General features: G+C 31.0%; 6 protein-coding genes across 8 annotated transcripts; 3 read left to right on the top strand and 3 right to left on the bottom strand.

The window, feature by feature from the left end:
* The first annotated feature begins 8,574 nt into the window (after positions 1–8,574).
* Positions 8,575–13,112, top strand: LOC8268614 (NAC domain-containing protein 78). The gene is made up of 6 exons (XM_048376232.1): positions 8,575–9,021; positions 9,297–9,574; positions 9,676–9,873; positions 11,514–12,029; positions 12,116–12,236; positions 12,423–13,112. The coding sequence occupies exons 1-6, from the start codon at positions 8,850–8,852 to the stop codon at positions 12,827–12,829; spliced, it is 1,692 nt and encodes a 563-aa protein (XP_048232189.1). The 5' UTR covers positions 8,575–8,849; the 3' UTR covers positions 12,830–13,112.
* A 1,652-nt stretch (positions 13,113–14,764) lies between these two features.
* LOC8271083 (malate dehydrogenase [NADP], chloroplastic) lies at positions 14,765–19,899 on the bottom strand. The gene is made up of 14 exons (XM_048376233.1): positions 19,544–19,899; positions 19,356–19,452; positions 18,590–18,676; positions 18,143–18,227; positions 17,199–17,380; positions 17,051–17,121; positions 16,854–16,944; positions 16,686–16,760; positions 16,497–16,598; positions 16,229–16,351; positions 15,763–15,831; positions 15,601–15,669; positions 15,235–15,288; positions 14,765–15,148 (listed from the first exon to the last, which is right to left on the bottom strand). The coding sequence occupies exons 1-14, from the start codon at positions 19,702–19,704 to the stop codon at positions 15,095–15,097; spliced, it is 1,320 nt and encodes a 439-aa protein (XP_048232190.1). The 5' UTR covers positions 19,705–19,899; the 3' UTR covers positions 14,765–15,094.
* A 4,528-nt stretch (positions 19,900–24,427) lies between these two features.
* On the top strand, positions 24,428–27,130 carry LOC8279911 (probable CoA ligase CCL5). The gene is made up of 4 exons (XM_002532579.4): positions 24,428–26,076; positions 26,165–26,232; positions 26,305–26,407; positions 26,562–27,130. The coding sequence occupies exons 1-4, from the start codon at positions 24,655–24,657 to the stop codon at positions 26,685–26,687; spliced, it is 1,719 nt and encodes a 572-aa protein (XP_002532625.1). The 5' UTR covers positions 24,428–24,654; the 3' UTR covers positions 26,688–27,130.
* Positions 27,131–27,543: 413 nt separating this feature from the next.
* On the bottom strand, positions 27,544–36,370 carry LOC8279910 (acyl-CoA-binding domain-containing protein 4). Its single transcript, XM_048375874.1, has 14 exons — positions 36,124–36,370; positions 34,271–34,419; positions 34,017–34,094; positions 33,812–33,931; positions 33,589–33,655; positions 33,409–33,470; positions 33,111–33,250; positions 32,903–33,029; positions 30,877–30,991; positions 30,700–30,788; positions 29,807–29,890; positions 29,374–29,691; positions 29,231–29,290; positions 27,544–28,028 (listed from the first exon to the last, which is right to left on the bottom strand). The coding sequence occupies exons 2-14, from the start codon at positions 34,385–34,387 to the stop codon at positions 27,864–27,866; spliced, it is 1,542 nt and encodes a 513-aa protein (XP_048231831.1). The 5' UTR covers positions 34,388–34,419; positions 36,124–36,370; the 3' UTR covers positions 27,544–27,863.
* Positions 36,371–45,631: 9,261 nt separating this feature from the next.
* On the top strand, positions 45,632–46,822 carry LOC8279909 (putative glycine-rich cell wall structural protein 1). Its single transcript, XM_002532577.4, has one exon. The coding sequence runs from the start codon at positions 45,947–45,949 to the stop codon at positions 46,610–46,612; it is 666 nt and encodes a 221-aa protein (XP_002532623.1). The 5' UTR covers positions 45,632–45,946; the 3' UTR covers positions 46,613–46,822.
* Positions 46,823–51,645: 4,823 nt separating this feature from the next.
* On the bottom strand, positions 51,646–59,097 carry LOC8279908 (protein BTR1). 3 transcript variants are annotated; one of them, XM_015727512.3, is made up of 9 exons: positions 58,860–59,097; positions 58,581–58,706; positions 57,128–57,366; positions 56,939–57,045; positions 54,564–54,757; positions 53,200–53,258; positions 52,469–52,564; positions 52,330–52,391; positions 51,646–52,225 (listed from the first exon to the last, which is right to left on the bottom strand). In XM_015727512.3, the coding sequence occupies exons 2-9, from the start codon at positions 58,666–58,668 to the stop codon at positions 52,129–52,131; spliced, it is 942 nt and encodes a 313-aa protein (XP_015582998.1). In that variant the 5' UTR covers positions 58,669–58,706; positions 58,860–59,097; the 3' UTR covers positions 51,646–52,128. The 3 variants fall into 3 exon arrangements, with proteins under 3 accessions (XP_015582998.1, XP_015582997.1, XP_002532622.1); XM_015727511.3 differs by having other exon boundaries at positions 53,200–53,261; positions 58,856–59,091; XM_002532576.4 differs by having other exon boundaries at positions 53,200–53,261; positions 58,860–59,089.
* Positions 59,098–69,488: the final 10,391 nt, after the last annotated feature.

Here is a 69,488-nt window from a genome sequence, read left to right as displayed (position 1 = left end):
GTAATTGTGTATTTTCAATAATTCGGATTTGGCCTAAATTAAATAGTTAGGGGCTTAAGTGAAAGTCTAAAAAGAAGTTTGGGGGTCAAATTGGAATTCTGCGGGATGAAATTGTAAGTAATTAAGAAAGTTGAGGGACCAAGTTGTAATAAGGAAAAGTTCAGGGGTCAAATGTCGATATTGAAAGAAAGAAAAGAAGGATCGGGGAAGGAAGAGAGGAAGAGAGAGAGAGAGAGAGAGCCGAAGAAGAAGGAGGAGCTGCGGTGGCGTGCATCGTCGGAGCGACTTCGGAAGTGCGCGGGCTGGCCGGCGAAGCTGCAGGCGTCAGCGGCAGCGGCACCAGCGGGCGACGGCAGCAGCTCTCGCGCGAGGAGGAAAATGGCCGAAGCTTCCTTGCCGCCGTGCGGGCGTTTCCGGCGTCGGTGGCTGTTGATCTTGGTGCCGATCGACTCCTCGCGGCCTCGGCTTTGTTTTGGCGGCGGCGGTGTCGACAGTGGTGGCCGGAATTGGAGATTCACGGTGGAGAGAGAAAATGGTGGCAGCCGGTGTTTTTGGGTTTTTCCGGCGAGCTCCGGTGAGCTATGGAAGATCGAAGGATATATCCCGACTCTCCTCAGCTCAAGCTTTGCATTGACACCTGTTTCGTGGCGATCGGGCTTCGTTTGCGAATCGACGGTCGAGATCGTCCGCAAATCTCTCCGAATGATCGGGTGTCAGATCAGAAAATCGGAAGCAGAGATCGTCTTCAGCGCGTCGTTGTGAGTTCGATGGTGTGTTCGGATCGTCGATCGGACTCCGGCGGCCGGAGGCGAGTCGACCGAGCGATCGAGCGTCTCGGTAATTATCTTTGGTCCGTTAATTTTGGAATCCTTTGATTTTAAATTTGTGTCTATTGGATTATATTGAGTATTTGATGATTTTGTGAGTCAAAAATAATTTGTCTGTCAGTTGGCCTGCCATAGTCGTATTTTGTGCTGTGTGGCGGAGTCGGGAAATAGTGAAGTTTGGGGACCCGACTTCCGTTGTTTAAATTGTTGGATATTTGAAGTGTTCTTCTGGCAGGTCCTGGACCCGTTTTTACGGGGGGTAATGTTCGTGTTGTAGGGGAGGTTCTGCCGGATTTTCGGTAGAATTCTCCCGAGTCGAGATTCTTAGACAGTCAGTCCTAGGAGTCTAGACCTAGGATTAATGATCGATTGTTTCAGCGTTTTGATAAATTGTTTTCCGTGATTAGATGATCTGTTTGTTCGGGTCGCCCAATCCTGTGAGTTAAAGTCATTTAATCTTTGCGCTATTGCTAGTCTGATTTTAATATGCTATTTAGAATTTGTGCTTAATATGATTATTAGTATCGCAAAATAAATGATTTCACTTCATTATTAATATTTGAAATAATATAAATATTATTATTAGTATGTTATAATAAGATAAACGTTATTATTTTTCCCCTCACAAATTGCACGTTGTTTTACCTTAAATCTTTAATCTTTATTTCGATATGTGTTGGTTGAGTTCATCAGATAATGATTTTTATTATATGTGATGTTTGCGAATTGGGAAATATGGCTTGTAGGACATGCCGCCTGATGGGTTACATCAAGACCGTGTGCACACCGGTAATGATTATGGACATAAGGTTATTATAGATTTGTTTGCCCTGATCGAGCATTGCTCTCTGGGTTGAGTTCAGTTGATTGCCGGAGTTAAGGTCCCTGATCGAGCAATGCTCTCTAGGCGCCGGCTTATTTGGAATTCAAGTGTTCAGGCTGGAGGTAAGGACCCTGATCGAGCTTGCTCTCTGGGCGCCAGTCTTATTGGATTAAGAGAGCCAAAATGGCTGTTAGAATTTAGGGTTAGGGTTCTACTGAGCCACTCGTCCCGTAAAAATAAATATATATTTTTATTTATTTATTTATTTATTATGGTATTTGATTATAATGTGATTTGTATTTACGTGCATGGTTGATATATTGATTCGAATGATCAATATTTTCTATGAAGAAAATAATAGGGTATGATTATAGTATGATTGGTATTTATGTGCATGGTTTGATATACTGATTTGAATAATCTATATTTTCTGAAAAGAATGCAATAGTCCCCAGATTATTTGATTTTAACTCACTCTCGAGTCTCATTTTTCTTTTGATTCGTGATCTAGTCCTCTCGCGACTCTTATTCAAAGAATCTGACTCCTTCATCATCGGGTGATGTATTTGATTTGGTATGTAAATTGGTAAATCTTAGATTCTCCGCAGTAGTAATAGTAGATGTATCAGTTGTAAATTTTCTGGGCTTCGGGTCTCGCCTAGTTTTTCTGGTAAACCGAAGTAATTTTGTAAAGTGTAACTATTAAGATAAATTGTGGTTTTAATAATATTAATTTGAGATGAGATTTGTTTAAATCAGTGAGTGTCAGGCTTACTACGGGTTTCAGTGGCCTTAAGCCTACCCATTCCCTAGTGCCGGTCACGGGCCCACGGGTGGGGTCGTGACAGATAAATAGTTCAATTAATTAAGAAATTATCAATTACAATCATTCAAAAATATGAATAAGAAATTAAACATCTTATAAAGAACAAGAAACAATGATTATATAAATATGAAACTAAGAACTTGCATACCAAATAAAAGAGAAAAAAAAAGCACAAGTAAAAGAATTCGGTCTTTTTTTTGTTAACTACTAATTAGTTTATGAATTCAATTAATTAATTAATGATTATTAATAGAAATATATGTTATACTATGAGAATAAATGAATATTGAAATTTTTAATTATACTTAATTAGTTAAAACACTTAATAATTAGTTTGTTGTCATTCTAATTTAAAAATAATGAATTTATTCCTATAACCTAAAGTGCGGGCCATAACCCATTTTTAGATAAGAAATTATTTACATGAATAAAAAATTGTAACCCTAGTAAAAAAATAATATTGCTATATATATAGAGAGATCTAAATGTCTTTTGCTAATTATTAATCTAATCCTTTTTAATAATTTTTATATTAATTAAAATAAATTTAATTAGTTAATAATAATTATATTAATTAAAATTTTGAATTACACAACACTTAATTTATTAAGAGACACATTAATTGATTTATCTTGAAAAAAGAATGATGAAAAAGGAATGCAAATTAGAGAATTAGATAATCTGAATACTTTAATTCTTGATTGGATAACTTTTATGTATCAAATGCATAACTTTCTTTTGTGATAACCAAGTTTCCAAAATATAAGTTATAAACAATTGATTCACTATGAAAAATTAATTTATATTTGTTTCTCTGAAAATTCAAGGGAAGCTAATTGACGAAATTAGTGTTTGGAACCATATCATTTTAAATAGTGATTTCATAATTTCTAAGAAGAATCGATAGACTTTCAATTAATCTATTCAGCTAAATTTTAAATTCTTTTAAAATGATTATAACAATTAATAAATAATTGAAACATAAAACCCATATACATATCAAGTAAGCAAGCATAAATAGAAAAAATTGCATATAAAGTAATTCAACTAAAAGTAATAATGAAAGAAAGAGCATACACCTATAATATTTCAATTGACTTAACATGAAAAATATAATAAATATATTACTTTACCCAATATCTCATTTGGCTTAATATAAAACATATTCTTACAGGAGCAAATGTCCATGCTTTGCACGAGGTAAAAAATAATTTCATTTTCATATACTAAATTGTAAATAAGTTATTTAAAATTTTAATTATCAATATATATATATATATATATATATATATATATATATATATAATATTTGTGATTTTAAGTTTTAATTACTTTAATTTTTATCAGGGATAATTTGATAAGTTTTGAAATTAGATATCTGATTTTAAAAGAGTTTATTTACATTCACATTAGTTTTATTTAAAACACTTATTTTCTATTTAACTTGAAATTAATATTACATTAAATATTTGATGATTTATTTTATTTATATATATATATTTATATATATATATATATATAAAATAAAAATAATCTGGTCAAGGGTGTTATTGTACCAATTTATTTAGGAGGACTTATTTGCATTTTCCATTTTTTACTTTTTAAAAAATAAAAATAAATATTATTACAGGAAAAAAACCTACCCCGCTCTCCTTCTCCTTCCTTCCCCGTCACATTTCTTCCCTCTCCCCCACTCCTTTCCCTTCCGCCGCTTGTCCCCTCCTCCAACCGCCGTAACTCCTTCTTTTCCCTCCCTCGTCAGCTTCGTCTTCTTCTTCTCCTTCCCTGTTGCCGACGACGAGTTAGAGGAAGGAATGCTCCATCCTCATTGCCACCGCAAAATCAGCCGCTTGCCATCGCCCTTCTACCTGTCCGACGCCAGAATCGAGCTCCCCACAGTCAACAACCCCAAGCCAGCTCCTCCACGCTATTTTTCCTCCGCCGGCAGACTTGGGACAGTCTCACCGGAGCAGCTCCCTTCTCACCGCGATGTAGTAGTTTCCGACAAGGGTTAGGCGGTAATTTTGGTGTTTTTAAACTTCCTGCAACTCAAGCTTCGCGTAGGGTTCTCCAGATTCTAAATCCTACACCTGTATTGCTTTCGGGCCTGCTATTTCTTGGAATACGCAAAATTTCGGATTTCTTATTTATATCTTAAAAGTTATTTAAAAATTATTAGAAAATATTTAGTATAACAATTGTTAGTTATCAATAATTAATTAAATTATTTGATTAATTAGTAGCCTGATTCTAGAGATATTGTACATTAATTATAGAAGAAATTATTATTTTACCATGTAGATTGAGATTATGATTAATTAAATTAAATACGAGAAAAATATTTGTGTGTTGTATCGTGAATAATAATATTATTTTACCTGACTGTTAATTTTGTATTGTAATTTGGATTGTGTTGCGGAGTTAGAAAATAATGTAGTTTTCGTGGTCCGACTCCTGTTAAATAATTGTGAAATATTTGAAGTGTTTTTAGCAGGTTCTAAAAGTTATACAAGGAGTAAATGTCTATATTTTAGGAGAGTTCTGCTGAATATTCGGTAGAATTTCCGAGTCGGGATTTCTTAGGCAATCTAATTTAGGAGTCTAGATCTAGAAAAAAAAAATTACGAATATCTTATTAATTGAGTTATTTACTTGAATAGATAATCCGTCAATCCAGCTAGTTCCACCCGAGGTGTAGGAGCAGACTGCAGAACGTGCTAGAACTATGAATTAAAGTCATATATTCTCTGTATATGTAGTATGCCAAATTTTATATGACATTTTCGGTTAATATTTATTACGTATATTATTAACATTATCATAGTAGTAATATATATTTTGTTATTGTAGATATTGCTTGAATTTTTTTTTTATTATTTATTTTATTTTTAATTAATTGATTTATAAATTTAAATTATTTATTTATTATTTATCAAATTAACTGATTTACAAATTTAGATTAGTTCTTTATTATTTATCTAAAAAATAAACTTTTGGATCTAATTATCTAACTACTACTTGCTTAATTAATTAAGTTTATATTTGCAATATATGTGTTGTCCAATATTATTTAATGAGTTATTGAATAATAATTAAATTGCTTGCTATTTATATCATTTTTTACATTGTCAATATTATGATTGTATATTGACTCGGGATGAGACGACAGTAGAACATGCCACCTGATGGATTGCATTAGGACCGTGTGTGCACCAGTATTAATTAGAGATAGGTAGCAAAAGAATACTTTTGAAACGTGTCCTGGTTGAGTATAACTCTCTAGGCTATGAGAATTTGATTGTCGGAGGAAAGGTCCATGGTTGAGCATTTTTTTCTCAGCACCAACTATTTTGGAAATCAAATGACCATGCTAGATTTAAGAACCATGTTCAAGCTTCGCTCTCTGGGCCAGTCCTATTAGAATAAGAGAACTGAAATGCTGCTAGTATTGGGGTTAGGGTTCTGCTGAATCGCTCATCCCTTATGAGTTAAAAAATCATTTATTTTTAAATTATGCTATGGCACACACTTATTATTTTGTGATGTTCCATATTATTTTATCAACCATTTCATATGTATAATTATGGCTGCTTTACTTCAGATATATGATTTTAACTCACTCTCGAGGACTGACAGTCTCAATTTTAATTTTTTTAGGTGACAGTTAGGTTTCGCCGACTTTTTTTTTGCAACCCGACTTCCCTTTCCTTTCGGGCTTATTGTAATTAAATCTTAACTTTTGTATTTTAAATTATTTGGAACTCTAGACTTTTCGCAGTAGTGTACTTGGTATTTTATATTTTATCTTGGTCTATTACAAATCATGAAAAATTTTCTAGTAATCTAGCTGAAGGATTATTTTAACTGTATGGTGATTTGTGAATGAACTGTTGGTATATTTTAATGGTAATATATTCATATATTGTGATTATTTAGATCATTAGCTAGTAAAGTTTGCTATGAGTTTCGATAGCCTTAAGCCTACCCATTTCCTAGTGTCGGTCATAGATTCACATATCGGGTCGTGGTAATATATATATATATATAAGCAAGATTTTTAACTTACTTATAGAATTTTATACAAAAATTAGATTAAATTTATAATTCTAATAAATAAATTAAAAATCTTACAATAATTCTTATGATAATAAAATGAGAAAAATAATTTAAAGTAATTAAATGGTTGAGTGTAAAAGTATAAAACTTTTAATATTAATTAATATATTTATCTTTCTAGATAGTTAATACATTTCTTTATTATTTATAAAATTAATATTTCTTAATAGTCTTTTTTTCTCATATAAATTTTTAAGTTCACTATAATTTAAAGAAATAATTTAAAATTATAAAAAAAATTATGAAGAGAAAGAAAGCAAGTTGATTATAGGCGATTTATTATAATAATAGTAAAAATTATAAATTTACTATGATTAAAATTAAATAATTTCATGTTTTATATATAAATATATATATATATATATATATATATATAAAGTAGACCAAATTTTCCCATAACGCTCCACTTGTGAATATTCTATAAAGTCACATCATGTAGAGTTTCAATAAAAAAAATATGTAGCTTTGACGTGATTATATGATAATTTATTATGACATTAAATACTAATAAAATAAAATGATAATATTAAATGTATTATAATATTAAATACTGATAAAATAAAATAAAGCTAAATATAATTAAAAAGTAGTGATTATATAATGCCACTGATTTATTAAATATAATTATATAATTTAAAATATATTATATCTAAAGTAATAAATATTATTTAAATTTAAATTTAGATTAAATCCAATTTATTTAATATATATATATATATATATATATATATATATATGAGAGTCGAGTTGTTCAAATGCTTCCACACATCTAAGTAAGTCGATCAAATTAAGGAGATCCAAACATTTACTTGAGGGAAAGGAAATTAATCAATACTCAACAACCATGGGGAAGTTGCCAATTTTAAATTATGAAATCCAAACGTCGCCTTCTAGTTCCTCCCTTCCTTCCAAACGGACAGGAGCCACGAAAAAAAAAAGAAATAAATTAAAAATTTATTTTTACAATCTAATTTAGAAAATAGAAGTAGATGAGGACAGGACCGTCATTTTCTCAGGACTTTCGGATGCAATTACGTCAGTGCCTACTTCTCTTTCCTTTCCACGCACGTAATCTCACACCTCCAACTACCCAAAAATCTACAATAATACTAAATTAAGATTTAATTAAATTTCAAAAAGAAATTAAAATTAATTAATAATAATGATATTTGATAGTTCTTTTAATTTTGAAATTCAGTTATCTTCCATAAAAAAAAAACAATTATCTTAAGAATAGCCCCTAATATTATTTTTAGACTTTTCTTTAATTAAAATTTAAGTAGTTGGTAATAGTCACAAAATATTTAAGTCAATTAAGCACAATCAAATTAATTAAGCTAAACAAAGTTGGTAAAGAGTATAGTTTATTCAACAATTAATAAAAAATTGAAATAATAAATAAAAGATCTACAAAGAATCACAATGAGTGTTAATTAATAATATAATAATAGATCATATGGCTATAATATTTCTTATGATACATTGCTTAAATTGCTATTAAAGAAAATTGTGAAGCAATATTTTGATTTTTAAAATCTTTATAATGAAATTACATTTTAAATTAAATTAAATTTATTTTTATATTAAATAAAAGACGCATAATCCAAGCTAGAAAATAGAAAAATTTGTCAGAGTAAAAACAATAATCCCTTGTAATCTAATGGAAGAGTTGAATTCCATTAAATAATTATGTAAAACAAATTAAAAGAATTTTAATAACTAATATTTTATCTTTCGTAGGGCCATTAATTTATCCGACTATCTCCCAACCTGCAGCTAACAACAGCCACGTAAGAGAGAGAAAACAAAATCTAAGCAAAGCGCATAATCAACTGCCACATTTTGTTTACATTAGGTAATACTGAAAAACCGTACACTCTAAATCACGTTAACTTCTTCTCTTCTCCCTCGAAATATCAGCACAAAAAAAGATAATTAATTAAATTAATCAATAATAAAGAAAAGTAATATTATTCAAAGACCCAAAAATGAAAAAGCTTCCCCTTCCTCTTTATTTTCGCTCGGTTATACTCCCTCTCTCTAAAACAAACCTTGATGGCTACTTCTCTCTCTACAATCTATCGTCTTAATTCCCAAACATTCTACCGTCAAATCCCCAATTAAAACTTCCGATTCCATAAACCCTAACCCTGATTTCTCGTCCATTCCTTCAAATTTCCCCAATTTCAAAACTCTCTTTTACTTGAAATTAAGAAAATCTAAAAAACTTCTACTTCTTTTTGTGATTTAAGTGTATATGGCTCGTGGCGATTCCTCTGCGGCTTCACTAGCTCCTGGGTTTCGATTTCACCCAACTGATGAAGAGCTTGTTAGGTATTATCTTAAGCGAAAGGTTACCAATAAACCCTTTCGATTTGACGCTATCGCTGTCGTTGATATCTATAAAACTGAGCCGTGGGATCTTCCAGGTCAGATTTCCTATAATTAATTACTATTTTTATGTTTAGTTAATTGCTTGATGGGTATTGTAATTCTTTTAACCAAATAGAGAAAAGTAGTTAGATTTCGAAATTTTCTGTAACATATAACTGGCTTGTCTTGAGATTTTTTTTAATTATTGTTTGTTATATATGTATTATTTTATTAATTCATTTATTGTATAGTAATTCTTGCAATTCTTTTAAAAGTAAATAAGTTTTGAATTAAAGAACAACAGGTTGATAATTTTTTTGGGGGATTTTAGATAAGTCGAAGTTGAAGACTAGGGATTTAGAGTGGTACTTTTTTAGTATGTTGGATAAGAAGTATGGCAATGGGTCAAAGACGAATCGAGCTACTGAGAAAGGATACTGGAAGACAACTGGGAAGGACCGTCCTGTTCGTTGGAACTCACGAAATGTAGGGATGAAGAAGACCCTTGTTTACCATCTTGGACGGGCTCCTCGTGGTGAGCGAACCAATTGGGTAATGCATGAGTACCGCTTAACTGATGAAGATTTGGAGAAAGCTGGTATTGTTCAGGTAAGATCAATATATCGGCTGTAAAAATTTTGGTCTTTTCAATAATGACGTTGTTGCCTTATATTTACTGTTTGTTTGTTCATGTCCTTTTTGGTGGGAAGGATGCATTTGTCCTTTGTAGGATTTTCCAAAAAAGTGGAACTGGGCCGAAGAATGGAGAGCAGTATGGAGCACCGTTTGTTGAGGAGGAGTGGGATAACGATGATGAGGTGGTCCTATTACCCGGTGAAGAGATGGTGATGACTGATGAACTGGTGCTTGGTGATGATGCGTATGGGGAGACGAATGACCTTGACCAGGTTTGTGCTTTTATTTGATCCTTGTTGAATTATATGGAATTACATAGTTATTGCTTTCACTTCATACATAGTTTCAATTCAAGTAACTTCTAAACTTATAGAAGTGGAGACTAACATGGGGTTTTACATGTGGAGGCATCTGGAGGAGTAATTATTTGGAGACCAGTATGATTAAATTATTACCCAATTATTAGGTTAAGCAGTACTCTCAGTTTTGATTTTTCTTTGCGTGACTCTAGGTTATTTCCCAATTTTAAACATTAAGTTCATACACATTTAGTTGGGATTACAAGAATTTTCTAGAAAAGTTCTTTATCTTAAAGCATTGATTGATAAAAATACAAATTGATTCCTTGTTGAAACCATTTTGAACATCTTGCATCAATTTGAGACCAAAGCATACAGTGGTTATACAAGAATGGAAAAAAAACGGGTGGTCTGCTCAAGTTTACATCAACTCTACTCAACTCAACTCAACTCAACTCAACTAACCCTTTATCCCAAGTTAATTGGGGTCGGCTATAGAGATTCTCCTTCTCCACGAGACAATTTTGGGCTAAATATTCGTTAAGATGTAGGGCCACCAGATCTTGAACCAATTTCCTCCATGTTACATCAACACTAATTCTATTATTTTGAGTTTCGTAAAATATGTCAGGTGAGGAACAGAAATGGGAGGAATTTTCCTTTAATAAATTTTATCTTTTTCAATTATGTCCGAGTTGGTACCTGATGCATTTTTGGGTTAGCATTATTTAATGTAAAGCTTTGTGATTGAGCAGTTGAAAAATGTGGGACCAATTCTCCTGCGTGCATTTTGGTGACTTAGATTGTCAAATAGGATAGAAATCTGAAGAGGGAAGGGTTAGATTGACTAAACTGCTTCTCGGGAACAAAGGCGGGCTGTTTTGGGGCAGCAGGAACTATAGTTTCGTGGTTGTAAGAATTTTCTTTTGAGCAGCAATACACTTTCATTGTTTTTCTTATTGATCTAAAGATGTGGAAGAGGCAGAGAAACATGTTTGGGACTTGGAGTTTAATAGTACTGATGTAGAATAGCTAGAGGGGTTGGTATCTAGGTCGGATTTTTACGTAAGGAGATAGGTTCATAGGTTATAAAACGAAAACAATAACTTGATGATTGAATCTAGAATGGAGAAGACAGCGATTTGGAGGTTGAAATCTGTAATTAATTGCACCAACAGTCTAATAGTTTAGGTTTTTTGACTGTTTATTGTATTGGTTCATGAATTGGATGGCTGTATCCAAGGCCACCTCCTGGTTGTTATCTTCGATCACTTCTTTTTCCACTAAGTGATTCCTTAGGGGTCTTAGGATACGATCTGGGATGTTTCCCTAGAAATATGGCTTGTAAATAATTACCTAGAAGTTGGATTTTTAGCATTATGGAGCATTAAGGGAACTTAGGAAATTAGTGGCTCTTTGATTTGATTAATTGATGAACAAAAAGGCCTGACAACATATGAGATATTAGGGGTTCTGGATGATGGATTGATACTTTTGAGGTCACTGAAAACCAACAAAATAATGATATCTGAGGACCACTGTGTTATTGTGAAAAGCGACTTGATTTAATGTTTTGTAAATTCTTATCTTTTGAATGTATTTTCTTTTGGCAGAATTTTGATGTTGCAGTTGTATCTGATAATGCTGCCCTTCCTGTGAACTTCTACCATGGGGAAACAAGCAACTATGTAGAGCAATCTGGAAACAGTAGTGGAGATGATAAGAAACCTGTAATTGACAGGGGGGGTGCTCAGTATTGCTCCGATCTGCCTGATGACAAAGTCCTGTTTAGTTTCCCTGAGCAATATGAGATTGATGCAAAATCAGTAAGACATGAATATATTGCTGAATCAAGCAACAATGTGGATGCTACTGATGACAATTACTTGCTTGATGAGCCATTCTTGGATGCTACTGACAATCCTCCATTCAATGAAGGACTATTCCTGGAAGCTAATGATCTTTCAAATCCTGTGGAACCAGAGACTGCTGGAGATTCGACCATCTTTGAGATGGTTGATGAGTACCTTAATTTCTTTGATGCTAATGATGACAACCTGACTTTTGATCCTTCTGAAATTCTGGGAAGCGAAAATATTGTTTCTGACGGAGCTTCTTTATCTGAGAAGGTAGATATTCACTCCAACCTTTCATTATGCACGTGTTCATCGGCTTTTGAACTGGACATATTAATTAAGTTCTTACCTTTCAACAGAATGTGAATGGAGGAACTGAGGAAGTGCCCATAGCAAACCAACAATTATTTGAAGCACATAATGACACTGATGCATCACCCTCAAATGTACAAAAACCAGAACCGACAAAGTTGGAGTCAGGTAACTTCATATCTCGATTGCACCTCTTGTCACTGTTCCTTTTGGGGAACAGTTTTGTTCTTCTGCTTGTGTGGATAAGCAAGTGCAAAATGACATTATGGGATACAGTTGTCTTTTCTTGCCCCTACTTTTGCATTGCTACTTCTGTTGATTTGGATTCATTCTTCTATCTTGTTTGTGCTGCAGATATCAAATATCCATTTATGAAGCAGGCCAGTCACATGTTGGGCAGCATTCCTGCACCTCCTGCATTTGCTTCTGAGTTCCCTCTCAAGGGCACAGCTCTACAGTTAAATGGAGCACCTTCATCCAGCTCAATTCGTGTTACTGCTGGCATGATAAGAATCGAAAGTATTACATTTGGAAGCGATGGGATGGACTGGTCATTTGGCAAAAATGGAAATGTCAATATTGTCCTCTCTTTTGTGATGTCTCAAGGCAATGTTAGTCCAGCCGGTTCAGCTCCAGCTGGGAACTCATTCTCGGGGAAGACATGGTCTTTGGTGTCACGGGGCTGGTTCTTCTTGATGTTCTTTTGGGTCCTAATTCTTTCAGTCAGTTATAAAATTGGGACCTATATTTCTACTAAGTAATGTGTGGTCAAATTAAATTGGCCATGACACCTGAAAACCGTTACATGGGTTGAATTTTCTTTGGGGTTTGATCAGTCTTTGATCCCCATTATAGGTTAGGAGAGTAAGATGTTATAGATTCTTTATTAATGTTAACTGCGATAGTTTGGTACGTTGTGACCTACATTGGTTCATTGTAATTTTACAAAACCGCACACTGAAGTAGGTTGGAGGTTAGATTTTGTCTGCTTATATGTATAAACAGCATTTAACTGTTGAAGATAATGCGCTTACCTTAGTAGTATATATAGTTTGTGACCAGCAAAGAGCTAGACTCTAAAGTGCAAATATGGAACATTGAATGGGAACATGCCTTGTCAGTTCTCTTCAGTTTTCATTCCCTTGATGCTTAGAGGAAGATGATTTTGGAATTCTGGTTTAAGCGTGCTGTGCGATTTTGCTGACATGCTGTTTAATATGTTTTTGTTTGGGCTGAGGTGATCATCCTGAATTATGAATTGAGAGAAGCTTGTTGGTTTCTTGATGAAAATGAAGCTTTGTTGGAGAACATGGTTAGCTTCAGCAATCAGATTGATGGTGGGAGCATATCTGTTGATCTTCTGTGAGTGGGAATTGCAGTGCACTGTGCATTGTGATTGATGGTGGGCGGTGCTTTAGCACCTGCATGTTACTTTGACAAGTTGTGACCATATGCTATTTAAAGGATAATTAATAAACACATGGATGTGCATTTCAGGGTTCAAATTTCTTTTATTTTAGTAAAGCTTGCACCAATATTTGCTTTTGCAAAAGCAAGTGAAACAGCAGCTCATCTCACTCCTTAGAAAACGTCCTGGCAAGCCAAGCAGAATCCATGGGGATCACAGTTATCCCCTTTACTTTTGTGCTATCAAAGGAGAAGCTTTTGCAGGTTATCCTGGTAGCACCAAGACTACCTTTCTTTTTTCAAAATGGGTGAAAGGTAGTGAACCATCGGTTTACGGTTTATTTGAATGGTTCGCATATAGAAAGTTTGATTCACCGTTAGGGTCGAGCAGTTCAGGTCTGACCTGTGGTTTAGGTTCATTACGGTCTTGGTTATGGTTCGGTTCCGATTTGCACTAGTTCAACTAGTACAAAATTTAAAATTTTAGACTAGAAAAATTATGAGAAGCTGTAAATATGGTTCGGTTCTTAAAAGGAAAAAATTCATTATATCTTCTATTTTTTAATTTTATATTTTCATAACATTTATTACAATAATTATATATCTTATAATTTAACTGAATTATCTTTTTTTTTTCTTTTTTAAGTGCTAATTAAATTTAAATTTAAGTAAATATCTAATAATAGCAAGTAATATATTTATGTATGTTTAATATTTTTATATAGGTCATAAGTGCATCGAATTTAAATAGAAGCTTAAATATTTAACTTTTCTAAATTAATATTTTTGTTTCTTAAGGGTTGAACTCCAGACCACTGTTTCTGGTTCAAATGGTTTAAGTTCAATACGATATATATCTTAATCGGACATTTACCCTCTAAAAGTTCCAGACCAGTTTATGAACCTGGCCGTTGGCCAAAAACCGACTTCGAATTTACTGGTCTAGTTCTAACCGGCCTTTCGGCCAGGTCTAGTGAAAGGTATGACTCAACCCTTCCATGTTCTACATTGAATATCTTGATTTCTTGAGCAAGAAAACAGACAGCTGGAGCTTGATACCGAAAGCCAGCACCAGGGAAATACAAAGCAACTTCATGAAAAGTAACCGACTTGAAAGATCTTCTCTTGAAATTTAAATCTAGCAAAAGCCTTATCAAACAATGAGTAGGAGTCAGTGTCTCATATGTGTCGAACTGAGATCCTTGTGGCTGACAATAAAAAACTGAAGCATCATAGTTTCAAAAATTTTGAGATCAATCCAGGACCACATAGAAGTGGGAACTTACAAATACTACAGAACATTGGAGCTTGAAAATATAACAAGAAAATAATTACATGATAGAACATGTAGCCAAAGCATGCAGCCTGCAATGGGTAACACAAAGCAAAGGAAGCAGAGAAGTGGCTATAACTATACCAGCTCCATTGCATTCCCACTGATGAACATAGTCCCAAAATTTATTACATGTCTTAAAATTGACAAATTGCTATTAACAGCTATGTTATTTCTCACACATAAGTAATCATAATGTCTATAATTACATCTTCTGCTTTCTACTCTAGCAACTTCATTTAGTAGCTGTCGAAGAGATTGAAAAGAAATAGCTGTCCCAGGGATATTACATTTCTCCAGGAAGCATTGTGTCCTCCGGTAGATCGCAGTAAGCGACACCCTGAAAATAATAGAATAGTTAAGTTACTGATCTAGCACTTTCAGCATAAGGAACACATGCTAGAATATTAATACTATGATATTTACCTCTCCAGTAAGGTGGGCCACACATCTCTTTTCAGCTAGCAACTCTGCTTCAGTCTGCCAAAAATTACATAAGAGGGGGAGAATGTATGTAAATACTCGGTGGCTATACATGTATGCATTAGGATATTAGGAGGAAAAGAAGTTGTATCATGTCAAACTGTCTTTTCTCTTCTGTAAATAGGAAGTTTACTTTAGTGCACACAATCACGTGCATCATTGGATTGCGCTATCTCAAATGTTTCATCATTTCGTTTTTTCTCTTAATATGAATCGCACAAGATTTTAGAACACAAAAGCTACAAATGGAAGAGCTATTTCGCTAGTTATGGTCCTCGTAGGAACTGCTAGTCCAACAAGAATACTTACCTTTGTGATTTTCTTTAGAAGGTAGTCATCAAATATAACATCCTTGACAAGCTCATAATCACCATCTCCCTGCCAAATGGGATTATCTTTCAGACTGTCTCATAACCTCCATATGCCTAAACAGAAAGAATGAAAATAAAACTGTTTTGGAAGAGAACATACATTTGATCTGCATGGCATGCTGAAAACTAAATCCTCTGCTATGCCATAGGGATTTCCATTAGTATAAACCTGCATTGTATGCAAATTGAGAGGTTAACAACGGGAAAATCTTTGCAAATTAAGATGTTTTTTATATGCCAAGACCTTTGATCATCTTATTAAATATACTTTTTTAACAACAGATTATTCCTTTTTCTGTTATTTCTTTTTTGACAGGAAGAGCAAAAGGGAAGAAGCTGAATGCAAATATAATTGTGTGCACAACAGAATGAAACCAGAATTATTCTAAGTGCCTTTGAATTATGAAATTATAAGGAAAGGTTCGGCTTCAAAAATCTCCACCTTTCTATCAACAATATTGTTTACTCCATCTCGTACTATATGACCATAACATAAGCTAGTCTGGCTCTTATCTAAACTGACAACAGGATGCATAAGTATGTAAATTAAGTGGAACTGAACTTACTCCAGAAGAAAACCAGTCACCCTCTGGGGTGGGAGTTACTAGAGACTTTATGGCATCAGCAATGGACACAGCAGTTGATGCTGCAGAAGACCGTCCCCATTTCTTAATAAGCACTCCACCTCTCTGCAGACACGAGTACAAGGTTAAGGCCTGATGGACTTAGATAAAAACCTCTGTTATTTAGTTGGAAAAATGATTAACTCCTATTCATGATGGATTTACAAACTAATTTTCTGATATTGCTGTGTTATGGATTTACAAATTTTACCTTTTGGACCTTCTCAGTAAATTCTTCTTCTAGCCACTTGTTATCTTTGATAACCTCTTTGACAGGTAAGCCATTGATTTTAGCATTTAGAAAGTCTGGAACCTGTGTAAATCACAAAAGGATATTTTTGAGAGAAGTTCATGGGAAATCTATCTTTTGGATACTCAGTCATTCGAAAAATTCACACACCTGAGTGGTTGAGTGATTTCCCCAGATGGTCACATTTGAGACTTTATCATAGAAAACACCTGCCTTTAGAGCAAGCTGCATAAGCCATTACCATGTCAATCTAGCGACTTTTTGTCAGGTTAATCTTAACTGTGGATCATTAGAAGTAATATTGAAGAGAGTTTTCACCTGACATTTTGCTCTGTTCTCATCTAACCTAGTCAAAGCATGAAAATTCTTTGCAGGTATATTTGGAGCATTTTTCAAACATATTAAAGCACTGCATGGCATAGGAATAAAATATGAGAGATCCAATAAGAAAGCTACATAAAAGGCATGTCAAGGAAAAACAGTATGATAAAGTGAGAATAAATTATTATTTTTACTTGGTATTACAAGGGTTGCCCACTACTATCACCTTGACATTGCGAGATGCAACAGCATTGAGAGCTTTTCCCTATTGCATTTAGAACTAAAATCATATTCCATTCTGAAATAGGTAAGGTGAGATAAAAAGAGTGAATATGAATATACCTGCTCTGCAAAAATCTGCCCATTGATATCTAATAAGTCAGCTCGTTCCATGCCAGGCCCTCGAGGCTTTGCTCCAATCAACAGGGCCCATTCTGCATCTTGAAACACCTCATAAGGATCTATTCCAATGCTCACCTCCCTCAACAAAGGATATAAGGAATCCTCAAGCTCCATTGCAACTCCTGCAAGAGTAATGATAATATGTTAAGAGGATGGAGAACTCTAATTTGTTATTCTAATGGCATACTAAGTTGTGAACTTGAAAACAGTGCACAGTGAATACTAAATGAGCGGTTTCTTTAGATTCCATGGTTAAGAAGATAAACTATTCTCCATCATCAGTTCATTTCCCTAAATACTGAGAAAATAGCCTCATGAAATAGTTAAAAATTGAAGTTTAAACAATGAACAACTAAAGATTAAAGTTTAAACAATGTTAAACATAAAATAGGATGGGAAAGTCGACTGAAACAATAAACCAGTAGTAGTTGAATGCAACAAGCAACTGAGCAAGAAATGGCGAATATGTCTCAGAATTAACTGAGTCTTGGACACCCAAATGGTGGAAGAAAAAAAAAAAAGAATTAGAATACATGAGAAGCAGACAAAACATGAAATTGACATGATTCCACTACATTGCCTCTGCCATTTTCTTATTCCTTCAAAATATCATTATCAAGATGTTCTCTGTCATCTTTATGTTGCAAGATAATACATTAGAAGTATTAAAAGTCCTCAATTATGTATTTTTGCATGCGCCAAGGATTTCAGGGAGTTTTCACTCACTTCAGTTCAAGGGCAGTTCTTTGTCTAGGGCTCTTCATGTAAAAACTCTAGTTTTGTCAGCTTCATTAGTATATCTGGATTTACCTTCTTCTTGCTGGATGGCATATGAAACGGTTTATTACTGCATTTAAAATTTACATGTGAAGATTTAAGCATACCTTCAAGGGCTTGAAATGATCTTTCAGACCCCAATAGTTTCAATGCAATTGGTTGATCCGGTCCAAAAACCTCACCAGATGCAAGCTGGAAGAATAAAACGGCATAGGGATGTAAACAGCAAGAAGAATAGCAATTTCTATCGATAAAGGTCATGCAGATTTATATCAGAGATATAACCCCCACATTTTGCAAGCATATAGTGTTGGCTTTATCATACAAAGAAGAAACTGTTAACTCCTCAAAGAGAAGGGAAATAAGAGTAGCTTCAACTCAGTCTATTGTAATATCTTCTGATAGCAATAATGTCTCTCCTGATGTGGACCTATTATTTTGTATGACCACAAGCATTCTCCTCTTCACTAGCAAGTGAAGAAATCTTGATTCTCCATAAACAAATAGAAAATGAAATTGTAATGTCAGTTGAAATAGAAGTAAGAAGAGCTTACTTTAAAAAGTAGATGATTAGAGATCATCCCAGCAGCACCAGAAACCGCTATATTAATTAGTTTCTTCCATGTCTTTGTCTCCTCTTCCTGTCAGCAGATTGAGACAAAGTCCAAGTGACATCATCAAGTGGAATGTCAAACAATAGTATACATAATATGGAACTAAAAGTGATAATTTTTCAAGGCTACACGAAAACAAAGAATTCTTAATATTAAATATCTGACAAATAACATATCATAACAGACGGTTTTGCTTATTTTCACTTGCCTAGTGTATACTAGAGTATAGACCGATTAATATATATTTATTAATTTTAAATAAATAAATATAATATAAGGAAACTATCTAATGCTAAAATATAAAATATTCATATATATATATATATATACATACTGGTGTAGTTAAGAATTAGCAGAAGGTGAAAGACAGCTAACGTCAAGAATCATAATAAGTTTAGTTAAATACAAATCGAATTTCAGCAGGATCTGATTCAACAATAAGTCATAGGTTGGAACTAAACTAATTGTCAAGAAATAAAACTGCCCAAATTGCAGTATTAAGGAAGGAAATAAAAGAATACTTCCACTAGCCACCCCATCAAAAAAGACGAATATATGAAGCATTTATGTCACAAAATATAAGTACATACTAAACCGAGAAAACTATTTTGACCCAGAAAACAAATAAAATAAAGTTAAATATTTAATCAAACATAAAGATGACATTCAATATATCTATGAAAAATAAAGATCAGAATGAACATACAGCAACAAGATCATATGTTTGGCAGAAAACCCCAAAGCAATCAGACTTGTCCTTGGATTTTTCTTTGGTCTCAACTGCAACAGGAGCTTGAACTTGACTGCAAAAAGAATCCAAGGAAGAAGAAAGATTTGAGAAGACAATTAGAAACTACAGGAAATCTTGAAGGGCAAAGAAAAGAGTAAACTTACTTAACAGAGCAAGTGATAGGAGCGTTTCGAAGAGGCCGAAAAGAACGACGAAGATGAAGAGAGAGATGGGTAGAAGAGAGTGAGAGCTGAGAAGAAGAGTTAAGTCTAGTGGTTATTCGTGTGCATGCAACTGCAGGTGATGTTAGCTCTGCCACCGCCATGGCAGCAGAGATAAATAATCAATCTGTAAGTGGAACAAAAAAAAAAAAGAAAAGAGAGAGAGAGAGAGAGAGAGAGTTAATAAAACAGAGTGCTTAAAAGGTTTCTGGTGTTGGAGACAGAGAGGAAGAAGGAGAGTGTCAAAAAGGAGAGAACAAAGCACCTAACAGAGGAGAGGAAAGGATTACTCTGAAGACGAGAGTGTATTATAAGGCTATACATATGACACCTGTCACTCAAATATGAGGCTTACATAAGACATGAAAACCTACTTACTTAATTAAAATTTACTTTTATTATTTTTTTCTTTATCTAATTTTGTTTCTTTGTTTTTCCGGTGGGCAATATTAGACTTATAGTTAAGCATTTGCTGCTTCTTTCTTATTTCGCCCATTTATATTTGATTCTAGAAACTCTTCTTCTTTTTTTCCTTTGTCAACTATCTCATGCATGATGTAAACAAAACCACAAATTAGAACCATAGACCAAATTAATTACAACGTGAAATTAGTTATTATTTTTGTTGATTATTAATAAACAATATCACATATTACTATTATATAATTAATTTAGTATAAGAATAACATAATATACTGAAATTGTGGGTCCTGACTAATAATTCAGATATTGAATCTGTTCATTTGGCATTTCTGCTGAATATAACTTTTCTTCAATATGTTGTGTAGCATTTAGAAAGTAAAATGTTAAAGAACATTAAAAGAAAAAGAAAAAAAAAACATTATACCAAATCTACCTAAAAATGCATGTCCAGTCAATAGGAGATGGAGTGTATGTCCATTTTGTGATGCAGGTAGGTAACTCAACCAACCAAGTATTAGTATGGGAGAAGTTCTGCCACTGCTGCTAGTGTTTCAATTCCTCTTTGGTTTATTTTAATGTTATTTCTCAAAGTGTTTGGATGGAAGTTTTGTTGGTTAACTGTATTTCAAGTTTTGCCTTTTAAATGACAGTTGAGGGTTCCCTATCCCTCCTTTCTCCCTTTCATGGTACAATAGCATTTGACTCACTCATTCCATGTGCTTTTATTAAACAAACACTTTTCCCTTTTTCTTTTTATTTTTTTCTATTCTGCCTTTATTAACCTCTTAACTCATGTTTGGGAAGAGAAACTAAGGTTGAAAACAAGGAAAAAAGAGAAAATAGGAATGGATAATAAATTTTTCTTTAAATTTTTATGAGAAAGATAAAATCATTTTTAAAATTGTGAGGAATTATATTTAAATTTTATTGATTTTTATTAGACTTATTTAAATTTATTTTTCAATAAAATGATAGAGAAATAAGATAGCAATGTTAAATTATAATGGTATCCCTAATTTAGCATAAATAGAACGTCGCATAGTTTGCACCTGTAAAAAATTCGATGGCAAATGCATAAAGTATATATATCGTGCCTTTATTTTTATATCATTTTCTTTGTCTATTTCAGCATGAGGAATTAATTTTATTTTCCTTCCTAAGCAAACAAGAGAAAGAAAAAAAAAACCTTATTATTTTCCCACCTTATTTCTTTTTCATCTTCATCTTTATTTAGATTCCTCTAATGGTTTGGTGGATAATTGCAAATTTGAGGACAAAAACTTTCATGATGCTGTTAACCTTCAGGCCTAGTTAATTGGAGGCTGGGCCCCTCACTTTGGACCATTTCAAGTTCAAGACCCAAGTAAATTAAATCATTTTTTTTCTTTTTCCTTTAGGCCTTCAATTCGAAACTTTTAGCTATTGTTTACAATTTTAGGCCTTTAATTTCATAGTTTAAACAAAGAGAATGTATTAGAAATATATATGTATATATATATATTAGTCTTTGTATTAATTTATGTTTTTTTTTTTATTTTTAGGATTTTAAAATATCAAAACTATAGTTTTCTAATTTTTTTAAGATTTACGGTTTTTATTGATTTTTTACTTTTTTATTAGATATTTTTAAATAAAACAATTGAAAAATAATAGAACCATCTGAAAAACAATTGAAGTATAATTAAAAAAATAATCACACCATAAATTTAAGAAAAATTAGAAAATAATATTTTTGAGAGAAAGTACATAGTGAAAATAATATGTCATTGATTTTAGTATATTTTTGAAAAGTTTTTATAGATAAATTATTTCCAATTCTAATGTTTCCATTAATATTGATAAAAAAATTAATTATGCAGTAAATAATCCAATTTTTAGAATAATTAATAATGAGAGAGACTTATTCAAATTAAGATATATATTTACCGCTATATATATATATATATATATATATGGAAAGCTTCCAATTTGTAACTCATGGCTCAAGATTTTTAGATAATATAGGGTGAATAACGACCCTCCATCCAGAATGTATATGTAATTTCCGGGAAAAAAGAAGAAGAAGAAGAAAGCATTAAAAATGTGTAAATTATTCCAAAACTTATAACATCAAGTTTCATAATGGAAGGTCTCTTTTGGAGTATATCCTTTTTGGTGACAATTTTGAGAGCTTTATGCAACATACAATTCCAAGAGTGTCTTTATCTGTTTTAGGTACCACCTTCTATTACTTGTTCAATTCTTCTGTCACTGTGATCAAAAGTCTTCACACTCATTTTCTGTTTGGGCCCTGGTGAGAAAATTGACAAGACCACTCTTCTCATTTTCTTTTTAAAAGACTTTGATATCTATATCAAATGAAATGCCAATTAATTAGTTTTATCATATACCCATTAGTAACTTGATTTTGATCCTAACAAATTCTATTTTGATCTGAGGTCAATATTCTTTTTCTTGATTTTGCTATGATGTAATAGAAATTAAAATTATCAATACCATTTTTAATTGATACTTATTTTGATATATAAAATCTCAATGATTATTTTAAAGATCGATATCTTTAAACATATTAATAAAAATCATTATTTCTGAATTAATAATTTCTATAAATTCAAATTTTTAATTGAATCATAAGATTCAGTAAATATAATATAATTGATTAAATATCTTGTGGAAGAAAATATATAGCTAGTAAATTTAAAAAGTTTACATTGTGAATTAAAAATAAAAATAGTAAAATATATTTAAAAAATTATCTTGATCAAGATGGAACCGTGATATTTTAGTCAAAATAGAGATTTTAAACGAAATAAAATATTTAAAAAATTATTTTAAATTTTAGTATAAAATAAAATATCTTAGCTATTTCAGCCGAAACAAAATGGGATAAATAATTATAAGAGAAATATTACAATTATTCTTAATGTTTTTTATTTATTAATGATGTTTAGGGGGCTTGGCTTAATGGGTATTTAAAGATTATTGTTTCAGGCTGGAGACTAGAGTACAAGAAAGAAAAAAGAAGTCGGACGTTTCTAATTGTCATTTCTTTCTTTTCTTCACTTTGAATGCTACTTCTTTAGTGCTTAGAAACATCAAGAAAAGGACTAAGATTATATGAGCCTAGACTACAAGAAAAAGACTAGACGACAATGTTTTTGAGCATTTTTAATTCCAGACTTTAGTTAGATAATAAAAATGAAAATGTCAAATTTCAAGAATTTTGTACCAAAAAAAAATGTATAAATCGCACACCTATTTTCCATATATATATAAAAGTATGATAATATTTTCCATATATATATATATATAAGCACAAAGGAGATAGAGAAATTTTTGAATTAGCTAAAATATTTTTAGAATTAATTAGTAATTACTAATTTTTTATTCTAATTATATATATAATTAATTTAGTTTTCTAGTCCTAATAGAATTAATTAATAATTAATTTAATTCGATCCGAATCCTATGATAATTTTATATATATATTCCTAATCCTATAAGAAATTAGTGAATCACTATATTACTCTCTCTATATATATATATCTATTATGGAATTCAACTAACGCAATACAAGTTTTCACAAAACTTGAAAACAAGAAGTTGGTAAAAAAAGGTATGATACTTTTAAGTTTAATTTTCTGGATATATTAATTCATATGTTTATTATTATTATAATACTTCATTAGTAGAATTATTACAAGTAAATTATTTCTTGTTGTAAATATATTTTTATATACTAAATTAATTATCCATTAAAGTATATATATATATTGTTATATTTTATTGTAAATTTTGAGATATTTTGAATTCAGAACATTCATTCTTATATTATTATTAGTGAATCTAATGCAATATATCAAGCAATATAGAAAAAATATAATTTATATTTTTAATATTTACTTACTATTTAATTTTTTATTAATATTTTACTTTTTGTATAAAAACTAAAAATTCATCTTTTTTATATTTTTTCCTTATTATTATTTTAAAAAATAAGAATCTTACTTATATGTAATTACAAGTATTATATTATAAAATTAAAAATAAAGAAACATTAAATTAAAATATTAATTTTTATATTTTTATTAATATAGAAATTTTATTTTAATTATTTTAATTAAATATTATTAAAATAATATAATTAAATTATTTCAAAAAGATAAAAACAATTATTCAATTAAATAAAATTATATATTTTTAAACATATATACAATAATAAATAAAATATTTAATTATTTAAAATTAATAAATATTTATACCATTCACTTATTAATTTGAGGCATCAGTAGTAAACATACTTTTTAAATAAACAGATATTTTCCAAATAATTCATTCAATGTCGTACAAGAAAGAGACTTCCATGTTTTCTTTATTACCGTAACATGAATTATCATCTATCAATCTGTTGATCTTTTGGTATCATTATACTTGGCCGCATTATCCTAGCCGGCTACTAAGCACATAAAAATCACAGTAACCATGTCCATAATTGGCGTATTTTCCGATGTTCATCCCCACATTCCGATATGCATTAATCCCTTTTAACTATGTAACGTGTTTTTACATATTTTATTCTCATACAAGGTCAAGCTTACACACATATCTTGCAACCTATCAGTTCATCAAGAATGTCCCTGGAAGAATCATGGTCAACCACCGACATCCAGGAGGAATCCGGCAAGGCTCGACGGCCGCCTTTCCATCAGAGTGGTTTCGATCCACAAACAGGAATTTACCATTCACTCCACCAACTCGGTGAGAGTCTCCGAATCCCCACTAGACATGACCTTGATACAGCTAGCTATGTCTTGTCCCAGTTCCCGCACCCTGACAATGCTGAGTCGAGAGTTGCGCTTATTGATCTAGCTACTGATCACCGACTCAGCTATGCATCACTCCACAGATCGATCCGTGCCCTTGCTTCCGGCTTGTACCATGGTCTCAGGGTCCGGAAAGGTGATGTCGTTTTGGTCGTGTCACCAAACACAATCCTGTATCCAACAATATGCCTAGCCATATTTTCCATTGGGGCAATCCTGAGTCCTGCCAACCCAATTAACACAGAGTCGGAGCTTGCTAAACAGATACTTGACTCTGGTGCTAAACTTATCATTTCAGCACCTGAAGAGTTGCATAAGTTAAACCAAAATGGGGTGCCTATAGTACTTACAACTCGAATTACTAATGACAGTAATTCCGTATCCATTGAAGAATTGATCGAATGTTGTGATCCTGTTGAGTCCCCGCAGGTCCGAATAATGCAGTCAGACACTGCAGCTGTACTATATTCTTCAGGAACTACAGGGACAAGTAAAGGTGTGATACTAACGCATGCAAACTTTATAGCTATAATGACACTCCTGAAATGGTCAGTTTACGCAACTTCATCTCAGAATGATGTGTTCTTGTGCTTCATTCCTATGTTTCACATCTATGGCCTAGCATTTTTCGGGTTAGGACTATTTTGCGCTGGGATTACAACTGTGTTAATGCAAAGATTCGATCTACAAGCAATGCTTGATGCAATTAAAATTCATCAAGTCAATAATATACCTGCAGTGCCTCCAGTGATACTTGGGCTAGTGAAGCATGCTAGTAAACTTCAGTGCGATTTGTCATCTTTGAGGAGAGTTGGGTCTGGGGCTGCTCCCTTGAGTAAAGAACTGACTCAAGAATTCAGGTTGAGGTTTCCATGGGTGGAGTTAAGACAGGGATATGGGTTAACAGAAAGCTGTGCTGCCGCAACCTTTTTCGCCTCTGATGAGCAGGCTAAGGCACATCCAGGTTCTTGTGGAAGGTTAGTCCCAACTTTTACTGCTAAGATAGTGGATTTTGAAACAGGAATGGCTTTACCACCTCTTAAAGAAGGAGAGGTATGGTTAAAGAGTGGCACTATTATGAAAGGTTACTTGAGAAATGAGGAAGCAACGGCTGCTACACTTGATTCTGATGGGTGGCTAAAAACGGGTGATCTTGGTTATTTTCATGAAGATGGATTTCTTTATATTGTTGATAGGATTAAGGAACTTATTAAGCATAATGGGTATCAGGTATAAGTACTACTGGTTAATCTTTTAGCGATTCTCTTCATCTTGTTTATTGTTATTTAACTTCTGCAAGTTATTTGATTAACTGCAGGTAGCTCCAGCAGAACTGGAAGCAATACTTCTGACACATCCCCAAGTGCTTGATGCAGCTGTTATACCGTGAGTCGCCCTTGTCATCTCTCTCTCTAAACATATATCTATGTGTATTTGTAAATGAATATGATTTTGCAGCCTTGAAGATGAAGAAGCAGGGCAGATACCTATGGCGTATGTAGTGAGAGCAGCCAGTGCTGAGCTCACTGAAGAACAAGTCATTCAATTTGTCGCGAGTCAGGTTAATCTAACAGCTCCTTGGATCTTGTTTCCTCTTTACATTTTGGGATTTCATTTTCCTGAATCGGGTTTTTACTATAACTCCTTGGATATTCTTTTCTTCAGATTCTAAGATCTCATTGTCCTGATTCTGTTTTTCACGTGAAAAAACTCAGGTCGCACCATACAAGAAAGTTAGGAGGGTGAGTTTCATCAGTGCCATTCCAAAGTCTGCTGCAGGCAAAATCCTGAGGAAGGAGCTTGTTTCACATAGCAAAATGCAAGTTAATTCAAAACTGTAGTTCTTTCCTTCTACTTCTACTTCAGGATCAGGAAAGCAGAGAATGCATCTTCAAAAGCGAGCTGGCTGCCCGTCAGATTACTACAGTTATTACAGAAAACCTTTAGGTGCAACGAAGGGGAAGAAAATGGCAGAAACGAATGTAATGAAATAGATTTCTCATCGTGATTCCGTTACTTTATATTACTGTTTACTGAACGCCCTTGTGGCTTCCCAAACAATCTCTTCAAGCAATATTTATCGTTCTGTGCCTTAAAATTTTTTAAGCGTTAGAAGATTCATTTTGATATCAGTAGTAAACAGAGTTAGTGGAGAATCAGAGATGAAATAAAACCCTTCCAGAACTTGTAGCCAAAATCTGGCACCATCAAGCTCAGAAACAGTAATTGAAAGACCATATTTGTCTCTGCACTCTCAATGGAAGCAAGCGCAGATTATCAATATTTTACAAGAGGAAGATAAGGCTAAATTCCCTGGAAAAGTAGGTTTAGAAGAAAACAGAAGTTGTGCAGAACTATTTAAAGCACCTGGTATCAAGAAATGGACATTAATATTTGGTGAACTAGGAAGAAAAGTCAAGCCTCTAATACAAACTTAAATTAATCAGAAACATAAAAATATTAGAACTAATTTACAAGAATTGATATCCAGATCAAAACATATATACGCCGCGCCATAAAGTTGGCTATAAAACCCGGAAAAACTTTTTATTTAACATATAACATCCAATGAAATCTAAAATGTATTAAGACAAACTTAGAGCTGATGGATATCACTTGTACAACAATGAATGAAATAAAATAAAATAATAATAAAAAAAAAAGCTGCAGAGCATGACAAGCAGAAATTCTTGGCCGTGATGGAATGAAAATAAAAATAAAAATAATTCAAATTCGGTGGAGAAAAAGGACAATGTGCCAACAGGGACTGTATTTTTTAACCCATTTTTGACTCATTTCCTTCTATTTAAAACAACCTTGGGACTATAATAACAAAGAAGTGTATCATGGCCCCGTGGGCACATATACATAAACCATAGTCCTTCAAGAAAGCACAATGTGATCTTTGCCGCTGATAAAGATCATACTACTACTGTAGTTCCAGAGAGAAAAATATCTACTTAAATCTTTTGCACAGTTTTGAGGCACTGGCCTTATGACTTATCTAGCTTATTAATTTACCCAGCTATCCACCGCCAGACGCCTCCTGATCCCTGTCTCTGTGAAGCTGCATTAAGCTCTATTTCCTGATCCAGCGCAGATTTCTGTCGTTTAAGTAGTTGTACTTCATTCTCCATAGATTGCAGCGATTCTAGCATCTTTTGTAATTCAGCAATTTGTGCCTGGATATTGCCATTATCCAAAATGAATCAGATTCAGCAAATGGAAAATTTCTGGGCTATGACGCAGTTGATCATCAATGGAGAAAAATAAAAGAGGATACTGAATATAAGAACCTCCTTTAGTCTGCTTTTAGAGTGCCTATTACAGAGATGTCGAAGAAACAAACTGAACCAATTCAGTTTGGTTTAGTTGTATCTCTTATAAAACTCGTTTTAGCTCTTTGAAACCGAAGTTAATTCAGTTTAATTCGGTTAAAAGTTAACATAGAATTTGGTTTAACTGAATTTGTTTTATTTATTAACAAAAATAACTTAGATATTATTTAAAAATCATTTTTTAAATAAAATTTATGTTATTAAGTTTATTTAGTTCGTTCTTTCAGTTTGGCCTCTTATTAAGTTTGTTTAGTTCAATTCTTTCAGTTTGGCCTCTTATTGGGTTTGGTCCACTTTATATTGAAGAAATCAGTTTATTTGGTTTTGTCTTCGGTTCAGTTTGGTTAGGTTTATATTTAAAAAAAAAAATTTTTATTCAATAGGCCTGGTCTGATTCAGTTCAAAACCAAACCGACTGAATGCTCACCTAAAACTTAGGATGACATGTGCCAAGACTGCTAAATTTATTTTTATTTCTTCTTTGATGTAGCTTATGTTTCATTGAATATATTTACATTTTGTAATATATTTTCTGTTATAATGAAAGCCCAACAAGCCATAAGACATGAGTTATTCTGTACAGATCTTCCTTGAATTTTTTATTTTTTTTTTTGAGTTTTAAATCAGGGGAGGAACTTGAACTTGAGATCTAACTCAAGTTGAGATATGCACCTACCATCAGGCTAACCCTGAGGGTGCAGCTCTTCCTTGAAAATTTCTCACTATAAAGATTATCAAAATTCTATATTCACTTCTTAATTACTTCTATTTCTATATTTTCATGTATATATATGTACAAGTCCCCACGGGATCAGGGCGGAAGATATACTTCCCATCCCTGCCCAAGGGGAACGGAAGTTGGGATTACCGGCCTCAATATGGGTTAGTACCAACGGGGAGCGGGGAATCCCCACCCTATACTCGTCCATAAACCAAATGAGTAAACTTTTCTATTCATTAGTCCAAACATTAAGAATATAAAAAAAAAAAAAAAAAAAACAAAAGATACTACAAGGAATCGAGGACATCAGAAGAAAAGGGCAAACCTCCAATTTAAAGCATCTTGATCTCTCAGCTACTAGTTGACCTTGGACGGAATGAAGTTCCTAAAAGAAACATGCAGAAACAATATTAGTATCAGTGAATTTAGAAAAATCACCCATTTGAGAAGATAGCTTCTAGAGCGCACCTTAGACAATTCTGCATGAGTACTGTTAACTTCATCAATTTTTTCCCTAAGCCGAGAATTTTCTGCTCTGACTTCTGCAAGTGACATTTCCAACACCTTTTTGTCTTCTTTAATTGCATCAATTTCACTTGTGATATCTTGTTCGGAAGGATGGCTTTCAACTTCTCTAGAGTTCAAATTTATGTTAGAGAAATCCAGCTTTTCAGATTTGGCCAAGGCATATGCAGCAGTAACAGAAGCTGCAGCTGCAGCTGCTGCGGGTGACTGAAAAATTTTTGGGCGGAGCATATCTCTTGGTTTGAGTCTCATTATGAACACCTACAAGTAATAATAGTCCAGGAAAACATGAAAGAGAATAAGTTACAAATAGATGGATGAAGTATATCCATTATATTGGCATTATAAACAGCACTACATGTGATGGTACACATACCTCATTATTATATTTCCCATTATAGCCTCCAAAGGCAACCAAATGCTTCTCTCCATCAATTAATGTTGAGCAAACGCTGAGTCCCTACTTTTAAAGTTGTATTTAGAAATAGTGCACAGCAGAAAGTGTGAACTTCTAGGTTACTCAAATAAAAAATACAATAGAACACAATTACTCTCTCGTGCGATGCATGATAGTATAAACAGTGTCACCAATTGTCATATTCAACCAAAAATCTTTTGTATTCTTTCTATATCCAATTTTTTTTAAGCAAAGACCAATGAATATATGCATGGGATCCTTTTACAATCATCTTTGATCTGAATTCTTGCTTGCAAGGCTGCAATTCCTTTTTTTTTTCTTTTTGTTCCTTGTTACTGATGTATTGCAGCTAAACAATACTACTGCCAAATCCTGGGTGATGTGATCACATGTTCACAAGTTGATTTCGATAGCTTAATCCTTTTCAAATTCTGCAGCCCGTGAAATTCATTTTGATAATCCAGCTTTTGACAGATTTATGAGTACGAATATTAAAAAAGAAAATGAAATTCCAGCACTTCCAGACAACACAAATCATCAGAAGAAAAACAAAAAGGAAACCTAAAGGTTTTTTTATCATGAATAATAGCAGTTCAAAAGATAACGAGATTGGAAAGCATGAACCCGAACTAATGTAAATTATGCAAAAACCACCTTCCCAATGTTTACTGCCACCTTTCTATCAAGATAAGAACAAATCCACAAGTTTTTGCACAATCATACAAAAGTCCATGCCTCTCATATTAGTAGGAAGGAAAAACAAAATACATTTTACTACTCAATTCCAAAATGTTTCCACAGTATAAAGTAGCTACACATTACGAAAACCAGAATGTGACAAACACACTGACCTCGCTAGCAAGAGGATCCCTTCCCTTTACATTTGTCAATGTTGACCATGCTAACTTAGACATATTCAACACAAGGGTTTCTGGGCAACCTATGAACAAAAGTTAATAGTGGGTTACATAACATCTTAGAAAATGTAGATTAGTTCATCTGATATAAGAGATACAATTACTACATACCATTTTTGTTATCTCCACCACCGACAATGTACCAGTTCTCATCAATGGCAATACCAGCATGACCAGCTCTAGGGGTTACCAAATCACCTCGAGTCTCTGGTTGGGACCACTCCATCTGCAATATGGGGAGATCTTGTCATGGTGAGCAAAGGATCAAACAGACATAGAAACCCCAAAAAAGCAGTTTCCCAGAATTGTACAGTCAAGAAAATTAAATTACATGCATATACATATACATCATAACATATATAAAATTGCAAGGAGGGGAGGGATGGATAGATTTACTAAAAGAGCCTTGATAGTTTAATTAATTTAGGTTAATTTGGTCATTTAAATTATTTTACTTTATATTCATATATTATTCAGTTGATAACTAAAATTTATTTTCTATCAGAATACATAATGTTTTAGAATTCCTATTTTACAGCTATTATTACGCAGTTTAAGAATCCAAGATTATATAATTAAATTAAAATAGAATTCATCCAATTAAGTAAAATTAGACATGATTATTAGTTTAGCTTTAGTTAAGTAATAGTTTACTTATACTTTAAAAATAAATAAACTTTTGTTTTACATGTAAATAGATTTTATTATTTCATGTCTTTTCGTATTGTATTTGTTTGACAGTCTTGTGCACGTGCTCTAACAAAGTGAAATGATCACTCCAATTAAAGTTTAAAAAGCGCTTAGAAGACAAGGACTCTAATTATTAATATCATTAAACTACATAAAAATATAAGAGTTAATTGATTAACCTTTTATTTTAATAAACTAACCAACTTATTTTAAATATATTATTCTTTAATATGACGGTAATTAATTTTATTTTTGTGAACTTTCGATTAAGTTGATTCTGCTAAATTAGAATAGTTATATAATTATATAAAATTAGATTTGTATGAATGCATTTTAGTAATTACAAAACAAACATATGTATCTAAACATATTAACATGGAAAGCAAGGTATAATTTAATTTATTATAATATCTTATATCTTTTAAGATAAAAGAATAATCTTATATCAATGAAAAGTAAGGAAAGGAAGTACATATTAAAAATTAAAATTAAAATACTGAACAGTATAAGTTAAAAAAATTATTTTAAAATAATAAATATTAATTTATTAAATAAATTACCATATTCATTTTTATTTTAAAATTATGTTATCTTTTATTGTGTAAATAATAACAAATCAAATAATTATATTTTACATGCAACGCACGTGAGAAAAAAAAAAAAGACTAATATACATATAGTGAAAATACATCTTTTATATAATTATTGATCAATTTTAAGGAAATTCTTGTACTTTGGTTATTTTCATTTGGTTAGGTTGTTTCCTTTGAAGTAATATTAGATATTTCAGGTTTCTCTAGATCCTAAATTTTTTCCAAGAGTGATTAGAGTTTCTACTGTTACAAATAGGTTTGTAATATAATAAATTTTAGAGATATTGTTAATAAAATTTTGATTTTCTTCTTAATCTCCAGAGAACTTAAGAATTTATTTTCCTGTAGATTAACATGATTACACTTTTCATACTATGCTAGTAGAAGAAGCCCCTACATCTTACTACATTACATATTCTGCATAATGGCAAAATTCTCAACAGTGGTTATCAAAATTATAGAAATAACCACTGCATGATATTGTTAAGGTTGCAAACTGGCATTCATTTTCATAGGTCACCTATGTTTATGATAGCTGCATGCATGTGTAAGAAAGTGTTCCAGAATAATGAGATCACTACAATGAAAGCTCTATAAGAAAGCAAAATTATGCTGCCTTCCCCTTGCAGTGAAAGGAGCCTGTTTCTCTGGTCTGAACTCGAGACTTCTATTTCACAATGGAATAAATCAACAAGAAGTGAAATGCATATGGCTTCACTTCTAAACAAAGAAATTAAAACACAATAATTATTTGACATTCTGTACTCCCATGTAATAATATCCCACCATGTCGCTTACATTTCTAAATGCAAATATAGGTTAATGAAACATATACATATAAGGGATAAACTTACAGTCTGCAAGTCAAGTACATGAAGGTCATTGAAAAATATTGAATGGGAACAGCCACCAAATACTATGAGGTAGCGTTCTGCATGTATTGTAGCTGTGTGATCAAATCTGGGAGCTGGAGGTGTCTGCCTATCAAAACACAACAAAGTGATGCAGAAGACTTCTGAAAACATGCAAGTAGCTGATTGTATCAATAGCATAGAAACTTACGTCGTTTCTAAGACATCCCAAGTCATTTTTTCAAGATCAAGAGCATAGAGATCATTAAGCAATCTCCTACTACCATCTTCTCCACCAAAAACAATCAGCCTAGAACCAACCAGAGTAGCAGAATGCCCCCCTCGTGCTACCTGAGATTTAATTGAGAATCTAGCCATTCAGATTTCTGGAACTGACAACTGTAGTTGTTTCCTTTTAAGATATCTAACAGCTTAAAACAAAGACAAACTGAAAACTGGATTGAACAGCTCGCGGATAGAAAAAAATTTGTCATTATTGAAATTGTTACCGGTGCTTTTCCTGATGTCTCCATGACACCACAGTGATGTGTTTCTAGATCAATAAATCGCACTGCAAGAAACAATAGGAACACAACAGAAATCTCAGCAAAAGACCATTTACAATCACCATCTATTGGATAAGGAAAAGGATAAGATGATCTCTTAAGATGAATGTATGAGGAACAAACCTATCATACTATCCGAGGATTTCTTGGAATGTCCACCAAGGAGAAGGAGCTTATTTTCCCACTGAACCTGACAAAAGTGAAATAATTTGACTCAGTGGATAATTGAAAGCATGTTAAATGCTACGCAAACATCTAGAAGTCTGACAAAAACAGAATATAGTTGTGTGCTCAATATGGTAGAAGGCAGCTCTAGTCTGTCTGTTTGTGTTTACACAAATCTTACCATACTGTGATCTGAAGTAGCCGGAAGAACTTCCTGCAAACCATTTTCTTCAACTTTGTCAGCATGCAAATCAGTTTTGAGTTTTAAACTAGACCATACTGAACTTCTGAGATCGAAGACCTGCAAAAATTATCAAATGGAACATAAGAACATGACTGAAAAGGATAAGAATTCATATGCATAAGCAAACAGATATAGTTGACACCTGAACATCAGATAAGTACCGGCCATTGCGACTCCCACCAGAGACATAGAGTTTCTCATCAGCAATTGCTGCAGCATGCTAGAGTGAACAGAAAAGTGCATGATCAGTATCTTGTTCATGAATTTCATTATAGATATCGAATATTCAGCTGAAAAAAGTTCGAAATAACAATGTCCTTCAAGGATAAAGATTTAGAATTTCAAAACGCTCTTTTTCCATTAGAGAATTAGGATTAATTTAACAACAATTACCACCTTATAACGAGCTGATGGTCGTACACCAGAAACAGGTATTGCTACCCATTGCTCATAGGTCAATTGTGAAAACCAATTGTCCACAATAATATCCTTATTAATCTCCTCTGTTCCCATAGAAGCTGGTTGTGATAACTCTGACTTGTCACCTGATATTGAAGAAAAGAAATTGAATGCATTAGTTGCTGGGCAATTTAGCATCTATCTTATGCTTTGCCAAGTATCAAGGTACCAATTGTAACTCATTACCTCAACAATGTGAAGTGAAATACTAACAGTTTTTAATAAATGAGAACTATAAATATTAATCCCACTTATAAATTTTTATAATTAAGCAATAAAAAGAGTTAATAAAGAAAGAAATTAAAATTCCAAAAATTTTTAGACTTGAGAGCCTCAAGATAAATTTAACAGTTCTTCCTTGCCATTCTATTGTTTGTTCACAGATTCAATTACACCCTATCTTTTGTCTATTATGTGCAGTATTTCAATAGTTCTTTTATTTAAAAGGCAATAGTGCATTGAAACAGACTAAAGATTGTACACATAAATATACATTTGAAAAGAAATAATAGCCACAAAGTTAAAATATCAAGAAACTCCTAGAAAGAGTGGAAGGATGCTAGAGATCCCAACTCTAAACTTCGCCCGTGCACTTTAGTACCACCTTATCAATTCAATTTCTAATAAAGGAGAAAAATTTGCCCCAAAATTACGCATCTTTAGATTTCATAAATATCTGTAGGCTACATCAAAAAATTAATCTTTTGAAACACTGTTCTACCCTATATCTAATGGAAAACATTTTGATTAGAATTCAAGCATTCTGTCTAGTCATACATGTGATGCGAGCATGCAGTGACTGTAATTTTATCAGTATTTGGATGTTATAATTAGGTATATTTTAGGTCTTGCTTTTAATAAAAAAAAAAATGAATGAATTAAACGAAAACTTCCATGAAATGAATTTTTTTAAAGATAAAAAGATATCTGCTATGCACAACCATTAAAAGAACGAGAACATGCATCATTTTACAAGACAAATCACTTCATTAATAAAGTAGCCTGTGCATCTATACTAGATCCACTAGTAAACCAAAATTTTGAAAGCTATCTATCTTAGAAAATGGAGACAAGGCAGTCCCTCCTCAAACATATCATCCAAGCCACTAACTCCCATCTCTCTTTCCAACAACCACTCAGGAAAATATTGATGAACAGAAAGCTGCATCAACGACCACAATGCCTAACCAATAACCAATGCAAAAAGAGATGGTTGACTGCAATATTTTCCCTCATTTATTAGAGATAATCTATAGTCAAGAATCAATATCCTAAGCAACAAGCACATGTCAATTATAATAGTGACATACCCTGCACTATACACACTAAAATGCATATAAGGCATTACACAAATACTCAGGAAACGAATGATGAAAACTTGCAAGATGCTATATAATAGGGCATTGGCAAATGTCCTAAAATGTATCTGACACCTGACAACAACAACAAAATTTTCAACATTCACAATTTGCAATGATTATCTTTAAAATTTTTGAATAAAGAAAAAGAATTCAGAACCATAACCTAATATAAAACAGCTCTTCTTTAATTCATCTACGATTAATAATAGCTATAAAAGAACAGTAACACTGCCTCATTCAGATCCAGACATTGTATTATTCTCATTTCTTCAAATCAAAATTTAACATTTCCTTTTCAAACTTCTAGCACACTCAATCAATAATCAATTCAGCTTCAATCAATGCATCAAGTAAAAAACAGACATATTTCAAAAAGAAAAAGACAATTCAATAATTAGAGAAAAAAGAAACAGAGCAGAGGTAATGTACCTGAACAGATTGTGATTCAGATCAGATCGAGACTATACAAGAATTGATCGGTGGATCTGACAGGAAGGGACGGTGTTTGATTCTCCGTCTGTCAGTGTGATGAAACGAAGAATCATACACCTGTAAGCATATGTAGTGTAGAGAGGTAATAGCAGCTGTCTCGCTGGTTCGTTAACGACTAAAAAGACTTTCGGATTGAGGTTTATATACTCTGCTACAGTGTTACCTTAGATCTTCCTTTGTTTATTTTCACAAAGGAGAAAGGACATATTATTATTATTATTATTATTATTTTGTTAAAAAGAAAAAGTCATTTTCAGTGCCAGGTCAGCAATGGGATCTGGATTTCTGTGGAATCCAATATACATGCTATTATCGTGGTTTTAACATATAAATTTTTAGTGTATACCTCTTTTAGTATTTTAACTTGTTTTTTTAGCTCCTTTAATATAAAATACTCAAAAATAGTGAGAAAAAAAAAAGTATAAAGAAACCCTGTGAAATACTCGAAATATTTAAGCTCTATTTGATTATTTAGATCAAAAGTTTCTTAAATTCTAAATGAATTTAAATATTCTTAACTAAGCTTAATAATCTAATTAAACTCAAATAATAAATTTATTAAAATATAATAATAAGATAACTAAAATTTATTATTTAAATATTAAAAATTTCTTATTCATTTTATCGATCTATTCTAATAGCTGAAGTTAATTTTAAATTAGCTCAGATTATACTTCTAGTTGAAGAACATGATAACTTATTTTTTAATTTTATTTTTGAAAAAGATCCTCTTTTAAATCTTCAAATTTTAGTCTATGTTGAATTTATAATATTTTTTAGTTAATTTAATAATGAAAACTTTTTAAGAAAATCTACATATTAATTTTTAAGATCTAAATTTTTGTTGACATATGTGTTTAATTTTTATCCTATAGAATTTTTATTTTGACATGTGTATTATTTTTGACACATAAATTTCAAGTTTATAATTTTTTAAATTAATTTATTAATTAATAAGTTATATTTCTAATTAAATATTAAATCTAATTCTAAAAATATATTATTATATTTTAATATTATATTAATTAATAAATAATTTTCTAATCAGAAAAATATAATATATAAATTATATTTTAATATTGTATTAACTAATATATTAATTTTTTAATTAGATAATAATTCTAATTCTAAAAATAATATCTTAAATTATATTTTTAGTATTATATTCAATAATAAATTAATTTTCTAATTATATAATAAATGTTTAATCCTGAAAATAGTAAAATAAATTATAGTATTAATAATATTAAAATTAATTAATAAATATTTTATTAAATTATATCTATCAACTTAATTTTATAATAAAAATAATAATAATGGTTATGTAATAAATAACTAATTAAATATAAATCCTACACATCTATCAAAATTGATAATATTCTTACCAGTTTATAATGCAATGTAAAACCTTAACTTTCAATTTTTATTTCAATAAATATGTATATTTATTTTATAGTGATTAATAAATAAATAAAATTATTTCTTTTAAGGAAAAAATGTGAAAAAAAAGTTGTTTTTTGTATGATATTATGGAAACAACTGTAAATCATATTTTCTTGCCTAAAGAGGTTACATACATGCATGTGGGTTTGGATTTATGCTACTAGCAATATCATGAATCAAGATGAAATGAATAAAATCGATAAAGCTAGATGTATAAATAAAAACCAAATATATTTATTTTTGTTTTTCTTTTTTTCTTTTCCCTGGTACTCAGGCCATTATTTTATGCAAAAGATTATAAGGATCAAAATAGATATTGGCAGTTCATTATTGCATTCATCTAAAGCCACAATTTTTGTATTTTGGACCTATTTGATGTTATGTCAACAACATTCAAAGCCCAAATCAATTCTCTAAGTTCGGCCCAATGTGATCCAATCAACAGTTTAAACTAAGGGCCTTTAGGAACTATCATTTCTACAGATTCCTGGCTACATTACTTTCAGTGTCCCTTACTTTCAATGTTGCTGCCTTTGAGGTCTGTTTCAACAAAGTAAAGTTTCTAATCTTTTAAGAGGAAATTACGTCAATACTATTTAAAAAAAATATTATTTATATTGATGTCTTTTTTTTTTCACTTATGCTTTATCTCTATTTCTTTTTTACTGGTTTGACTTTCATATACAACTCCAATCAAAATAAAAAACACCAAAGTAGATAATTTCATTATAATCTCTAGAACAAAAGATGATTTTTAAAAATCAAATATTTCTCATTTCTCCACTTCTTCATAAGAGTAACCGATGACATGTCACAAGATTTCAAAGATACAAACATGTTATCGATACTTATGGCTTATTTTAGAGGTGCTTACTCATTTCTCGACTGTCTCTCTTCCAATAAAGACAACAACTATTTTTCTTATGTCATGAATTCTCTCAAAAATTTCAGTTCTTATTATTTTTTATATTTTTTCTTTTATCTTTCTGTATGAATTTCAGGTGGACATTGAGGTATTTCTATACGGGGCCTTTGATTAGTTATATCTTATAAGGCTCGATCTTTATAACCAATTTACATCTTTGTATTAACTTAGTCATGGTGATTGTGTCGATAACGATTCTCTTTCTGATTATTTATTAACTGGGTTTTATATGTCTGTAGAGAAGAATGCTCATGCGTTTGAATAGAAACATATCAAGTTCAGTCTAAGGTGAGTATGATATATTGTGGATGATTTGCTGAAATGATATTGTATGCCAATTTTTTTTATTGGTCTTTCTCATAGCATAGCTTTGGACTGATCCATTAACTATTGATGATCTGATTAGATGAGTGTTGATTTAATTCAAGCAGCGGTTGTAATAGAAATGTTGAGAAGTTACTTGGAAATATGGGATTTCCAAATCATGGCATTATGGCTTAACTTGCAAATGTACTTCAATGGGATTGTATTTGTGAGGTTCTTGTAGCTTGTTTTTCCCTCTTTGTTCATTGTATTGTTATGATAAGTATAATTTACATAACATGATAACGCTATTTGATATTGATATACATCTTTCTTGTTTTTCGATAATACTAAATATTGAAAATTATAACAGAAACTAGAAGTTTCTCTGGTTTGCTATCATCTTTGTAAAGCTACTAAAATCAGCAAAAGAAATCACCAACATGCATGACGAAAAAAAGTCACTAATGCAACCCTTTAGTTATAAAAAGGGTATTTTAATTTTGAAATCTTTGTTTTGTTTGATCTAAAGGGTAGAATTATATGTCATTAGCTAATACGGGTTCTCATTTTCCCAAACGATTAATGTCTTCCAATATTTGCTCGCGTCTTTCACATCACACCTCGACAATACCAAACTCATATTTAACTTTTTTTGAGGTGACCAACTCTTATCAATATGATAATTATTTCAGATTTACCTTATATAAGGTATATTACCGATCATTGCTGAAGTTTAATTTTAATTTTAACATTAAATTTTAATTTAGCTTATTCAAATTTAATTTTGTCACAGACTTAGTTACTTCCGCTAATTAAAAATTAACACATAATATATTATTTCTTTTATTGACTATTTTTAGGATGTGTTAGTCTTTCATCTGATGACTAAATTATAATAATAATATTAAATTTTAAATTATTAAAATAAAGGATATAAAAAATCAAGTTACTAAATTATAAATAAATTTAAAATTCAATGACTTTTAATAATTACCCCATTAATTATTTTTTTCACCAATAAGTTATATTTCATTAAAACCGAACAACTTATCATATAAGGGTGTAAAAGAATTAGAATATACAAATAGACATTTAAATATTATTTTTATAATGTCTCAAACACTTTTAATTTTAAAAAAATTTATATAATAAATACATAATATAAATAAAATTTTTATCAAGATCCCCGCAGGTATTAAACTAATTCTTCTCTTCATTGTTGAGCTTGGATTGCTGCCCAATATGGCTAGCCTCCCTAACCTCCTATTAATAATAATAAATACACTAATTATACTAATAAATTCATTCTAAGTATATGCAGAAATTATGTTAAAATTCATGCTATATCTACAATACATTAAAAGTTTCAACTCTTTTTATCAAAAGAAAAAAAAAAAAAAAGGGTTTAACTCTTGACAAACTATAAACAAATGTTTCCATACTTGAAATCAAGAAACATTGGCAAATCGCTGCAATTTAAAATCTGTGATTCATTTAATTCAAGTTAATGAAAAGGTCTTGTGATTTTTTTTACCTTACCAGCGATTGTATCTAAATTCATTAATATAATTAATAGTTTAGGTATTAAGTTCCAAAAGAAATCTAATTACTATAAAATTGATTTTATCGGAATAAAATTCTTTAACCTTGTTAAATTATCTAAAACTTGTTTGATATAATTAGAATAAAAAACAATTAAATTATAAAATTACTTTTTATCTTTTCTATTATAAACCCAATAATGTTGATAATTAGCTTTCAATGAAAATTAAATTAATAAAGAGTTAAATATTCGTATAATCATAAGCAATTAACATTGTAGATATAAAATATAAAATATTTTACTTTTAAAATATTAAAATATCAAAAAAATACTAGAAAACTTTTTATGTGAAAAAGGTAGGTGTGATCAAAATTTATGAATTTATCCCACTAAAGTAAGAAAGGAATTCATGGGAAGCTGGAAAGAGAAGAAGAAAGGATATGATGGTATGATTGAAAGCAAGCATGCTCTATGGGAAACGGAGGCACCCCAAAAGTAGAAGCGAAGTAAGATGCCATTTGTCATTGTAAACAAGCCTTCATTTCAAGTAACACCACTCACATCCATCTTTCTTCTCGACGTTCCAATTTTGGGGTTGGTTGCTGAGTTAGTGGGCCTTTTCTTCTTTTTCTTTCCTCCTCTCTTTTGTGCCCTGGGATTTCTAGAATTTCCAGAGTTAATATATAATAATATTGAGTCCAACCCATTTTATGTGATACGTGTTCGCTTCTCAGATAATCTTTCATTTACTACAGGCGTTTTTAGAAATAATTATTTCATCTATATATTAAATTAATAATTCAATTTTAAATAATAAAATATAAAAATTTATATATTATATTTTTATTTTTGTGTTTATTGAAATATATAAATTAATATAATTAAAAAAAAAATTTTTTACGGACTCCCACGAGCGATGGATATAATATTCTATATAATATATATCTAAATTAAGACATAATAAATATTATTTGTTGTATAAGTATAGTGACTCTTTTAATGTATATTAATGATTTTGATAATAAAAAATTATAACCTTATATTTTTTATATAATTACATTAATAATAAAACTAATACAATAATTAATATTTTTTTTAATAAAGAGAATAATCACGAGAAGTTTTCTAAGGCAGAAAATATCTTTTTTCTGTCAATATTTCTATGGTTCCGTTCATTTATTAAATGTTATTTTCTATACTTAATTTAGTATTTAATGTACACAAACATTTTTTAGATAAAAAATTTAGACTAATTTCTATAGATTAGAAATATTTGAAGTAATAATAACAGTGTTGCAATGTGCAAACAAATAATTAGTCACTAGAAATTTAATTATGTACTAATCTTTTATAACAATTTGATCTAGTACTAGTTATATAATCGTGTGTTGTATAAACTGTTGCTATTATTTTAGTTATATATATTTTTCTTATTTAAGAAATTAGATTATCTTTCTTTATTTTAAAGAAATTATACATGTGGACTAATAGTAAATTATGTAAATATAATAAAAGATCAATATAATTTATATTTTATAAATTAGTAATAATATATTAATAAACTTTTGTATTATATTTAATTACAAAAATAATTTATCAATTTTATTTATATAAATTATATAATTAAATATTATCATTATACTCACACATCAATACTATATTTATTTTCTGATTCATACACATATAAATATATATATATATAGTAAATTTTTTTATAATAATGTACTTAAAACCAAATAAAATTTATGACTATGAGGAGGTTATAACTTAATAAAAGTTTGAGTACTGAAATTTTTTTTTTAACTTAATACTTAATTTTGTTGAACAGAAATAAAATACTTTAATATCTGTCATAGATTGAATATATAGAGAAATATTTTTTAAGATAAAATTTAAAATATTTATAATTTATTAATGTAATATAAAATTTTATTTTATTTATAATTGGCTTAAATTGACATAATTTTTTTATAATTATATATATATATATATATATGCTAAAATATAATATATTGGTTTGCCAACAATTTCCAGTCTCTATCTTGTACATGAATATTTTAATAGATAGCACGGAAACATGCGAAGAATGCTAAATTGCTAAGAGATGTGTGGTTGTAGCCAACAAGAATAAAATGATATGATGGGAATTGGCCAGCGGCACCAAAGTTCAAAGCTATTGGCATTTGATAGTGGCATATGTTTTTGTTCAAAGTAAATAATGGAGAATAGAGAGGACATATGTCACCAAGTTACAACAATATTATCACCCATATAATATATTATAATATTAAGAGAATATATATATTACATACACCCATTTGTGGTTATTAAAATAGGCAAGAAACATAATAATTAATTACAAAACCCAGATGATGATCTAGACTAGAACTAGTGACAGTCCATAATGCCATGTGTTAATAATTTGTTCAGCATGAAGCCAAGGAAAATGTTCTTTTATTTTGTCCCTTGCAATTGTTCAAACTCTAATTTTGAGTGAATTAGGGTTTTAGCCTTATTGGGCAATGCTAGATCAGCTTCCATTTTGCAAGTTTATCTCCTAACTATTATTGATGATTATGATCATACCAATTACCACATGGGATTCAATATTATCCTTCTGCAGATTGTGTAGGTAGTTGAGTTTAACTCTGTCAAATTAGTTGAAATTCTTTTATTAATTTACAATCCTTTTCCTACTCCAAAAAGAAATCCGCATAAATATACCAGCCGAACTAATTTCAATAACTTGAAAGACTAACTCAAACTTTTGGATCCTGATGGCTTGAGCATAAATGTATAATTTTTTTTAATTGTATTTTTATGATTTTTAGTATATAGATGGAGACATACACTTGATTTAGGTAAAAAAAAATTAAAAATGAATTGTATAATTCTTAATATTTAGAATTTAGTAAAGTAATACTACAAAATTCATCTATTCTTATCGCAATTCTTACCCACTTAACGTGGCATATAATACTAGTCTCAAAATATAAAAATAATTTTATAAAAATATTATACATCACATATGGTAGTCAAGAGTTAAAAAATTAAATATAATATTTTATATTTTCTTTATCTTTATAATGTATATACTTACTCTATAGATAATTTGAGAATTTATTAGTAATAGTCAGTTTATTTATTTTTAATGTTCATCACCAAAAGATGTAATTAGTAACTTGTTAAATCAATTTTCTAATTTTAATAGGTTAACTTATAACCTGAAAATATATTAATTTAGTATTTAGTCTTAAGAAAATCTAATTAGTTACTCTAATATTAATTTTATAAATTTTAGAATATTTAATAAGGTAGTTCATTTATAATCAGATATTTAACTTACTAAGTGAAATCTAAATTACCTAAAACAACCTAAGTGATTGAGAAGCATTAACTACTTAATATCAAAAGGAAAAAAAAAAAAATATATATATATATATATATATATATATATATATATATATATATATATATATATATATATATAAGGAAAGCCAAATCTAAAAATGCCCCGACATTGCATGCGTATTTAGTTGGGTCATGAGGTTTTGTTGCGCATACATTACCGCATTTTTCTAGAGTATCATTATCTCGTCTTACCATTATAAGAGCCTGTTTGATTCGGTTGATCGATACCGATAGTTGGTGCTGATAAATCAAATCATTTGGTAATATTTTATTACTAATATTTTGTTACTATGTGATCACTGAGGAGATAAATTTATTGTTAAATATATTTTATCTTATTATATTATATTCTATATTATAATTAATTTTTTAGCTCAATTGTATTTATTATTAAAAAAATCTATAAAAGTTATTTTAAAAATAAAAATTTAAATTTAAATTCTACTAATTAAAATTTCTAGTTTCAAATACCATAATTACAAATATTATAATTATTTAACTATTTTTAAAAAATAATTTTAAAATAATAACTAATTATTATATAATATTAAAAATTAATTATATGAGATCAATTTATTATAAATTACTATTAATAAGTTTTAATAAGAATAATAGTGTCCAAATAAAAAATAAATAAAATCAGTTATCATGTGATATAATTAGCAGCTGATTGAGACTAAATTCGCTATCAACTGTTTTTTTTTTAAATCTTTACTAAATACTTTAATATAGTTATTCAATGAGAAACAGTATCACCGCATCAAACATCTGAACCAAACACCCTCTAAGTCTATTTTTTTAATTATAGACTATTAATTAAATATTATTTTAAATAATTTATTTATTTATTATGTTCTTCTACTAATATAATCATCAATGGATTCAATTATAATTTTTAGTTATTTATACAAATCAAAATTTATAGTTGAATTTTATAGTTTTCAAGTATTACTAATTAAATTATAAAAATAAAAATAATATATTTAATTAATTAATACTTATGTACTATATATAATTGACTAATATAATATTTAATTATGTTAATAAATAATTAAAATAAAAATAATATAGTGCCATACACCTATGGTACATTATAATGATTCTTTACATAACCTATTCTTATTGAGACCAATAATCGAGTCGAAATATATGAAAAAATCTTATTTAAAATAAGTGTGTAAATTATAATAAATAATTATATATATATATATATATATATATATATATATATATATATATATATATATATATATATATATATTATATTTGACATTGTATAATTTGATATATTTTTTATTAATTATTTATCGATTTCCTATATTTTAAGTGACACAAAGATAAATACATATATGCCAAGTCAAAAACAACATATGGAATTGAATAAGCACTTACTTAGTGTAGTGAAGTGATCTAGGGCACTTAACATTGCATGTAATTCGATCATCCTTATATACTTAGACAAACTATATATCACTGTAAATAGAAGTAGAACCCAAATCACCATTAGAGAGTTGGTGCATTAATTCTTGAAGGGGAGAGAGACAACTGTAAAAATGTATATATATAAGCATGAAAACTATATGCACTCAAAAGTTGAGCTTTAATATGAACAGGAAGACAAATAAGAAATTAAGTGGGCATGCATAAATGCCACTACTCTTCTTATTTTTATAAAGACACCTCAAGTCAAAAGTGGAGTTTTATATCTGTACATACAAATAAGTATAAACAAAAGTTTAATTATTCTTTGCAGAATGAAAGATATGGCAATGACAAAAACAGAAAGTAGACTGTCCTCCACCACCACCACCCCCACCACCCCCACCACCTACACTCACCACTCAATTTAATAACCTAACACGCAGGCACGGTTCTTTCCTTTCTTTTTTCTTTCTTTAAATCATCATCATATCATCTAGATTACTAAGTGATCGAAGCTACTAGAATATCAAGAAACTTTACAATGCCTTTAAATAGGGTTACAACCTTAAGCATTTTCAGTCACCCGAAAGCATTCGCCTTCTGCTCTCTACTACCTAGCAAGTCACACTGCTTACATTATCTATACATATATACGCACATACAAAGTGTTCTTGATTACATTACTGTTTGAGGTTTGAAAAGTTCAGAAAATGGCAAGTCCAAGTCCAAGAGTGCTAGGTGCTGCATTCTTGGTTTTGCTTCTTATGGACCTATGTTTTGCTGCTAGGTCTTCAAAGGACCTTTTTGGCAGAAGTGGTGGCGGTGGAGGTGGAGGGGGACAAGGTGGTGGTGGAGGTGGTGGTTCAGCACTTGGTTCTGGTTCTGGTTATGGTTCAGGATATGGGTCTGGAGGTGGTGAAGGATATGGTGGTGCAGGAGGATATGGTGGTCTAGGAGGAGGTGGTGGTGGTGGAGGAGGTTCAGGGGGAGGAGGAGGTGGTGGTTCTGCTTCTGGTTCGGGTTCAGGTTCAGGTTATGGGTCTGGTAGTGGATCAGGTTATGGGTCTGGGTCCGGTGGTGGGAAGGGAGGCGGTGGAGGTGGAGGCGGTGGCAAAGGAGGAGGAGGTGGCGGAGGTGGAGGAGTAGGAAATGGGAATGGGTCGGGTTACGGGTCAGGTTATGGTAGTGGAAGCGGGTCTGGGTATGGAAGTGGAGGAGGAAAAGGTGGGGGAGGAGGAGGAGGTGGCGGTGGAGGCGGAGGCGGTGGAGGTGGAGGTGGCGGTAGTGGTAGTGGATCTGGATACGGTTCAGGGTATGGAAGTGGTTCGGGTTATGGTTCTGGATATGGAGGAGGAGAGGACTATGGGTTCCCATGAGCAAGAACAAAAGAAAGTGAAAAAAAAAAAGTACGTTTTAGGTAGCAAAAAAATGGCATATTTTGTAAGTTTGGAATAAAAATTGCAAGTGGTAGTAGTTCCATTGCAATTGTGCATGTACGGCATTTGGTACTAAATGTATACCTCAATTAATCATTGTTACGTGTCTTCACATATTATGTAATCAATAAAGTTTTTTAGTTCCTAGTATACATGTAACCATTTGCATTTATTTGGTTAGTTTGAAATTCCCTCTTTATTTCTTACCTACTAACCTGATTTTGTTTTCTTACTTTCATTTTGGATTTTATCCCATGATATGAAATAAATTTATGGAATTTTTTTTAAATAATTTTAGTCTATCATGTTATCTATAGATCAAATTAATTGATTTAGTCCGATTCAATTGATTTGGTCTATAAATAATGTAGTAGATCGATTCTATTTATAAGCAATTAGTTTAGTCTGCAGATAATATGGTAGATTGAATTTATCTAAAAAATATTTATATCCAAAAGCATTAGGTATTTATATGTTTTAAATAGAATGAAAATTAATTTAATATTTTATATAATTATAGTTATAGTTAAATTAAATTCTAACAAATGAATAACACATCAGTAAGTCAACATATTTTTATGTGGGAATTAAATTAAATTTTAACTAAATATTTTTATGTGGGAATTTTTATTAATAGTATTTCTAAGTATTAAACTTTGAAGTAGGAGTTGCTCTCTGGCCATTGGTGTAAAGTTTTATCCCGAAAAAACAGAAAGTTGCTCATCTGAAATAAAGAGATATCATCTTAAACTAAATAAAAAGCCTTTTTATTTCCATCTATTTCTGGTTGAATTGTAACAAAAATATAACTTATTCTCTTGGCCATATTTGCATCAAAGAGGAAGAAGGAAAGGAGAATTATTTTCTGGTATATACAAAAATAAATTATTAATTTTACTAAGCTAATTATACAAACTATTGCATCAACAAAAAATAGTCCAACACACGAATTTAGAATGTAAACTGTTTTAGTTAATGTTACTAATTTTATTTAATATTTCTTCAATTCAATTTTCTATGAAAACTACAGTTTTCAATATAAAATGTAAGAATTAATTAAATTTAATAATATCTATATTGGTTATAGAAGGATATTTTTAACAATTATTTGTTAGACCAGCAAATAAAAAAATGGACTATAATTTAAGATGAACTAGAAAATAAAAGACAGTTTTTTTTTTTGTTTTTTGAGATGGAGGGATTAAAATTTAGGGTTTTTACATATATACCGAAATGGACTGAAATTTTTTTACTTTTACGATCTAAAATTTGAAACTCTTTTATCTATATATATTTTTCTTAATTTTGTACTATGATATTCTTTTGATATTTTATTGGTATTATTTTGATATCTTTTTGATATTATTGGTATTATTTTGGTATCTTTTCAGTATCATTTTTTTAAATAAAATGATGACAACATCATTTTCATCCTTCATTCTTATTCACTTTTTCATTGTTATAAAAGTTCAAATCACAAGTATAAAAACAAAACTATTATTCTTCTTGGCATATACTTAAATGACTTTTCTAGTTTTATTTAAAATTAATAATAAAGTCCAATTTGGCCACTGACCTTATTGTTCGGGTTTAATTTAGCCATTTTCTAAATTTTTAGACATTTTAACTTAAATCTTTGCTTATTTAGCTCAAATTAACCTTATTTTTTTATAAAAATGAGAGAGTGAGTTATGCACTTCCTAAAAAGAGAATGGATAGAATGAAAAATAAAAAAATATTAATTTCTTATACTAAATTATTTAAATTAAAAAAATATATTAACATTTAAATAAAACACAATAAAAAAAATAAATATTGCTACTGTATTTTTACTATTTTTTTTTTCTTAATAAATAATAATGGAAGAGACAATTACAATCGCAGTGGTGCCGAAGGCGGTGTAGGTGAGAGCAGTTTTAGCGAGAATAATGATGGTAATAACTACTTATTGCTTAATTATATTAACTGTACTAAAATTATAAAATAATTTTTAAATTATATTATAATCTTTTAATTACTTTTCAAGAGAGTGTGACTTTCACTCTCATTTTTTTTCAACATAGGATTAATTTGAGCTAAATATACAAAGATTTGGGCTTGAAAGTCCATAAATTTGAAAAATAACTATACAAAGATTTGGGCTTGAAAGTCCATAAATTTGAAAAATAACTAAATTGAGCCAGTATGAAAAGGTTAGTGGCCAAATTGCACTTTATTCCTTTTGGTTATATCTTCGTATATTTTTAACCGCATTTTAATATATTTCTTATATATTATAGTATATTTTTTAAAACACACATCCTCATATCATCAAACACATCTTTATATCATCAAACATGTTAGCTACTATAATATATATATATATATATATATATATAATATCATTCAATTTATGGATATTAAATATAAAGATATAAAATTAAAAAGAAATTTTTATCTCATTTGACTGGTTTTACAATGTTACAAATTAAATTAAATGATATCATTTTAATATATTTTATGTGTTTTTTTAATATTTTTTTCTAATGAAGTTTTAAAAGAAATTTTTTAAAAAATCATAAATTGAAAAAAAAAAAAAGCCGTAAAAATAATAATTTTTTTTATAGAAAAAAAGGGTATCCTTTCTTCCGCATAAGTTATGGTAACTCGCAAAGTTTTTACCGTAATGGTTTACAACTGACCACAAAACTCATAAAGACAATTGTCCATACATATTTTCGAACCACGGTTATGCAACTTAAAAGGAGTAATTACTATATACTTTTGTGTTTCCATATTACATTCTTTATTTTTAAACATTCAAAAATTATATTTTTATGCTTATATTTTATAATTCAAATTAAATATTATTTATTTCATATGGTTTAATTTAATATATAAGTTGGTTTTTGCTTCTTTTTTTTTTATTACGGTTTCTTTGAGTTTTAATAAAATTAACTACCGCCTCTTTCCCTATTAGTCGAAGGACTAAACTAGTAATTTAAAATCGCAATTTGATTTTTAAACATATTATTAAATATCATATTTGTCTAAAATTAATTTTATTATCAAATCAGAGTAAAATTTTATTTTTAGCACAAATTAATTTTAGTTCTAATTAGAATATTAAATTTAATATTTTTTATATTAAATTTAATATTTTTTCTTACTAATTTTTATTCTTAATACAATTTAATTTAAACAAGTTTAAAAATTTTAAAGCTACTTATATTTACAATAATATTGTTAAATTACTATATAATTTACTTTTAATTATTAATATAAAATAGATGTTGTTAGTTAAAAATAATCATTCTATTGTTATTTTTATTATATATTATAGTTAAATTATATAAAAAATAAAAATTTAAATTAAACAATTATGTCTTAATCTAGTAAAATAATCTATATACTAATTTGACAACTTCACTGTCAATAAAGAAAATCATATAATTTTATATACTAAAGTTTGAATTTTTTTATCAACCATTCAAATAAAATTAATATGCGTAAATTTAATTTTGGTATCTAGTAAAATTAATAACTTTAATTATTTATTTTATTTAAAAATTTAAAATTAAACTACATAGTAATTTAATAATTTTAAACATAAAATAAATATTTTTAATACATTTTAAAATATTCTTGAATTAAATTATGATAAAAATTAAAAATGTAAACAAGTAAAAGAATATTAAATTTATTATTTTAATTATATACTAAAATTACTTATGCTAAAAATAAGATTTCTCTAATTTAATAATAAAACTAATTTTGTTCATGGATCAAATTGTAATATTAAATTACCAATTCAATCATTCGGCTAACACGAAAGGAAATAGTAGTTAGTTATATTAAAACTCAATAGAGTTTTAATATAATAAGAAATATAGAAACTGATTTACATATTGGATCAAACCTCATGAGATAAATAATATTTAACCCTTGTAATCTTATGCTAAAATCTCCTTCCTTATAATTTCTATTAAACAACCATTAATTATATTTAGTTTTATACTATTTGTCTCTTGATTTTTGGTGTAATATATAAATTATCCATATCTCATTTATTGCACCTAAAATCTCTTTATATTTTAAAAATTAATATAATTAAGAGACTAAACTAATAAAAAACTATGATTTAATTTTCAAACTTCTTATCAAGGTTATAATTATATAATTATAATATATAAAATAAATAATAAAAATAATATCTTTTTTTTAATAACTTAAAGTTAAGTTATATGATTTTTTAATATTTTATAAATGTAAGTAATTTTAAGATATTCAAATTTAAGTAGATTTAAATCTAACTAAAAATTAGAGTAATTAAAGGATATTGGTTTGTTATTTTTATAAAGACACTAAACTTAGTTCTTTTACAAAGAAATTAGACCAAAGTTTTAATATAATAAATAAATTATAAAAATTATTTATGAGAAAATAAATAATATAAAACCAAATCCAATTATCAATTGTTTAACAAAATTTTTATGTAGAAACCTTTTTATTAAAATAATGAAAAAATATGATTTTTAAATATTATAAAATAACTAATGTAATATAAAAAATACAAAAAACAAATAGTAATTACTCTGCTTAGAATTACTACAGATAATTAGCATAATGCAACTTAGAGGTTGGCTTCTTGAATTCGGCAAATTTGAAATATAAATAGGATAGGAGGGTTTGGGCGATGGAAACATTCTAATCAGGGCCATGGAGAGAAGTTCATAATAATTGAAAAATGCCAACATTTATGCTACACTCGTATAAGATTACTTAAGAAATTTATTTTATTTAAAAAAATACTAAAAAAAAGTAAAATAAAAATAGTAAAAAGTGAAAAAATATTTTAATATTATAAAATAAATTAATAAACTAATATAAATTCATTTAAAAACTCCATTTATTTTAATAAAGATTAATTTAATTAAAACTAATTCCGCAAAAATTTAAATACTTCCAATACAAAAACAAAAACCCAGACAATATAAGCAAAAGGCCCACCAACAAAATCTACATTTTTATTGTTTTAAACAAATAAAGAAAATTACAAAAGACAAATCACTTATACATCAATCAAAGCATAATCCAGTTAAACATAGATCAGTTGCAAAACTTGCTAATTTGGATACTACATTGTATCAAGAGATGCAATCGAAGCTAATCCTAATATTCGGTTAAAGCTACTATCCAACAACTTTTCCCCCCCGGAAAATCCACTTTGTACTCTGAAAAATTTTCCTATAGAAAGTTCTCTCTCATTCTATGAAAAAGTTTTCCATCCTTTAGCTCTTCCCATCATAGTTTTCGACATTGCTAAGCAACTCATTTTAGAGAAGGTATATGGACAAATTTTAAATTACCAAATATATGAAGAAATTGCCAGTTCCACAAAAAAAAAAAAAGAAAAAAAAAAGAAAAAAAAAAGAAGAAAATAATTCAGAACAAAAATAATTTGGAACTCTTGAAGGTTAATCTGACCCCCTCTCAGAAGCATAGGCTACCTTCTGCATTATCATGCCCTCAGCAGTACGGATGGCTCTCTGTGATCCAGTGATGATGATTTTCCTGCCACACAAGATGAAAGAGAACAGAGTCAGGTCAAAATTACTCCTCACTGAGGTCAGAAAACATTTGGCAGCAAAATCATCAACTCGACATCTTTCTAATACCTATCATTTGTTCCAGACATGAAATCCCCTCTATCTGATATCTTTATCCTGGCCCCACTAACCTGCCAAACCAAACTGCCTTACATTAGTTGCAATAAAGTATTTAAGTAATTATGCAGAGTTTATGTTATTTAAGAACCTGGCTTATTTCCATTATATTCCTTCCACCCCGACCAACCACCAGTCCAATATGCGCATCTGCAACGCCAATCGTCACTGAGTTGGTTCGATCCTCCTGGAAAACATCAGAATCACAATCGCCATGACATAAAATGTTGTGTAAACATAAAAGAATTGAGAATCACTATCATCAAGATGTGTGATGAGCCTCACTGAATTCTAAAGACATTAATGAAAGCAAACATTCGGAAAGGAAAGGAGCAGATCAGCTACAAATAAGGTTATTAACTTGAATTGAAGAAATGTAGTTTCTGTTGAATCATAGCCTCAAATATCAAATGTATCTAAATATCAACTATAAATACTATGCAACCTAAAAGACACACAAGTAAAAGGTGCAGAGAGGTTGCATCACCAATCAAAAGCAATATAGGACAGAGAGGGCAAGAAATACTAGGTATTTACTGTTACCAGACAGACCAAATATGTATAACATGATTCTTCAATATAATATTTTCAATTTCTGAGAGCTAATTCTGAGCATTGCAGCTCTAATATTGCGTAAATGATAGAATAACACTGCTGAACTCAAAAATTGGAATCAATTCACTAATAAATTTAGAATACAGGAAGACCAACTAAGAAACAAGCATTAAGCATCAAGCACTCTCTGCCAGAGTAATCAAAAGAGACAGCAAATAACACTACAAATCGCAATTAAGAATAAAGTATTATAAAAAAAAAGTAAACCTTGTTATTCTGAAACTTTCCGCCAGCTCCATTTGCTCCATAGTTCATTGAGTTGTATGCTACTGTGCAACAGAAGGAAGCATAAATGTACATGGAACACAATGAAAATAAGAGAAGAATATTATACCTAACAGTTCAAAGATGAAATCCTAGCAGGAACTAATTTAGAGAAAACACAACTTGAACAACGACAAGGAAGCCAAGCCATGCATTCCTTGCTCAGACATCCTTAAATAATTTTACTTAGATGGCTACTGGCAATCACTGTTAGATTTGGAACAAGAGGACTTCATTCTGATATGCTAAATAAATCAAGAGTCATCCAATTTGTAACAAAATCTCAATTAAGTTCTGCAGCTCTTTCCATCAATCAAGTCCTCCAATTTCTAAAAATGCTACATAATAGACCAAAATTAACTCATAACATACTACTGTTGCCACATAAACATGCCTTTCAGTGTTTGGATTACACAGAATACATATAAAATTTCCCCTTCCCCCAGTTTAACAGCACAGCAAGAGGGATGGGACTCTCCCTATGAAAATTTGTCCTTGACCATAGCAATAACTTGCACCATAAAGAACCAAAATCAGATAGAAACCATATGACGAAGTGAAGTTTCTATAAAATCATTTTAATTAACAACTAATACTGACAATTTAGGATATCCTTCAATGTTCTGTTATTTAGGAAGTTGCATTCGGTTTTGATATTTAGGACAAGTAGACTCTTCTAAATAGTATTTTCAGTAATTAATTAGGCTTTTATATTCATTGGGAAACAAAAAATAAGGAGTTTCTAATTTTCATAAAAAAAAGAAGTTTACCTAAGTATTTAGGTGGCATAGATGGCAATTTTCTCAATTTAAAAGTTGCACATATGTCTTACTCTTACGCTAGATGCCAAAATTTGCACAAGCAAATTTACTGCCCTTTATCACTTTTGAATTAGTCTTTACTTGGAGTATGCCTATCAGGAGCATAAGCCATAAGAATTGATAAAACTTGAAGTCTGCTGTAACCTAGTTACTTTTCTCAGCTTTTGATCCAAGGAGATATTTAGTATCTGGTTTTAGTTTAAAGGCAAATTGTATTGCAGATTGTCTTTCATCTCTACTGAAGATGCAGGTTCCTCTTTTCCCCTATAGTTTTCTTTTCCTGCATCAAAACTATGACTAACAAATCCCAAGTTATTTGCAGATACAAAAAGATTTTACTCATAAGATCAAACCATAACCTACAATAAAGCTCATGATACCAGATCATAACCAGATTTGTTCCATATCAAGCCAATCAACTAAAAGCAGATGTTGAAACAAGAAAACAATAATAGTATGAGTAACAAGCTAAGACTAGAGACAGACCTGCATATGAGAACGGAGCATGCATAGTCTGCACATAATGAGGATCGTCATACAATTTAGACAAAATGAGATCAATTGCCCGCATCTGCTCCTCTAAAGTTCCAGTCACTGTCACCAGCCTATCATTCAACCCATAGAAATTATTATCCTGAGGAGATATCTTAATTCCAGCTTGGGACTCTTCAATAAATGACCTACAGAAAGATAAAATCCACACATCAGCATCCTTCTCTTCCTCCCTCTGTTTCAAAAAGAAAAAAATTTACTAGCAAGAAAGTAGAAATGAAAGTAGAACTAGTTATGATTTAGCAAACAAAACAACCATAAAAATAATGTAATGGTTCTTTTCCACATGATACACCATGAAAAATGTGGTTTAAGGGAAGAAAAAGAAATGAAATACTGATCAGCAAAGACGAGAAGAAGTGATTCTTGCACTTAAAAACATCATAGTATGAGATAGATGGTGCAAAAGCATCCACAGATAGCTATAACGCACCCAATGGCTATTAGTAAGTTGGATGCTGATCCAAGGATTGTTACGAAGTTTACAGTACAAATGGCTAGAAAGAAAAGGCAGCACTAGATCACACACAAAGCTCACTAAAATAATCTCCAACAAAACCAAAATTGGGCAAGAGAAAACTTATTAAGGGCCTGTTTGCAATTTTTGTTGAGTGCTAAAAAAAAAAAATAAAGAGTAGGTTTAGAGTTTGTTTAATTTAATAGATTGATTTGTGATTTTTTATAAACTGCTTTTATCAAACCAGAAAAGCATCAATTTACCATCTTCTCTCCAAAAGCAGTTTCCAAAACTCAAAAAATTAGTTATAAAAATGAAATTAAGGAATTATATACCTAAAAACTATATGGAGCCTAAAATGGACCAGAAGAACAAGGTCATCTGAATTAAGAACACAACAAGTGTAGCACAAAAATACGAAAAATTATTATAGCGATAGACAACTCTCTTTCCCAACTAAAACACTTATTCAGATATCATATATCAGTGCTTCACCCTAGTGATCAAAATGTGCAATCCATTTCAATGATTAAGGACTTCAAAAATCTATCACCTAACCAATCTAGGCCAAAAGTTCAATAATGCTTAATTTGGTGACTGGCAGCGTACAGGTGGTGAACAGAATTGTTTAGCAAAAAGATGAATATAAAATTTTCCACACGAGTATGGTAAATGAGCACTTTCAATATCTATATTGTACATATCTTCTTGTTTTATGTGTCAAACAAGAGAGAGAGAAAGAGAGTAGCCTAATAAAATTAATCTTCTATCAATATTCATAATTAACTAACTTTTCCCACTTCCAAGTCCATATATTCATATCATAATCAATTCAAAGTGTAAGTCACAACATTTTGCTAATATTTCCTAATTGTTGTCTGGTAAATAAATGTTGAGCACACAAAATATTTTAGAAAATGGTAAGTTAGACATGACAAATTTTACCAACAAGATAATAAAAATTTTAGAAAGCATCCGAAAGGCTAGCAACTGATAAGAAAAAAAAAAAACAAGAGCCCATACTCCAAGAACTGCTGGTTTAGATAGTGAACCAAGCACTTTTGACCCAGCTATGAAAGTTGAACAGCCAACAGTTAAATGGAGCACACCCTGAGCCCACAATCCATACCATATAATATCAACGAGAAGGCACACTAAAATGCAAGGGTCCTAGGCAACCTACTAAGATCAAAGTCAAAAGCGAACCAGGAGACATGTTTTCACCAAACCAGTTTTTCTAAAAGCCATAAGATCACACATATAGCTAATAACAATGTGGAAAGAAAGGCAAAGCAATAGCTATAGTTTTCTACAGGTAAATGGCGATGTTAATGTTTTCTGTAGGTTACTAATTAAAATGTACCCGATCTCAAACATGCACAAGTAAGTTTGAATATGGATTCACCTTGGCAGGGTTCTTGAAGATGGGGCTGTAAATCAAGGATTTGGCAATAGATCCTTCATTACCATTAAAAAATGCATGGAAGCATGAAAAAATAATTGCAGAAATATAGATTTTGGAAAGTGAAATTCTAACACTAATTTTATGGATGTAGTAGTGGAAACTCAAATGTTAACTAGGATTGCAGAAGATTCTCAAAGAATTTAAAGATACCAAGCAGTAAGTTTTTCTGGATAAGCTATTAAAGAAATTTAGATGATAATAACTAAATTTTGCACGTGAAGGAGATATAAAGAATGCTGGTTAAAACGAATACCAGAAAACCATCATTTTTGCTTGACCATAATCCTCATTGCAACTATCATTATGGGGATTCAGATATAAATTATTAAAAATATAGCAAGCAGATACACCATATCAGCACAAAGAAAAAGAAGCAGTATGTCATACTTTATAATAGACCCCCCCTTCCCGATTATGCTCCCACAAGAGCTATTTGGAACAACTAGTCTAACTTTCGTTCTTGGATCAACATCATCACCATCTTCAGTATGAAGCTGACCAAGAAAAATTAGATTAACGAATTAGCATTGGAAAATAAATAGCATTTACAGAACAAGTCTGTGTCAATATACTTACCTCACTAAGCAATTTAGCAAGAACAAGTTCCACGCCCTTTAACACATCATCCAAGATCCCAGATATCAAAATTATCCTATCGGATGTTCCAGGAAAAAATTCATAATTACGTGACAATTGAATTCTTGCTCCAGACTGCGACTGGAAATCAGTAATTGTTGCACCACCCTTTCCTATAACTGAACCAGCTGCAGCATTTGAAACAAGAAATCTAACGTATGTTGGCTTCTCGACAGAATCTGAGAGCAGCAAACATTATGTAAAAAAAAACAAATTAGCAAAGAAAATTAAACCAGAATGAAATCATATGCCAAACCATAATTTAATTTTCTCACATGCATGAGTTCACCAGAAAATCAATTTTTAAAGTTAATATGTGTGTTTCAACCATATTTTCCAACCAGTAGGTACATTATTAAAGCAATTTGTATCCGCATGCCAGATCACATGTCGCATGATGAAGTAAGGAATTGTTGTTACCAAAATATCCCACTAAGTGTAATTAAAACTCGAATATGCAGGAATGTAAAAGATAGACGGCACAATTAAACTTAAATATCTCTGTACACTTGTTAGACTGAGCAACATGACTTGGAGGGCAGTTCTTGTCTTTATCTAAGTGGCACATGAGGGGCACTAGAGAAGTTAATTAAGGAAACCTGACTTCAATTGTTGTTTTATGATATGAATTTTATCAAAAGAACTCAACTACAGTAGCAATGTACTCTATAAATTACAAACAATGATGACCTATTAATTAACTAGACAAAGCTTATAACAGACAAAAATTTAAAACATAATAGAGCCTTCACTGTCAAAGAAGCACATTATTGTAATAAAACCCCTTCTGACCTCAAGTTTTATTGAATTCAAGAGAACTAGCAGAGCAGAACTGGACACTAAATTTTAATATAAATATAATATCACTCAGATCTATACTTTCATATATTAATTAAATTATCAAATGCAGCAGCTCGGCAAGAATTCCATAATAAAATTAAAATCTCATCCAATAATGAAAAAGAAATGCACAGAATTCTGCATCTTATATAATATTTATAAGGGAATGATATAAATAGGCATGTATATCAGTCTTCAAGAATATCCAGTTACATCCACTAACTAAACTACTTTATGTGAACTTTTGCTATTTTAAGAGCCTTTAAAGAACATAAAATAATGCTTTGTTAGTTGCTAGAAACCAAATTAAAACAAGGCATTTATCATTAATTGAACTGTCAATAATGTTAACAAGCAAAAATTTAGCCATTCCTAGAGTTAGGGTTCCAGTTCACGTCAACACAACTAAAATTGAAAACAAATGCGGCATAGAAGTTATCACGTTTTTTCCAATATAGTTAAACATTTCGCCTAATACACAAATAAAGCAACTAAGGTAAAGAACCAACGGCAAAAACTGAAAGAGAGAGAAAGTAGATCAGATCAGACATACCAGAAGTAGGCGATTTCGGCGGTGGAGGAGATCTCTTACGAGGCGGTGCCTCCGGTGATGACACGTAAGATGACTCCGTCGATTCCATTTCACCGCTTAAATTATCTTCACTTCACTTTCCCTCACCTTACCAGGACAAAAAACAAAAGAAGAAGAAGAAGAAGAAAAAACACAGACAAATCGTAACAAAATCAAACCAGAAAACAGAAAATTAATCTCATACACACTAAAACAATGCCACTAGGAATCGAGATAGAGAGAAGCCAAAGACTTACTTACTTTGTTTGTTCAAAGTTTGAGGGTTTCTGTGGCGTTTGTGTGTGTCTGCGAAGGATAAGCTGTGCGACTTGTGTGTTTGTGTTGAGTCGCTGCAAATTGCAATTTCTTTTTTTTTTTTTTTTTTTGCTAATTACCGCATTCTAATTTTAATTTACGTAAGAGTGGTATAGCTAATAAATAAATAAAAGCCTATAAACTAGCTTATGGTTTTGTTTCGGTATGTTACAGGCACCGTTTAGCCTTGAAAACCGCTGGTTTCGAAGGTGTATTTTATTTTATTTATATTCATAACTTTAAACACGTCATGGCACGACTGCTCTTGCTACGACACTTGCATATGATCTTTGGTTAACTTAAAACTATTTGCCACTTGCTTTTATAAACCCGCCACTACTTCACCATCTTCGTAGTCCATTATTGTATTCTTTTCATATGAATATAGGCAATTGATTTTGTGGACACTGTATGTTATCACATTTTTTAAATTTAATTATAATTGTTGAATGTATGCAAGATATAAATGTATTTTCCTTTCAACTTAATATGATCTTATATAAGAGACAAGAAATAAAAAAGATCGAGATAGAGAAGTTTTTTCCAATCAGGTAAAAAATTACACGATATAACTAATGATTTAAATGTTCAATCAGCAACACAATTATAATATTAAGTTGAAAAGTCTTTCGACAAAAATGTTAATATCTTCAACTATTGGTGTGATCTCCTATAGAATATCATTTTCGTAATTGTTGATACTGTTAGTCATCATTAAGGAGCCAAACTCAGAAACAATCTTTTGATACATAAAAATGCTTGCATATTTGCCTGCATTTCTAAGAGCACAAGCTTTCGCCATTAGAGATATCTGTAAAAAACTTATGGCACACTTCTAAAATTAACAGAGCCTTTACGATTTCCATAGATAAAAGCTTTAACTGCTCTATCAGAAATTCTATTATAGAATGCATCCAAATTAATTTTAGCCTAACTAACTAGTATAGGACACTACCGTTCCACCTACCTTCCACTTTAAACAGCCTGATGAAAACTTCAGGTAATAAGATACAAATATAGATTACATTAACTTTATGTATTTATATTATATTTATACAAAATAATAAGTTAATATAATAGTATAAATATTATTTGAAATTTTTTTAATTATATTTGACCTGTGAAGAATCTCAAATTTAAAGGTGGCTATTTTTATTATATAATCTTTAACTCAGGGCCTCCAATGAGTAACACTGCATATAACAATAAAGTAATAAAATAAATAAATTCTAAGGTCAATTATCTTTTTAGCCAATTTTAGATAAGCAAACATTAAATCTTGTTTTAGTTGCGGTTAGGAGCTGAGATTCGTGAGTCGAGAAGTCAAATGCTAAGTCATCTCTAAATTGGTTAAAAGGGTCAGAGTGTACTTGGACCAAATTGACAATTCCACTAATCATCATTTAATTTCTAATTATTTTGTAGTCACTAGATTTAAATGGTTAGACTTAATTGTAGTTCTGTTTTCAACTTTAAGAGGTTATAAGTTGTTAACAGAGTACTGCTGATTTGCTAAACTTTTTTAGTTAAAAAATAATTTGATATTAGCTTAATGCTAGAGTTCAACATTATTTGGTTTAAATTGAAAAATCGAACTGAATTAAATTTATGTTTTTATATAGCCCGATTTTTATTAATCCAAATGTTTTCTTATTTTAAATATTCAGATTTTTTAATTCAGTTCAACGTTAGTACAATGTTAAAAATGTTTCTTTCTAAAATATTATAAATAAAAAATTTATTTCAAAAATATAGTAGTATATATTAGGTATACTTTTTTTATAAAACTGTATATATTCTTAACAATTTGTTGTATTTGTTCATAAGCTTTATTGTATTAAGTTGTTTGGTATTTGTTTAGTATATGTTTGGTATCCATTTGATAATATTTGGTATACATAACTAGTACTGAAACTGGTATCTAAAACTATTTTTTGATATTTATTATGTATTTGATACACATTTGGTGTATATTTCTTATATATATTTTTTATATATTTAGTATCTGGAATTTTTTGGATATTTATTTTATATTTTTTTATATTCATTTCGTTTATTTTAGTATCTATTTAGTATATATTTAGTATATTTGATATACATTGAATATAAAAATACTATTCAATATGCATAATTAGTATATGAAATTGATTTTTGATATTTGTTTCATATATAATAGTATACTTCGTATATGAAAGTACTTTTCATATTTATTTCGTACTTTTGATATTCATTTTAGGTATTTTGATATTTTTTTCTATTTAATTTCTATGTACATAATAAGAAGAAGGAAATATATTAGTTTCTTTATTTTTAATTGGCATGAATAATCTTCTTCACAATAATCATTTCAGTTCACTTGGTTTTACAAATGAACTAGTAACCTCAGCCATAATTAAGAGATTAAGAACACTTAATTTCGTTAATTTCACTCTTTAGTAAATGAGATTTCTATAAAAATAATTATTGGCGCTATTGCTTTTAATATAAATTTCTTCGCATTATTGTACATTATTAGTGTAAACATACAGAAAAAACAATACAAAATGTACAACAAATCTGGAAAAAAAAAAAGATAAACAATGAGGCATAAGGTCGACTTACGACCAATAAAAAAATCTTAGAATAATATTTTCTATTACTCTTAGAATCTATGTAAGGCCAAAATAAATGGCCAATTTTTCTTTTAGTTATTTTTTCTTTCTTGTTATTTTACTGTGAAGTTCTAAAACCACCATTCAAAAATTTAATAAAAGTAGGCCTCATGGCCATTTTTATTTCTCAGTGTCTTATTTATGATGTGTGATAAGTAAATAAAAAATGACAAAGGTGATACAAGATGAGACAAAAGCATATGCAAAAGACACATATAAAAAGGGACATCCAGTGGAAATATGTCTTATACTGAAGATAATATGAGGAAGCAGTAGGCACACATCAAAGTTAGTAAGAAAAGAAGTAAAACACCTCTCCAATCAAAAGGAGCCATATCTTCATAAGAGAAAGTGGTCGTGGTCTCAGAAGAATCATAATGGTGAACTAAGTGTTGATCTACAACTGCAAAACTAAACAGGTGCACACATTTTAATTATTTGAATTGTTAAAAATTTTAAGGATAAAAGCTTGATTGTATAGATATGTGGGAACTAAGCATGTTATGATTTAAATATTTTACTGATCCTAGAAATATATGGTTCCTCAAGGGATAAATATGTGGAAGACCAATAAAATATTTAAAATGGAGCCCCAAGTAGTTCTCCAAATTATTGTTCTTGGGGATCCAGTAATACTTTAAAATATTTTAAGTCGGGAGCCCCAAGTAGTTCCTCAAGTTAGAATTGTTCTTAGGAAACCGATAACATTTTAATATGAGATCCCTAAGTAAAACTAGTTCTTCGTGCTCTAATTTTGTCTATCATTTTCTAAATTAACTGATAATATTTTAATATGAGATCCCCAAGTAAAACTAGTTCTTGACACTTTAATTTTGTCTATCGGTTTCTCCAAGTTAAGTGATAATATTTTTATTTGGAAGCCTCAAATTGGAAATATTTTTGGGGATCTAGATAATATTTTAAAATATTTCAATTCGAGAGCTCCAAGTTGGAAATGTTCTTGGGGATCCAGGTAATATTTAAAAAAAGAGAGTTCGAGATCTCTAAGTAAATTGGGTATTTAGGGATCTAGAGCCCCAAGTTGGAAATGTTCTTAGGGATTCAACAAAAGAAAAACTAATTTTTTCATACATATTAGGCTACAAATTAAAATTTTTCTAGCAATTTAAATATAATTATGCACAATTACCTAATAAATAAACACACAAAAATCAAATATTTTTTATAAAAAGCATATCTTTTTAGCATTTTTCTTTGATATACTTCGAAAGACTTTTTGCAGGTGGGTATACTTTCCAGTGCCAAGAATTTATACAGATAGAATATCACTAATTAACTCAAAGAGTAACGTACAAAGGAGATGATTTCAGTTTGAATCAAACCAACCGGCTCTCGGTTGAAGTAGTAGGCGGTGAGAATTAACTGACTGGTGAAGGAAAGATCATTGATGCAACACCAACATCGTTAAACAGAGAAGGGGAAGTAGCAGACAAACAAGCAATGACAGTATGATGGTTGTCCTCCTCAATAGCGTGCGATTAGTGAAAAGCATGTTGCGAGGTTAACGAGCTGCTGTCTTTTTCGGCGCAAGATAGCTGAAAGGAAGAGGTGTCATTGGTAGTGAGAGAAGTCCAAAAAGAAAAAGATAAAATAAAAGGTGGTTTGTTTATTGTTATATTGCTACATGTGTTAAATGGAAGAGAACAATGGAGCTAATTTATACGTGTTATTGGCCAATACTGACCAATACACGCAGGGGGGAATTGTTGGCACCATATTTATTTTTTAGGCCAAGCTATTAGAAAGCAGAAACTAACAGTTAGTGCACGAAGATAAGAGTTACTTGGCACTCTCTATAAAATAACTCTCCAAATAGCTGAGATAATGAGGCTCTCCAACATTTATTTCCTCAAGGTGCAATTAACTTGGAGCACTCTATAAATAGAAGAAGAAAGCAACAACCAAAAGGACTGGACAACAACAACAAATAAATTCTAATAGCAAAATTCTTCAATTATTCAAGTTTTTTTAATTATTCAAGCTTTATTTATTTCAATTCTAGTACTTTTCAAATACAAGCCTTGTTTCAATTTAAGCTTTTAATTTCAAGTTATTATTTCAATTTCCAACAATGTTGATATTATTATTAATGCAATCCAATTTTCTTTCAATCAAACTTGATAACTTGGTTGGCTGGGGCAAGCTATCAACTAGGATCTTCAAAGTTTGACCTCAATCTCCGGAACACCTGCAAGGAAAGGTTAGAAAGCGCCAGACAAGGTTCTCCGGCCATTCACTCCGATGATAAAGTCAGTAATTTGTGTAAGGGTGGCTAAAATGTATAAGTGTGTAAGATTACATGTACCCATAAGTGTGATGCTCCCATTCCTTATATAGACGTCAAAAGTCTTCTAGTCCATTTATGAGAGAACTCCATATTTGTAGGTCATCCTAATTATATTAGAATTTATACTCTTGTTCATCTTCAGAGTTCTAGATGGTCGAACTTTATGACTAGAGTCCTCCTAAGACACATTCTCTTAGAGTTCTAATCATAGTGGATATTATGTTCTGATCAATCCCATCTTTCCAGGGTGGGATAGGCTGGCTTGTGATACTTGGTTATTATTAGTCCCCCCCTTCTTTGTCTAAGAGTATTTATGCTCGGTATGCCTCATTCTCTTGTGCTTGGTAATTCTACGCGATGGCGAGTTCTAGTGCTTTTAAAGCATTAGACTGATGTATTGCTAAATCAGGAGGTAAGCTCGGTTATACAGTTTGAATTTCAAACGTTCGTGACATTTGACATACCCTCGAACACTTCGTTCATCGCGCTTTTAATAATAACCGTTTATTATTTTGCTTTTGAACAAGGATGGTTATGTCCCTAGTTTCTGGAATGTTCCTTTATGATTCTAAAGGGTATTGTCGTCATCTAAGATTACTATAAGTTTGGCATTTTCCCTTTGTGAAACACTTTCTGCCATTTTTTAGTTCTTTTCTGTCTCTTTTTCATTTTCTTGCTCAGCGTGCATTTGAACAAGTTTTCTGCCTCACAAGTCTCAGTTATCACTAGTAAGTTTTTTTAATCCCTTTTGGTTTTTCTTCTCTCTTTTTCATTTTCTTCCTCAGCGTGCCTTTGAACAAGTTTTCTGCCTTGTAAGTCTCAGTTATCACTAGTAAGTTTTTTTAATCCCTTTTGGTTTTTCTTCTTTCTTCTTTAGACATAGGTCTTTGTTCATTTTTATTGCCATGTATCCATCTCTACTTTCTTCTCTCCACCCAGAATCTATGTCTATTGAAAAAGACGAGTCTGTATCAACTTGTTCTGAGGATATGCTTGATCACCGGTCGACCTCTCAAGAAGAGGTAGAGGGTCCTGAATCTTCCTCTGAGAATGGTGAAAATGATCACCATCTTTACCCTTCCAAAATGGATTTGACTCGACTTGAGTATATCCAAGGTCAGTACAAAATCCCGACCTCTTTTACTTTGAAAGAGGTCCTAAAAGACTTTTTAGGAAATATTGTTCCTGAGGCTGGTCATATAGTTTTATATGAAGTGCACCTTAGGGCCGATTTGAGGCTTCCTTTAGATCCTTTCATTAAGTCTGTCATTCTTGATATGAATGTATCCATAGCCCAGCTACACCCGAACTCTATTCGCTTTCTTGCTACCTTTAAACAACTCTATAAAAATTTTAATATAGTCCTGACTTCTTATTTCTTCTTCGATTTTTATCTGGTTGCTCGGGCTTTCGAGTATTCTTTCATATATTTGAGGGCTCGAGCTGGGTCCAAGATTTTAGATTATATTGTTTCCTCAGTTCACAACTAGCGTGACTGTTTTTTCTTGATCGCCCAAAAAACAGATTTTACCAACCTACCAAGGAGATGGCATGTGCTTCCTCTTAAAAACTCAACTAAGCTTACCCTGCAGTCAAACATTATAAATAGGCAAATTTTAATGAATATTCAGAAGAAAGGGATAGCATTACCTGTTACTCCCTTAATCGACTAGTACCTTTCCGAGCTCGATTACACCGAACAAGGATCCGAGCTAGGTGTCAGCTCTTCAAGTATACCTACTTGGTATTTCTTGTTCGGTATTTTTACTTTAGATTTGTTGTGTTATAGGCTTTTGATGTGCTTTTCTTATGTCTTAAGGCTTTTGATGTGCTTTTCTTATGTCTTACTTCTTTTTAGTGATCGATTTGAAGTAATTGAAGAAGATTAAGTTGAACAATGGCAAAATACATGTCGGCTCTTCTTCTGCTCCTCCAGCTCCTGCTCTAACTTCAGTTTCCCATGATATACTTGAGGTCAACACGGCTTCTGTTGATCTGATTATGGACCCTACTTCTAGGGATCAGCCCCTAGTGCTGCGTCTCTTTCCCCTGCTCAGAATCTAGGGAAGCATCCTTGACAGGTGGACGAGGATGACTACATGGATGTCGGTACTCCTGCACCGGGCTGTTGTCTTAATCCTTGGCCTTATCTATAGAAGAAGTATAGAGCAGGCCCTACAGTTCAAACCCATTTTTTGGTGGAGGAGCTCGCCAATCTTCCATCTTTTAAGGCTAATGTTCGGGAGCTTGACAATATGCATCAATCCAAATTTCATACTCAGCAAAGTCCCTTATCCTTCAAGTAACATAATTTAGTGTCGATCTTTCTTTGGGCGGGAATACTGATTCTTTTTGCGTAGGCTGTAATGCTAGGAAATGCTTATAAGCATTATAAGAGGCAGTTGAGCGAGCAAGCCTCCCATGATTGGGTGAGAGCTGAGAATGCTAAGCATATCCTCTAGAAGCAAGCTGAAGAGTTTGTTGTTAAGGAGCGCAAATGGAAAGACGAGATTCATGCGACCAATGCTAAAGTAGAAAATGCCACTACCAAATTTGGCTCCATTGCAACTGAGAAGAAGAGTGTCGATCTGCACATTGCCGAGCTTCAGCTGGAGTGTGTCACAGTCACTTCAAGGCTTGCTGACTAAACCTTGGTTAGTAAAAAATTGGAGGCTAAGAAAGATGGCTTCTATTCTAAGATGTTGTTTCTTCTGTTCAGCTATGAAGAGGCTGTTAAGGAGGCTGTGAAGGCTAAATTCTTGAATGTTGACCTGACCTTTTTGGAGGAGCTGGACATTGAAGCGATTGGCAACAAAGCTTAGGAGAAGGCTACTGAGGGAGCTGAAGATGGAGTGAGGGGGCTAAGGTTGCTAGTTTAGTTCTTTCTTCGGGATATGATTTTAATGTAGAGGATGACCTCAATGAAGCTCGGGACATTGTAAATGAGTCTTAAACTTCACAACCTTATAACTTTTCTCTTTTTTTTTTAATGAAATTAGTCTTCTTCACCTTGATTTTTCTATTTATTATGCTTTATGACATTTCGGTAAGTATAGTAACTCGGTAATATTAAAGATATAACAGACCTTAAGAGACCTTCATGAATAGATAATAAAAATCTGTAAAATGGGATAAACCTTCGTACTTGAATTTAGATATTTTCCTAAGTATGATAGCTCGGGTGTGTCTTTATTAATAGTTCTACAACGAACTTCTTATGCTTATGATTGTGTATTTAAGGTAAGGTCCTTTTAAAATGGTCTCGATGTGCCTGAGGTGACGTCTTTAAGTTAATACACTGATTTCTGCTACGTACTCTTGTGAGGAGCTCGATGCGCCTAAAGTGGCATTTTTAAAATAATGCATTGCTTTGTGCTAAGTGCTTTTGAGATGAGCGCGGTGCACCTAAAGTGGAGTTGTTAAGACAGTGCACCGGTTTATGTTAAGTGCTCTAAGATGAGCTTGATGCGCCTAAAGTGGCGTCTTTAAGATAGTGCACTACTTTGTGCTAAGTGCTTTGAGATCAGCTTGATGTGCCTAAAGTGACATCTTTAAGATAGTGCACTAGTTTTGTGCTAAGTGCTCTGAGATGAGCTTGATGCACCTAAAGTGGCATCATTAAGATAGTGCATTGGTTTGTGCTAAGTGCTCTTAGATGAGCTTGATGCACCTAAAGTGGCGTCTTTAAAATAATGCACTAGTTTGTGCTAAGTGCTCAGAGATAAGCTTGATGTGCCTAAAGTGACATCTTTAAGATAGTGCACTAGTTTTGTGCTAAGTGCTCTGAGATGAGCTTGATGCACCTAAAGTGGTGTCTTTAAGATAGTACATTGATTTGTGCTAAGTGCTCTGAGATGAGCTTGATGGGCCTAAAGTGGTGTCTTTAAGATAGTGCACTGGTTTATGCTAAGTGCTCTAGGATGAGCTTGATGCGCCTAAAGTGGCGTCTTTAAGATAGCGCATTGGTTTGTGCTAAGTGCTGTGAGATGAGCTTGATGCACCTAAAGTAGTGTCTTTAAGATGGTGCATTATTTATGTGCTAAAAAGGATTGTATTTTGTTAATAGGAAAAAATATATATGAAATCAAGACAGGAAATGACATGCTAAAAACTTAAGTACCTTTACGACCTTGTAAGGGCCTTCTAATTAGGTTATAATTTGCCAACACGTGCTGCTCCTTTGCCAACACGTGCTGCTCCTTTGCCAATGTCAGCTCTTCTCATTACTAGTTTGCCTAGGCAGAATGACCTAGGTCGGACTTTTTGATCATGATACTTAGCCATTCTATGCTTGTAAGCCTTGTTCTGTATGTTGGCTTCTGCTCTTCGCTCTTCTAGCAAATCTAGACATAATCTCATATGCTCTTCATTCTTCTTTTTATTAGAATATTGCACTCTTAATGTCAACATTCTCATCTTTATTGATATCATAGCCTATGCTTCATAGGCTAATTTAAAGGGTGTTTCACCAGTTACCGTTCTAGATGTTGTTCTGTGCGACCATAGAATGTTGCAAAGTTTGTCGATCTACTTTCTTTTTATTTCATCTAATCTTTTTTTAGCCTTTGTAGGATTGTTCGGTTTGTAACCTCGGTTAGCCCATTTGTCTGAGAATGAGCTACCGAGGTGAACCTGAGGTTGATCTTGATGCGCGTGCAGAATCCCTTGAATTCTTTATTATCGAATTTTTTTCCATTGTCGATCACCACCGTATGAGGAATGCTATATCTGCATATGATCTCCCTTCGAAAGAAATCAATTGTCCTTTTCTTTGTGATGATGGCTACAGCTTCAGCTTCTACCCACTTTGTGAAGTGGTCGATTGCTATGAGCAAGAATTTCTTTTGCCCCACTGCAGGAGGGAAAGGTTCAAGGATATCTAGGCTCCATATTGCAAAGGGCCAAGGGCTGGTGATCAGACATTATAGTGCAACAGGTAAGTGAGACACATTCTGATGCTCTTGGCATTTCTCGCACACTTATACGAGCTTCTTTGCGTCTTTGTACATGGTCGGCTAGAAATACCCTTGGAGGATAGCTTTTCTAGCTATGGTGCTATCTGCCTCATGAGCACCATAGATCCTTTCATGAATTTATCTAAGGACATAGTCTGCTTTTTCTTTTGTAATGCATCTAGACCAGGGATGAGATATAGACTTTTTGTATAGTATACCCTCCTGAAAAGAGTACATAGCCGATGTCTTCACTATCTTTGTTGCAACATTCTTATCCTCTATTAGCTTTCCTTCTTTAAGGTATTGTATATCTCCATTATCCTTTGGTCATATTCCTCAATGACCATTACTTCCTCCTTTGTGATGCTAGGTTCTTCAAATATGTAGAACGGGATGTTACTGCTAGGCTCTCTCTGCGAGGCGAGTTTAGCTAGGAAGTCTGCTTTTTTATTTTCATCTCGAGGAACTTGGATGATACTCCATCGACCACCATTCACCATAAAAGCAGCAATTTAGAGACCACTTTTAGCTACCAAATATATCTTTTCTAAATTTGCAATAATATTGCGACCAAATAGCAACCACTGAATTAGCAACCACAAGATGTGGTCTCTAAGTGGTCGCTAATCTCCCACCAAAAATTGGCGGAGAAAATAGTGAC

The sequence above is a fragment of the Ricinus communis genome, chromosome 6 (assembly GCF_019578655.1).
Source record: "Ricinus communis isolate WT05 ecotype wild-type chromosome 6, ASM1957865v1, whole genome shotgun sequence".
Taxonomy (NCBI): Eukaryota; Viridiplantae; Streptophyta; class Magnoliopsida; order Malpighiales; family Euphorbiaceae; genus Ricinus; species Ricinus communis.
The sequence above is the reverse complement of the archived record's forward strand: the minus strand, read 5'-3'. Positions and strand labels throughout refer to the sequence as shown.

Bases quoted from the DNA above. Each gene is read 5' to 3' on its own strand.
- LOC8271083 (XM_048376233.1), bottom strand. From the start codon at position 19,704: ATGGCGGTGGCAGAGCTAACATCACCTGCAGTTGCATGCACACGAATA. The intron at 16,945-17,050 runs GTAAAAATAATA...TATGCCATGCAG, and splicing joins GGCAACCCTTGTAATACCAA to TGCTTTAATATGTTTGAAAA. The intron at 16,761-16,853 runs GTGAAAACTCTC...TGGCTTATGCAG, and splicing joins AGAACAGAGCAAAATGTCAG to CTTGCTCTAAAGGCAGGTGT.
- LOC8279908 (XM_015727511.3), bottom strand. From the start codon at position 58,668: ATGGAATCGACGGAGTCATCTTACGTGTCATCACCGGAGGCACCGCCT. The intron at 57,046-57,127 runs GTAAGTATATTG...TTTCTTGGTCAG, and splicing joins TTGCTAAATTGCTTAGTGAG to CTTCATACTGAAGATGGTGA. The intron at 52,392-52,468 runs GTTCTTAAATAA...TTGGTTTGGCAG, and splicing joins ATATAATGGAAATAAGCCAG to GTTAGTGGGGCCAGGATAAA.
- LOC8279910 (XM_048375874.1), bottom strand. From the start codon at position 34,387: ATGGGAACAGAGGAGATTAATAAGGATATTATTGTGGACAATTGGTTT. The intron at 33,471-33,588 runs GTTTGTTCCTCA...TGTTTCTTGCAG, and splicing joins ATCCTCGGATAGTATGATAG to TGCGATTTATTGATCTAGAA. The intron at 30,992-32,902 runs GTAAGTTTATCC...CCCATATTGCAG, and splicing joins ATGTACTTGACTTGCAGACT to ATGGAGTGGTCCCAACCAGA.
- LOC8279911 (XM_002532579.4), top strand. From the start codon at position 24,655: ATGTCCCTGGAAGAATCATGGTCAACCACCGACATCCAGGAGGAATCC. The intron at 26,077-26,164 runs GTATAAGTACTA...GATTAACTGCAG, and splicing joins TTAAGCATAATGGGTATCAG to GTAGCTCCAGCAGAACTGGA. The intron at 26,408-26,561 runs GTTAATCTAACA...GAAAAAACTCAG, and splicing joins TTCAATTTGTCGCGAGTCAG to GTCGCACCATACAAGAAAGT.
- LOC8279909 (XM_002532577.4), top strand. From the start codon at position 45,947: ATGGCAAGTCCAAGTCCAAGAGTGCTAGGTGCTGCATTCTTGGTTTTG.
- LOC8268614 (XM_048376232.1), top strand. From the start codon at position 8,850: ATGGCTCGTGGCGATTCCTCTGCGGCTTCACTAGCTCCTGGGTTTCGA. The intron at 9,022-9,296 runs GTCAGATTTCCT...GGGGGATTTTAG, and splicing joins TGAGCCGTGGGATCTTCCAG to ATAAGTCGAAGTTGAAGACT. The intron at 9,575-9,675 runs GTAAGATCAATA...TTTGGTGGGAAG, and splicing joins AGAAAGCTGGTATTGTTCAG to GATGCATTTGTCCTTTGTAG.